Here is a 72089-nt window from a genome sequence, read left to right as displayed (position 1 = left end):
CTTTTCACGAAAAGAAGGGGAACGGTTTTCCTTGAATTAATAAAGTATGGGCACGCCATGCCCCTCTGATCCCGCCCACTTCAACCACTGCTGTAGACTGTATGCAGACAGCATGATGAGGACTGGATATAAAAATAACTCTTTTCGAAAATTTCATTTTAAACTTGGCTGATGATGGATTATATCTGATTTGGGCTCAAATGTAGCATTTTCGGGATGGCATATATACTGGTCGGATGTAGTGACAGGCATGGGGAGGACAGAAAAAGGAGCAAGGTGAGCGGGAGTGACTCAGTGAAGGAGCACAGGTGTAAGTGTGACAAATCAAAGTGGGATTGCAGAAGTCAAGTCCTGGGTGTAGCGATCCATTGCTTTCAATGGACAGGCCACCAGGGTCTCAGACCCGTTTTTCATTCAAACAGATTTTAAATGGGTCATATACTCCGATTTATGGGGAAAACGTTGATGGTAGCTCAACAAGCATAGTAAAACCACAGTGGTAATTCCTGTTAGTGAGGTGGCTTTGTTTTACGTTTCATGTTCACCTAATTTCCTTATCAAAGTGTACTTCCTCACTCTAAGAAAGAGGTTTTAGTGTTTTTCAGAAAAATCACAAACAATATGTCTCACAGAGAGGCTTCCAAAAAAAAAAAAAAAAGGACGTGAAGGGTGGAAAAGGAGTGATTGCGACACTCTGCAGACGCAATCCCTTCCTCAAACTTCATTAATGGTTAATGCACATATTCCGAGTTGAAATGTGTGAAATTCAATTTTACAGCAATACCTTTGTTACTCATTTATCTGACGTAAACAACAAGCATTGGCAAAGACAGTGGGTCAGGCTTGTTCTAGAGTTTGGGTACTCACAAACATTCTCCCCGGGGGCCGCAAAGATGGGTCCATGGTGTGACTGAGGCTGCACTAATGCCAGCGGCGCGGGGGATGTAAAGTTGGTGAATGGGAAATAAATGATGTATATCAAGTGGCTGACTGTATATCAAGTGGCTGTCTTGAAAAAATAAGGTGTTCCTAAAGTGTTCTTAAAGATAGGGGCCTAGTACCTTCCTTTCTCTAACAGCGAATAACTTTGGAATAAGTGCTTGCTGTGTATTTAACAGTTATTTGAGGTGGTGCGGGGTCAAGTCAACAGCAGCCTAGTGCTGCTGCTCCCCAGGGGGCCACATGTAAGGGCCATAAGGGCCGTAGGCGGCCCCCAGGTAGTACTTTGAGTATCTCTGTTCTAGGCTATATCTGCAGTCGTGTTATTTGTAAATCTCACAGAGGGCCAATCAAGTACTACACAGGGATCATGCCTGAAATGATTATTTGGCCACAGCTATTTATGGTCCTGTTCCTCAAAGCCCCAAAGGGACCACCTTGGTCACAAGGGATGTAAGACAGGAGCAAATATGAGATGGCAATAATCACCGACAGAGGGGCACACGTATAAATGTCAGATGCCAGTGTTCGCATGTGGGGGAGCATAGGACCGATGGTCAGGGTGGTGTGTTAATTAAGTGACGGACCACAGAAGTGAATTACTTTACACATGGTACAAATCCTCTCATAGTTTGCATTTTTTGTATATTGCATGCGCAAAAGTAAGGTCATAGGATGAGATGGGGGAGCATTATATATAAGCATACAGTAAAAACCTAAGGGATGCAGAAGGATGCACAACGACTCAGTGGGAGTAGGAAACTTGAATTTGATCAGAAATAATTTGCAAACAAGCACATATAATTTGCAAACAAGCACATTTGGAGGTTACAAGGACACAAGAATTAATAGGTGGCGTGCCAGCTAGACCGGCAGGATTGGAATATGGGAGTACAGGGTTTGAATCTCTGCGCTGCATCCAAGCCACAGTTCTGAGGCTTGCTGTGTGTATTGTATGTGTGAAGTCGTTGGGACGAACCTCCTCAGTCGGGGGTAAATAAAATGCTTCTAATAATCTGTAATAAAGGCAAAACCGTGCCACACATTGATGGTTTGTTTTTCTCTTCCCTTTTATGATTCTGGGAGGCGCACTGCACGGACATAGAAGCAATGTGCTCTCAAGATGGCGACTAGCAGGAACTGCAGGATGGCCAACATATCGGTACCAGCAGACATGGGAAGGATTCTGTGTCCCATGTGGTTAACTGTTTGGTATGGAGGAAACAAATGGGCTCAAGGGAGTTAAACCCAGCTTCGCTGTGGAGTAGCATAGCCCTATTAAGTGGCACATATATGGTAAAGAAAATGCATAATGTATTTCCTTCCCACGGCACCCTATGGGTCCTGGGAAACGTCGTTTACGACGCAACTTTTAGCTCGCAGTGCTATTACAACGCAGACTTTAAAACGCATTCCATTACAACGCATTACACTGGGGGGGCGCTCTAGGATAGGGAATAGTTTTAATTTACTATCCAACACCTTCCCTAGTGTCCACGGGGACTGGTGTTGGAATAGTAAATTAAAATATTCACTATCCAACACCCCTTAGTGTAATGCGTTGTCATGGAATGCGTTTTAAAACTTGCGTTGTTACAGCATGCGTGCTAAAAGCATGCGTTGTAACAACGTACATCCATGGGTCCTTGACAAGGACTGTTGACCACTTCTCATAAAACCTGTGGCTTATGACCCAAACCTCTGAGGCGTTAGGTGGTGCCCTGGTTCAGGTAATGCAATTATTACTGTTAGCGCGTTGTGGCCTGCCGGCATAATGTGCGCAATTGAGTGTTCCAGAGGCTGGACAGCTTAATGATATGCTGAAATGTAATATATATTTTACCATATTAGTGTGTTGACATATGAATATCACTAAAGTGTGAAGCATGTATATCTTCAGTTTTCCAAGTAGTATGCCTATATTCATGTAGTGGTTATGTGGAATTAACCGGTTTGATGTTAATAAAATCTACGCCCTGGACGGAGGCTATCCCTGGCATGTATATGTGCTAGTAGTCTGTTTGGTTTTAGTGGGTAACGTGTGGTCATGCCTGGCATGGGCAGAGCCATGCAGTCCCTCTCCTGACACACTAATGAGGCGAGGTTCAGGTTCACATGGGCGGGGACAGGATTAGGGTTTATGGTCTGCCACTTGAAATGGCACGCAAGCTGACAATGTTGGGGAGGTAGATCCAGTGGAGGCTTACTTCAAATTTAATATGATTTGCCAGGCTGAGCGCCCAGGCAGTACTAACATCAGCCGTTTGTCACCCAATTTTTCAGTATGTTCTGGTCCAATACTCCTGCCAGGATCCATGTCAGCTGTTTGTCACTGATTTTTCAGTATGTTCTGCCCCAAATACTACTGCCATGGGCAATGGTTGTTAATCTCCTCCAGGGTAAAAAAGGTCCAGCTAGAGTCGACTTGGTCAGTTCAATAGGTAGTCTCTCATTGGGTTCTCATGATCCCACTAATGAGGTAAAGAACCGTTGCGAAATGCTTCTGGAGGCACTCGTCGGAAGAGGACCGCATTCGACCCAAAGTTGGGTCAATCAGTCTGGGACCATTCTGAACAGCATATATTCAATTCCATAAGGGTGGTTAAAACAACTTTCAGTGACACTTTATAGGGGCAGTGGCTGTACACAAGCACAGGAGCAGACAAAACAAAGCCGTAGTCAAAACCTCTAACTGTTGCAGCGACACATACCCCAGCACCAAACTACAGGATGAAGGGAGCAGGGCACAGTTGCCACAAGGCAGTGGCCATAGCAATAGTCCTTTAAAAACATGGGGGATAACATTAGAAGCTAGTTTAATACAACAATAAGCACCTGGGAGGCGACAGTGACTTAGCATGCATTGTTAGCAAAGTACATCGCGTTGTAGCGAGTTAGTACTCTTCAGAAAGTGTAAAATTAGAAAAGTATGGAGAGGGGTTCCTCATAGTTTATTACTAGGATTCTCCTGGGATCGGGTATCATGGTGGCAGTGCTTCCTTTGTGCAATAGTGAGGGCAGGTGCCCAATATTCTACTCTGATGCCCGCTATTCGAACATAAGTGCTGGTAGTGCACAGTTCAGGCTTTATCTGACGCCAATTAAGAACTGCCAGGGGGCCAATGCAGTATGCAGTGCCCTTAGTTAGTGTCATGGTCAGAATCATTTTTCAGCAAACTTCATGCAGGAATGTGCAAATATGCCTCAGCTGGAACCTGGGGAAAAATTGTTGCAAGTCGGGCCTGCTGGCATGCTGCGCACAGCGGATATCTCCAGAAGTATGTTCTCCACTGTTGGTGGACAAGAAGGGCACGTGGTGAAGTTATCCCGCTTATTTTCCAGTGTATGCCATTTATAAACCGGCAGGGATATCCTGGTGAGAACCTGAGATAAATTGTTGCCAAGCAATGGTAAATTTATCTTGCGTATTTTCCGGTGCATACCGTTTATTGACGGGTAAAGGAAGGTGTCCGGCTGGGACACACCGGGATGTCACATTAAATGTGCGGGACGTTCTGGAAATAGTACAGTAAACGGGCGAGGGTGTCTAGCTAGGACCCTGGGAAAGGCTAAAAGGATGTTACAAGGCAGGGCCTACTGGCGTTGTGGACCATGGTCAGCGTCTGCGGGGGGAGGGCGAGTGCGCTGGGGAGCTTCTCACCCTGTGGCGGAGCGCTGACAGTTAACAACAAAGACGTATGCACAACAATGGAGGTGCAGCCATTCCATGGACCCCAGGAGGGGGTAGATTCCATGTGTGCCATGGATCGGCGGGGAGGAGGGACTGACCTGCCGGTAGTCCTGGACTCTACTGCCCTAACCCACAAGGTATGGACTGAGAAGAATATTGGGGAGGCTGCCTGTGTGCAGGTACCCCTGTGGGCCGGGGCGTTATGCGGTGCCCTGGATGTCAAATAGTGCAACTGTTGGCTGTAGCGCATTGGGGCCTGCCGGCACAATGTGCGCAGCAGAGTGGGACATTGATGGCCGAGACGGCCAAATTCAAATGTACGGCCAAGTTCTAGTGTACGGCCGAGTTAAAAAGTTAAAGTGTAAAGTTCAAATGTACGGCCAAGTTGTTCTAGTGTATGGCCGAGTTAAAGTTAAAATGTAATGTCGTACCTAAATTCCTTACTGCCGTTAACATGTTGATGCAGCTAAAGTGTGATGCTGTGAATAATTATTATATATCCAAGAAGGATACTTTCCTTGGTAATGGTCTGTGGTTTATTCCTTGGATTGATGTGAATAAAAAGCTACGCTGTGGACAACATATCTTGATTCTGAGAGTTCTTGGGCGTAGTGGGGGTAAGGTGCCGGAATTTGGGGAGGAGGGAATGTTACGTTGTGCGCATACTATACAGATTCGGCTGAATAATCCGACCAGACGTGCAGTCGCAATAATTGCATCAAAAAGAAAGAATCATCAGTGTGGGCTCATGCAAGATCTAACGGACACATGTTGGTAGTGGGGATCATTTGACGACGATCAGGCGAGTGATGCCCGAGTAAGTGACGTTGTGAAACGCAGATTAACTACAGAGCAGTGGGATGGAGCAACGTAACTCTCAGCGATTGGAAAACGATGATTTGGTGCACTGTGGTCATGCAAGAGGCGGCTCGGTTAACAAGCTGCAACCAAATGAGGTTCAAAACTGATCTCATAGCACCGAGGGGAAAGTTGCTATGAACATTGATTTCCTGGAAGTGATGAAAAGGTGTAAGAAAAACTGGGGTTGTTAGCGGAGATGGGTGAGTGTAAACCCATGAGCGGCTAATGAGAGCTTGAGCGGGAAATTACCTTAAAGTCCGCAGTGAAGAGGCAGGGAGCCGCGAAGGAGCAAGATACGTCTCAAGGGTAGTGAGGGTTTTGAATATGACGGAGCGTGCCCCGTTGGGCATATGGCTTCCGTCCGCTGTAAAAAATCATAACTTTGCGTTATTTAAAATAAATCACTCCGCCTCAGTTCAGGAGTGAGGGTGACGTGAGGGAAGGCAGTTTCCCCGCAGCTGGCTTACTGTGTATTAACGCTGGCATGCATATGTCTGTAGTGCCTTGCTCGATGGCAGGAAATTAGTGCGTGCTCCGTAGCGGCCGGAATATAGGCTGACAATGTGATGCCTTCTTGGGTGAGGGCACGATGGAAAGGGAAGAGGTACTTCCGCAACAAGCCCGTGGGGGAGTGAAGGAGTGGTGCACAGAGTGATTTCAGTTATGGTATTAGGTGAGGGCCTCGAGTGGAGAATCAAGATTAAAGTGGACGAACTACCCCAATGTAATTGTTGTTCAAATGGTGACAACCTATGAAACCAACAATTTGGAAAAACCATATTGGAAAAAACTATTTGGAAAAAACAATTCTGAACAATTACAAATCGCATGAATACATACGCGGTAATTCGGTCTAATACACATTGGTACAAGGACAAACCAAGAGCATTTTACATAAAATGCAGAAAAACATATGGCATGGTTGCCAACTTGATTGGCTACAGTGGTACAAGGATCTGAATTTTTAAAGTCAGTGAGCTGCAGTTAGTCTATAGAGGGAGGCAATTAGAGAAGCGTAGTCCAATTCTCATTTCTGTTCAATGCTCTTCTGATGGTGTCAAAAAGAATTATTGATTTGAGCTCCTCTCTTTTCAAAAGTAGAGCCATGTTGCCTCCTCTTTGTGGAAGTGTGAGCACTTTTAAAATAGTATATCTGATATCGTCCTCCGTGTGGTTAGCCAATGTAAAGTGTTTAACCAAAGGGGCGTGGAGAAGTGTGACTCACTGGTTAGAGGAGGCAGACCTGGAAGCAGAGGTCAGCCCGGGACCAGGGTTCAATTCCCGGCACGGCGGGGTCTTGAGTCCTAAAATGTCCATGGACTCGACAATTCCCGCTCCGGTGCCTACTCGATTCACGGGTTCACACTCTGCGACTCTGGGCAATAGCTTGCTTAATCTCCACAACGGCCCCTCGCGGCAGGATGCCTGGCTTTCACCTTGCGGGTACCCTGCCGGGGTTATCTCACAGGGGAATACCAGGACGGGTTCCCTAAGTAAGCGCTTAGAAACCGCTTGGTGATTTGCGCTTGTTGGACTTGGCCCTTAAGGCAGGTTCACTCCTAATCTTTTTGCTTTTAATCTGTGATATGCGTGGATGATTTTCTGGTCTGTGCGCACTTTTTCTCTGTGTCCCAGAGTAAAGTGCGTGCATGTAGTTAGGCTGGCCTGCTCTCCCATAGGGATGCATGGGGAATGTCTGTGTCCCTAGTAATTCCTGATGTGTGGGGAAGATCTTCTGGTGGATCCCCTCAGAGACCAGGAAGACCGTCACCCAGGCCCTCGTCACCAGCCGGCTGGACTACGGCAACGCCCTCTACGCCGGGACCACCGCCAAGCTCCAGAAGAGACTCCAGCGGATCCAAAACGCCTCAGCCAGACTCATCCTCGACATCCCACGATCCAGCCACATCTCCGGACATCTGAGAGACCTTCACTGGCTTCCCATCAACAAGAGAATCACCTTCCGCCTCCTCACCCACGCACACAAAGCCCTACACGACCAAGGCCCGAGCTACCTCAACAGCCGAGTCAACTTCTACGCTCCCAAACGCCACCTCCGATCTGCCAACCACGCCCTCGCCGCCGTCCCCCGCATCCGAAGAGCGACTACAGGAGGAAGGTCCTTCTCCTACCTGGCCGCCAAGACCTGGAACTCCCTCCCGTCCGACCTGCGCCTGACCCAAGACCACCTCTCCTTCAGGAAGAAGCTGAAGACCTGGCTGTTCGAGCAGTAGCGGCACCCCCCCTCCCCAGCGCCTTGAGACCCTACGGGTATGTAGCGCGCTTTATAAGTGTCACTGATTGATTGATTGATTGAGTGCATGCTCGAATTTGGTATGTGCGTGTTCGTGGGAATGAATGCTTTGCAATGGTGTATGTGGCATGTGTGTGTCATGAGTAGAAATGCCATTTCTGGGACTTGGCATATTACTGTAAAATATGTCTGCAGTGTGATTGGCTGGTGAGCCTGGCTCCAGGAAGGCTGGATGGGTCTGCCCGGTGGTGAGTGTGAGATCAGCATGCTTGATGGCTTGGGAGGAGTGCACCTGGTCCCTGGTGGGCCTGGACTTTCCCCGGACAATGCTGGCTCCACCCCCTGTAGTGCGACTGATGGCCCTAGACCTGCCAGTGAATAGAGAGGGTGGTTGAGGTAAACAGAGTACTTCAAAACCAGCTGCGACTGGTTTTCCCCCACCCTGCACCCTGAGACAAAGGGGTTTTTCTGTATAAGAAGGGGCTGTGTCCCCATACAATTTGTCCTGTCTTTGGTTTCCTTCCAGGATCTTGCCAGAGGGGGCTGCTGCTGCTGCAGGGGCCAAGAGGACCGCCACTTGGCTGTCTCCCTGCCTGGAGACCCAGTGTGCTGGCTCTGGCCCTGCCTTGCCCCTCTGCCTGCCTCCAGACCCTGCTGGAGCTTTGCTGTGCCTGGAAGCGCTTGTATTGGATTTATAGCGCTAGGAGCACTTTCCTGGTGCCCCAGCGCTCCACAGCGCTCTGCTTATCTTTTTAGCGCTGAGCACGCTTCTTCTTGAGCCCCTGAGCGCTTGGGAGCGTTTTATTGACCTGGCCGGTGCCCACCCGGCATCGGAGCCGATTTCGCCGATTTTTGGCGTAGCGAGTGCCACCTCGCTTTATCTTTTTAATCGAAGGCCGGTGCCACCCGGCATTGCCCCGTGGTATTTTGTTCATTTTCGAGCCGGTGCCCCCCCGGCATTGCCCAGGAAATCACCGCCGCTGTGGAAGCTGTTGCCGGGCCGCCGTGCTGCCTGCAGCGACCCGGAAGTCCTGCCCCCTGACCCCCAGGGCCGCGCTGCCATTGGCGGCCCCGGCGGAAGTCAGGCGGAGGGGAGAGCGAGACAAGGCCAGGTGGGAGGCGAGAGGAGCAGCCGGCTCCGTCCTCGAGGCTCCCCGATTGAAGGAGAGCCCCGCGCCGGCCACCGAGGAGACGCCTTCAGCCAGCGAGACAGCCGGTGAGTGAAGGGAGGGAGGAGGGCGTCGGGGCACGCTGTCGGTGCCGCCCCTCCCCGTCCGTGTGCAGGCCGAGCGAGGCCCAAGTGAGGAGAGCCGCCTGAGGCTCTTGGGGGCATTTGTGTGGTTCTCGAGTCCCCCCGTGAGGGACTCCAACGCCCCCATTGGTCCTTTTCGAGCCCCGAGAGGCTCCAGAGGCCACAGTTGTTGCCGAGCCCGGCGAGGATCATTGCCCTACCTGCATTTACGAGCCCCAAGGCTCGAGGGGGCATTTCATTGATTTAGAGCGCTGAGCTCTATTTGCATATTTGCTTTGTGAGCCCCTGAGAGGCTCCTTGCCCACTTTGTTCTTGAGCCCTCCTGGCTCCAACGTTGTGCATCTGTATTTAACAACTGTCCAGCACTTAGTGGACAGTTGCCACGTTTAGGCTTTGTGTTCTGTGCTGCCTGCGCAGACCTCCCTGACACTGAGACTCAGGGCATTCCGCCCCTTTCGAGGCCAGTTGGCCTGAGGGACATTGTGAGTGTTGTGCTTTGTGCACCCCGCGCATTGTAATTGCTTGATATGTGATTCTTGCGCAAAATGTTCTAACCTGCACCTCTGTGTTTATTATCTCATGTGCAATTGTTTATGTCCGCTTACCTTTTCTAAAAGTGACCTGATTAGGTATTTTATGTTTATCCCCTTTGCTAAGAGTGACCTGCATAGAGGATTGTTGATGTCCCATTTTATGTTTATCCCCTTTGCTAAGAGTGACTTGCATAGAGGATTGTTGATGTCCCATTTTATGTTTATCCACTTTGCTAAGAGTGACCTGCATAGAGGATTGTTGATGTCCCATTTTATGTTTATCCACTTTGCTAAATTTGACCTGCATAGAGGATTGCTGATGTTTCATTTTATGTTTAGGTTTCCTTCCCTTTGCTAAGAGTGAATTGCTTAGGTGTTGGTATTCCTTCCTTAGGTCCTGATGAGAAGGTCCTAGTTACCTGCGTGATTACCTACAGTGTTTTAGGGTTGCGTAGGAGGTCTTTACTCTGTTCCAGTGATTACTGGATGTGTGTTGCATTTATAATTTTGGTGCTAATCATTCTATGTTTACGACATAAGTGTATATGTACCAGTATTATTTTCTGACAAGTGCTTACCCCTGACAGTGGTCCATGTGGCCCTGTCCTGTACATAATTCCCCTTGTAAATTCTGCCCGTGCCCCTGGCACATTGTACAGTTTGCGTGTGTTATCTAATGTGTTTTGTTTATTATAATACAAAGGCTATTTTTTATATATATCCTTGTGTGGAGTCTTTCTTTGTGGTGGGCCTTGGGTGTTGTTGCTGGGGTGCGTGCGCAAATACTTAACTCATACCGCCTCCAAGTTTAGCCTAGACTGCTCGCGCCACGTTACCTAGAGGGCGAGTGGGGGTTGCCTTGGTGTGTGACTCCCTTGCCCTGACTTTAGAAATGGCGATCCCTGACTGACCTCGACGCGAGTCTTGGCCGGCCAGGGTCCCGGTTCTAACATTGGCGGCAAGCGGTGAGGATAAGGATTTGTGTTTGCGCTGTACCACAGTGGCGACAGGCCACACTTCAAAGCTCTGCATTTTTTAGATAACCGCATTTTGGGGATTATTGTTTTTTAGGGAAGTTCAGTTTTGCTTCTCCTGAAAGGTGGCCTTTTGTGTTTTGTCCAGTACCTTGTTCCCCGCCCTGCTCCCAGAGTTTGGTACCTGTGTCACTAGTGGTCAGGTTGAGAGAATCAGGGGTGGTAGAAACTGCCTTACCAGTCCGAGGGGAGGGTTGTGTGTGAATGAGTGTGTGTTACGCTGGACAGTGGAGTGCAAGTTCTCTGATAGGAATCTTGCTGAATTTTGTGATTGTATTCTCCTGTTTAGCTCAGACCCCCAGGTTCCCTGTGTCAAACTTTTCCTGAGAACGTCCGCCAAAATGGAGCCAGTTTTTGATCTCTGTAGTCTGTTTAGGTACAGTAGATTAGAGCTGGTCAGATTCTGCGAAAAGGGAGGCATAGAGGTGAGTGAGTTGGTTACTCAGTCCCAGCTTAGGGACAGCCTGATCCTGTGGCAAAAGGATCAGTGGGATCTTGAGCACAGAGAGAGAGATAGGGCCCGGGCCGCACGCCATGAGGGTGGTGAGTCTGTGGGGAGCCCTGAAGATTCTGTTGATGAATGTGAGTTGGATGGTGATGACAGTGGATGGATGTCAGCAGAGAGTGAGGACCCCATAGATAGGGAGTCCCTTGCTGGGTCCAGTGTCAGTACCAGCGCCCCATCCCTTTCCCTGTCCCCAGAGGAGTAGTTGGATAGGAAGGAAGAGAGGGCCTTGTTCAGGGAGAAGGTAGCCCAAGAGAGTAGGTTACCCCCTGAGTGCATGTGTAATTGTCTGGATTCCCCAGGGAGGGTGGAGTCCAGTGGTGGCAGCTTTTTAAGTGTTGGTGTAGACAGTCCCACTCCCAGTTCCCCGAGTATGTTGCCTGTTTCCCCCGCAGAAGAGTTTGGGTTGAAGTTCAGGAGACTTAGGAAACTGCCTCATCAGTCTTGGGATGACTTTGAAGATGAGTGTTGTGGAGCACTGTTTGATTGGGAAAAGGCTCACGCGAACGACAAGTCTGGCGGATTGTTTAGCATGATTGTCACAGAGCATCTGCTCAGTTATTGTGTACCAGAGTTGCGCCAGCACCTGTTGAATTTTGGATCGTTCATTGCATGTGAGCTTGCAGCGGAAGCCGACCGATGGGAGAGTGCAAGAGGTTCCTTAGCGCCGCTAGTGAGTAATTCCAATAATAGTGGGTCAGGTTTTCTCCAACCCAGCGTGGTGGAGGAGGGTGAGAGTAGCCCAGCTAGGTCTCAGTATAGTGAGGAGGGTGTAGGGGCTTGCTGTCTGTCTCAGTGGAGCGGAAGTGAGTGTGAGACCGAGAGTCCCCAGATGCCTGAAGCCCTGCCTCAGAGCCTGGATGGTTTCTTTAGGGAACACCAGGGTGGGGACCTATGCTTACCTGTTAGTCCACTTGAGGGAGATCTCCTAGTGTGTGGAGGACCTGGAGCATCTGTGAGCGGAGCTTCTGTAGTTGTGGAGTCTGGCAGTACTGCTCCAGTAGGGAGAGTACAGAAGTCCTGTGAAAGGAGTGATTGGGGAGTGACCTGTGAGTCCTCAGAAGTCCTGGAGTGCCAGGCAGTGATTCCACCAAAGGTTTTAGACAGGAGGTTGGAGGTCCAGGTTCAGGGTTTGCCTGACCTGAAGGGTGGGAGCACTGTAATCAGTGTCCTGACCGGTTCTTTCTCCAGAGGTACCGCCCCGGCTGGGAGGGAGCAGGACTCTGGAAGGGGGTGCAGAGGGTGGGAAAGCCCACCTCTGACCCCGGGACCACCTGAGGGGTTAAACCCTAGGTTGGGAGAGTGGTGTTTAGAGGGTACCCCTTGCAGGAGGAGGAGGAACCCTAGGAGAAGAGGTAAGGGGAGGAGAGCCTTCCCTGAGACTCCTGGTCCACCTAAGGTTGTAGACCCTAGGCTGGAGAACCAGTGGCAGTCTAGCCCTGTCTTGCAGACAGGAAGAGTGGAAAATGACTGTTATGTGCCAGGGGTTACTACCCCCCACTTGGTGAGTTGGCAGGATCCAGTGGCACCTGGGTGGCCTAGGGCCTGGTCCTGGCCGAGGGCAGCTGGAGAGTACCAGTGGGGTAATCCAGTGAGTCCCTACCATAGTTTTAGAAAGAACCCCAGGGGTTCACAGTGGCGTAAAACAGGAGGGTGTCCCTGCAGTTGCGGGCCCGCGTCTGTGTTTTATCGCCCCAAGCAGGTAAGTCCATCACGGTGGTGATTGGTCTGCCCTGCGTTTTGGCTGGAAGGGGGTTGTGTTGGACTTGGCCCTTAAGGCAGGTTCACCCCTAATCTTTTTGCTTTTAATCTGTGATATGCGTGGATGATTTTCTGGTCTGTGCGCACTTTTTCTCTGTGTCCCAGAGTAAAGTGCGTGCATGTAGTTAGGCTGGCCTGCTCTCCCATAGGGATGCATGGGGAATGTCTGTGTCCCTAGTAATTCCTGATGTGTGGGGAGTGCATGCTCGAATTTGGTATGTGCGTGTTCGTGGGAATGAATGCTTTGCAATGGTGTATGTGGCATGTGAGTGTCATGAGTAGAAATGCCATTTCTGGGACTTGGCATATTACTGTAAAATATGTCTGCAGTGTGATTGGCTGGAGCTGGCTGGTGAGCCTGGCTCCAGGAAGGCTGGATGGGTCTGCCCGGTGGTGAGTGTGAGATCAGCATGCTTGATGGCTTGGGAGGAGTGCACCTGGTCCCTGATGGGCCTGGACTTTCCCCGGACAATGCTGGCTCCACCCCCTGTAGTGCGACTGATGGCCCTAGCCCTGCCAGTGAATAGAGAGGGTGGTTGAGGTAAACAGAGTACTTCAAAACCAGCTGCGACTGGTTTTCCCCCACCCTGCACCCTGAGACAAAGGGGTTTTTCTGTATAAGAAGGGGCTGTGTCCCCATACAATTTGTCCTGTCTTTGGTTTCCTTCCAGGATCTTGCCAGAGGGGGCTGCTGCTGCTGCAGGGGCCAAGAGGACCGCCACTTGGCTGTCTCCCTGCCTGGAGACCCAGTGTGCTGGCTCTGGCCCTGCCTTGCCCCTCTGCCTGCCTCCAGACCCTGCTGGAGCTTTGCTGTGCCTGGAAGCGCTTGTATTGGATTTATAGCGCTAGGAGCGCTTTCCTGGTGCCCCAGCGCTCCACAGCGCTCTGCTTATCTTTTTAGCGCTGAGCGCGCTTCTTCTTGAGCCCCTGAGCGCTTGGGAGCGCTTTATTGACCTGGCCGGTGCCCACCCGGCATCGGAGCCGATTTCGCCAATTTTTGGCATAGCGAGTGCCACCTCGCTTTATCTTTTTAATCGAAGGCCGGTGCCACCCGGCATTGCCCCGTGGTATTTTGTTCATTTTCGAGCCGGTGCCCACCCGGCATTGCCCAGGAAATCACCGCCGCTGTGGAAGCTGTTGCCGGGCCGCCACGCTGCCTGCAGCGACCCGGAAGTCCCGCCCCCTGACCCCCAGGGCCGCGCTGACATTGGCGGCCCCGGCGGAAGTCAGGCGGAGGGGAGAGCGAGACAAGGCCAGGCGGGAGGTGAGAGGAGCAGCCGGCTCCGTCCTCGAGGCTCCCTGATTGAAGGAGAGCCCCGCGCCGGCCACCGAGGAGACGCCTTCAGCCAGGGAGACAGCCGGTGAGTGAAGGGAGGGAGGAGGGCGTCGGGGCACGTTGTCGGTGCCGCCCCTCCCCGTCCGTGTGCAGGCCGAGCGAGGCCCAAGTGAGGAGAGCCGCCTGAGGCTCTTGGGGGCATTTGTGTGGTTCTCGAGTCCCCCAGTGAGGGACTCCAAGGCCCCCATTGGTCCTTTTCGAGCCCCGAGAGGCTCCAGAGGCCACAGTTGTTGCCGAGCCCGGCGAGGCTCATTGCCCTACCTGCATTTACGAGCCCCAAGGCTCGAGGGGGCATTTCATTGATTTGGAGCGCTGAGCTCTATTTGCACATTTGCTTTGTGAGCCCCTGAGAGGCTCCTTGCCCACTTTGTTCTTGAGCCCTCCTGGCTCCAACGTTGTGCATCTGTATTTAACAACTGTCCAGCACTTAGTGGACAGTTGCCACGTTTAGGCTTTGTGTTCTGTGCTGCCTGCGCAGACCTCCCTGACACTGAGACTCAGGGCATTCCGCCCCTTTCGAGGCCAGTTGGCCTGAGGGACATTGTGAGTGTTGTGCTTTGTGCACCCCGCGCATTGTAATTGCTTGATATGTGATTCTTGCGCAAAATGTTCTAACCTGCACCTCTGTGTTTATTATCTCATGTGCAATTGTTTATGTCCGCTTACCTTTTCTAAAAGTGACCTGATTGGGTATTTTATGTTTAGCCCCTTTGCTAAGAGTGACCTGCATAGAGGATTGTTGATGTCCCATTTTATGTTTATCCCCTTTGCTAAGAGTGACCTGCATAGAGGATTGTTGATGTCCCATTTTATGTTTATCTACTTTGCTAAGAGTGACCTGCATAGAGGATTGTTGATGTCCCATTTTATGTTTATCCACTTTGCTAAATGTGACCTGCATAGAGGATTGCTGATGTTTCATTTTATGTTTAGGTTTCCTTCCCTTTGCTAAGAGTGAATTGCTTAGGTGTTGGTATTCCTTCCTTAGGTCCTGATGAGAAGGTCCTAGTTACCTGCGTGATTACCTACAGTGTTTTAGGGTTGCGTAGGAGGTCTTTACTCTGTTCCAGTGATTACTGGATGTGTGTTGCATTTATAATTTTGGTGCTAATCATTCTATGTTTACGACATAAGTGTATATGTACCAGTATTATTTTCTGACAAGTGCTTACCCCTGACAGTGGTCCATGTGGCCCTGTCCTGTACATAATTCCCCTTGTAAATTCTGCCCGTGCCCCTGGCACATTGTACAGTTTGCGTGTGTTATCTAATGTGTTTTGTTTATTATAATACAAAGGCTATTTTTTATATATATCCTTGTGTGGAGTCTTTCTTTGTGGTGGGCCTTGGGTGTTGTTGCTGGGGTGCGTGCGCAAATACTTAACTCATACCGCCTCCAAGTTTAGCCTAGACTGCTCGCGCCACGTTACCTAGAGGGCGAGTGGGGGTTGCCTTGGTTTGTGACTCCCTTGCCCTGACTTTAGAAGTGGCGATCCCTGACTGACCCTGACGCGAGTCTTGGCCGGCCAGGGTCCCGGTTCTAATAGCGCTATATAAATTCCTGTACATTTACATTTACATTTACATTTACATTCTGTGTCTTGTATCTAATCCTGCTACAGTGTTGGCGGATCCTTGTTTTTATTTTCTGAGTTGTCTGCCCAACATACAATTTCAAGCAAGCAAGGACATTGAATCAAGTACACCACATTGCATGTATTACAGTTAGAAAAAGCTCTACAATGTACAGTAATGTTGAAAGTGAAGGATTTGCCTTCCAAGGTAAATTCACAAATATTGCAAGACCCGCATTTACAGTGACCAGTAAAAGGGGATAAGCCCCATAGCGAATCAATTGTGATTGATTGAGAAGGACTAGGGAGCGCTGCCCTTACTAAATGGTCTTTAAGATTTCGACTTTTGCAAAACACAAAGGGCCCGATGTAGGTGGCCAATACCGGTCGGAAACGGCCGAATTCGGCCGTTTCCGACCGGTATTTGGCCTTTTGAGATGTAGGGGACCTTTTTTTCTCCGATTCGGTATTTTACTGATTCGGTAAAATTACCGAATCGGAAAAATACCGAATCGGTAAGTTTACCGATTTAAAAAAATCGGGATGTAGGTAGGACTACTTTCAGTCCCACAGGCCCTTCAGATTCGGTATTTTAACACCCAATCCAATTGGGTGTTAAAATACCGAATCCAGGTGTGCATGCACATGTGTGCATGCACACCTATGCCATGTGACAGACAGACATGCCCTTAGAGCATGTCTGTGTGCCACATGGCACACAAGCCAGTATTGGGGGTGCTAGAGGGTGTCAAAGTGACACCCCCTGCACCCTTGCAGAAATCGGTAATTACCGAATCGGTAAATACCGATTCGGTAATGTACATTGATTCCTATGGGCTTCAAGGCCCATAGGAATCAATGGGGGATACCGATTCGGTATTTACAGAATCGGTAAATACCGAATCTTACAGATTCGGTATTTACCGATTCTGAAATACCCACATCTCCCCCCCTCCAATTTACCACTTCTTAAATACCGAATCGGTATGATTCGGTATTTAAGAAGTGGTAAATTGGAGTTTACCTACATCGGGCCCAAAGAGTGGTCTCTCAATGTTCACGGTGCCTGCATTTATTATTGACCAGTGTTGGAGTATGGTTTTCCTTATTTTATTTGAGATAGGAGAAAATGTAGTGACACAGGCAATCCTATCTGAATCCTTTTTGGGCTTTGGGCTTAAAAGGATTTCACGTGGGCAGTACCAAGCTCTTATGGAAGTGTTCCGCACTATTTTCTTGGGGTAACAATGATCTTTAAGTTTAGTGGCAAGAGTGTTAGCTTCTCTAAAGTAATCCTCTTTGTTTGAGCAGTTACGTCTAATTCTCAAAAATTGAGAATAAGGGAGTGAGTCCCTTAGGGCCCTAGGATGGTTGCTGGAGTAGCTTAAGAGCGTATTCCTTTTGGTGGTCTTTCTGTAAGACGGGTGAGCAGTTCACCATTACAATGGAAAATAGTGAGGTCTAGAAAAGCGATCAAAAGTTTTTTGACAGTGATTGTGAATGAGAGGCCTGCACAATTGTTATTGAGCCAATGTAGAAAATGGTGCAAGGAGTCAGTGTTGTGGCGCCATATGACAAAAATATCGTCTGTATATCTTCGCCACAATGTAATACCGGAGTAGAAAGGGTTAGTGGCGGTCAGAATAGATGATGTTTCTAAGAAGTCCATGAAAAGAATAGCCAAGTTTGGGGCAAAAATGGCCCCCATAGAGGTGCCTTTAATCTGCTGGAAGAACTGGTTTTCAAAGGCAAAAAAGTTCCTTGTAAGGCTGAGTTCAAGTAGTTGCAGAATAAATAATGTGGGAACAGCATGTGGATGGGGACATGTGTCAAGTGTTTTTTAAATTACCAGTAATGCTCCAGTTAGGGGAATGTTGGTATAAAGGGACTCTACATCCATGGTGCAGAGCGAATCAGTGTCGGGATTGTAAGAGTGATGTTCAACTAAATTAATTATTGCCATGCTGTCTCTCAAAAAGCATGTGGTATCAGGGACACAATCTTTGATAAAGAAATCAACATATGAACCCAAAGGTTCGAGAACAGAGCCACAAGCGGACACTATAGGTCGGCCAGGGGGGTTGGAGGCATTCTTATGGACTTTGGGTAAAGTGTATATCACTGGGGTTCTAAGGACCATTGTTCTATATAGTAATTGATACCCAGGGTCCTTAGTTACTCTTTGGGTTCCCTTGTATGTTTAAAATAGATCCTAGTTCCTTACCGGCACCAGACTCCACCACAACTCGCTGAAATGCTGCAATGCGTCCAGCGCCACGGGAGGTAGACAGAGTTTTTCAGTACCCTGCGCGGGAGTGCTAACTGCAAAAGACTCCTTCTCCTCTCAGTATTATGGGACACTGAGTCCTTTTCCGTCACCAGACTCCAAAACAACTCGCTGAAATGCTGCAATGCATACCCATTTTTATATGCTAAATGTCAGTTCTAAAGTGATCCCAGTAAGGCCACAAAGCTGGGTGCAAACATTCTAAAAAGATTGCACACTATATATTTAAAATAGTGCCCTCTCACTGACTAAAGACCTAAAAGCTATTTATTTCACTGTCCAGATCCAGCAATACATTCTATGGGGCAGGCTAGGTGGCAATAAAACATTTTGGGCCAGATGTAGGAGCCCAAATACCGGTCGGTAACGGCCGAATTCAGCCGTTACCGACCGGTATTTGGTGATTGGGATGTAGAGGCATCATTTTACAGATTCAGTAAATTTACCGAATCAGTAAATTTACTGATTCTGTAAAATACCGAATTAGTAATTTTACCAATTCGGTAAAACCCAGATGTAGGTGGGACTCTTCTGAGTCCCAAAGGCCTTTCAGATTCGGTATTTTACCACCCAATCCAATTGGGTGGTAAAATACCGAATCCTGGTGTGCATGCACATGTGTGCATGCACACCTGTGCAATGTGACACACAGACATGCCCTTAGGGCATGTCTGTGTGCCACATGGCACACAAGTCCGGAATTGGGGTGCTAGAGGGTGTCAAAGTGACACCCCCTGCACCCCTGCACCCTTGCAGGATTCGGTATTTACTGATTCGGTAAATACCCAATCGGTATTGCCCATTGATTCCTATGGGCTTCATGGCCCATAGGAATCAATGAGCAATACCGATTCGGTATTTACCGAATCGGTAAATACCGAATCCTACCGATTCGGTAATTCACAATTTGGAATTACCTACATCCCCCCCTTCATATTTACCGACTCTTAAATACCGAATCGGTAAAATTCGGTATTTAAGAGTCGGTAAATATGAATTACCTACATCTGGCCCTTTATTTCTTTGCTGCACCTGGGAAAATGCTAGTGCTTCAAGTTATTTCTTCCTTATTTTTCAAAATGTGATTTAATGGTGAAACCTAGTTTTTGTTAACTTGAGTGGAAACTTAAATTTAATAAAATACACATTGGTCATTGAAACTTGCTTAAAATGACAAGCCAGGAAGGAGGCAAGCTGGTGGCTGCGCTGCTGGCCGAATGAGCTCTCATAGCCGATCGCTCTCCCTACCTTCTCCTATTCAAAGCACGGTGATGAGGCTGAATATCTGATGCTGAACATCTCAGTATTACCGCTGAATCCTACCCGGCGGTGTACGGTATGCTCTGGGATCTACTCACGGTTCGCTGGTCTGTGGCTTGCCATTGGCAGTCCTGTGTGCACAGCTGGAGTGGTGCCTCCCATGAGGACTTTGTCAATTCCTGTCTCGGTGTGTGGCAAGCGGAGTGAGAAAGCCGCCGAAGAACGCTCGAGGAGGAAAGACACGTGCAGGAGAGTCCACTGGGTTGGTGAAACCCCCAGAACAGTGCAGGATAGACAATGACATGGAGCGGTTGCAGATAGCGGAGGCACTCTAGGACACGAAGCAGCCACACTGCTGGGCCAGGAAAGAAAGTGACCCCCACGATTCCTTTGCCGGTGTACTATCAATAGACCCACCCCATCTGTCTTTACACCCCCCGCGTTTCCACGCATGCGCATATTTATGCGCAGCCGCACTATGGTCCATGTCTTGGCCGCATGTATTTTTCAGCTCCCCACTCTTCTGCCGGTTTAGTGCGCATGCGTGCTCGCACGCTCGCTTATTTCGCAGGAGTTTTGGTTTATGTTTTCATCTTCACTGTTCGGAAACCCACGGCCTCGGTCTGCATTAGAGGCCGCGAACTCTCCCCGCTGCTGCTGCAGCCATGAAACCCCCACTTTCCCCTGAGTCTTTTTGCATGGTGCCCAGCCCGTCTGATCGAGTCTGACACTTTCACCGAGTTATGATTTTTTTCTTCTTTCTTACCACTTGGGTGCCTTTATTTGCTAACGTCGGGCTTCCTTCTCTGCAATATAAATATTAATATAAATATATTTTTAATATATATTTTATTTATATATTTACAATATATATTTTCTTTTATTAATATAAACATAATATATTTACAATATATATATATATAAATATATATATATATATATCTAAAATATATATATATATATATATATATATATATATTTTAAATATAAATATGTATATATATTTACAATATAAATATAAATAGAACCATTTGCTAACTGGGATATTGCAGACAAGGAAGCAGCGCAACAGACAGCAACCAAATCTTTACCTCTGACTAAGTGAGCTAAGCGAAAATATGAGTTACACCTGAAATAGAAAAACAAAATAAGATCTGCTATTACCAATTGTAAAAACCTTGAGGAAGCCCTGATCCTGATGACCATGTAAGGGTGAGACACATGTCAGCTGTCGATAATCAGATACCGAATATTGCAACATCTTGAAAAAATGATAAAAAATCATGAATAAAAGGATAACTTAAAATCACAGTCCAAGATCTAGAATTATTCTTTGTGTATCAATATTGAATAAGGAAGACGATGCACCCATATACCTCAAAATAGTAAGTGCTAATGGCTTCCCATCAGCAGCTCCTTTCAGTCTGTGTCACACCTGGCGGAAGCCAGAGGGCAGGCACACCTCCTGCTGTGACAGTCAAGCAACCCATTGTCATTCTGCCTCTGACATTAGCCCTCTGGCCTGACTTCACATGCATGGGGTCATGTGTGTGAAGGCTGTAACAACAGCTTTACACAAGGTACACCAGTCCTTAGTAGACCAAAACACCGGCCCGCTAACTGGCCTCAGGCAGAGGCCCATCGACCAATGGCAGATTGCCCGCCTTGCCAATCAGAGGCGCTCTCAGTCTACCCATAGGCCAGGTGCCAGACTTGAGCTAACCCGCACGTGCCACTGCCCTATCACCAAAGGAAAAGAGCCACAACCCATCAGGTCTGCTCAAATTCTTCTAAAATTCTATCTAAGGGCAGTCACTAAATACGTTTCTAACCTATATATACAAGATATGTGTTGAGTTGCTACTTACAAAGTGCAACAGAGCCAGGGAGGTAAGGCTGCTGTCATAACCTACTGGGATAAAGTCTTGTTAGCCACTGCAGCTAAATGGGATGACCAGCCCCTTGAATGTCTTGTAGAACATTAATGAGTTTTAATAGACGCTACAACATACGGGTTTCATGTCCTGGGTTGATGCTGGTCTGAGCACACTGGTGAAATTGTACCATCAGGTGGTTTTCTAATGGAGAGCAATGTTTCACCTGAGTCCAGAAATGTTCTGGTGTTTTCTGTGGATCTCCTTTCGTCTGCATTCTATGTATGAACTATATGCCTATAATGTTACGACTGAAAAGGTAAATGCCTGGTTGGCTGGGGATTTTGTTTTAAGTTTTAGTTTCTATCATTTTAGCTCTATATAAAATATTTTCCTGGAACAATATTCTGCAATAAATAAACTCAATAAAGAGCGATTTCCAAAAAACAAAAGTTTGAAGGACCAGGTTTCCGACATCAGAAACCATCAGTCAATGCAAGTCAGAAGCCTTCCCTCGGGTGGTCATTCCAAGGTATATTTGTCCTGTTTGAGACTGTGTCACTGAAAGCCTGGTGGTTCCCAACAGAAAACAAAATAAATGATCCCTAGTTGCTGGGAGAAAATTCCTAGCATGTCAAAACCATTTGTAATATACTCTTTAAAAAAAACGCTCTGCTGAGAAGGTGCAGTAAACATAATGCCCATTTGGCAAGGGTAACGGCACCTCCACTTACAGCACAAACATTTCTGCCTGCCTGGTGGGGCTCCCAGGTGTGGCAGGCTCTATTCTACCAGGGGAGAGGTGCCTAACCTCGCTGGCATGGAGGCCTGGCGGGGCTCCCAGGTGTGGCAGGCTCTATTCTACCAGGGGAGAGGTGCCTAGCCTCGCTGGCGTGGAGGCCTGGTGGGGCTCCCAGGTGTGGAAGGCTCTATTCTACCAGGGGAGAGGTGCCTAACCTCGCTGGTATGGCAGTCTGGGGGGCTCCCAGGGGTGGCAGGCTCTATTCTACCAGGGGAGAGGTGCCTAACCTCGCTGGCATGGAGGCCTGGAGGGGCTCCCAGGTGTGGCAGGCTCTATTCTACCAGGAGAGAGGTGCCTAACTTCGCTGGCATGGAGGCCTGGTGGGGCTCCCAAGTGTGGCAGGCTCTATTCTACCAGGGGAGAGGTGCCTAACCTCGCTGGCATGGAGGCCTGGTGGGGCTCCCAGGGGTGGCGGGCTCTATTCTACCAGGGGAGAGATGCCTAACCTCGCTGGCATGGAGGCCTGGTGGGGCTCCCAGGGGTGGCGGGCTCTATTCTACCAGGGAAGAGGTGCCTAACCTCGCTGGCATGGAGGCCTGGTGGGGCTCCCAGGGGTGGCGGGCTCTATTCTACCTGGAGAGAGGTGCCTAACCTCGCTGGCATGGAGGCCTGGTGGGGCTCCCAGGTGTGGCAGGCTCTATTCTACCAGGGGAGAGGTGCCTAACCTCGCTGGCATGGCGGTCTGGGGGGCTCCCAGGGGTGGCAGGCTCTATTCTACCAGGGGAGAGGTGCCTAACCTCGCTGGCATGGCGGTCTGGGGGGCTCCCAGGGGTGGCAGGCTATATTCTACCAGGGAAGAGGTGCCTAACCTCGCTGGCATGGCGGTCTGGGGGGCTCCCAGGGGTGGCAGGCTATATTCTACCAGGGAAGAGGTGCCTAACCTCGCTGGCATGGAGGCCTGGCGGGGCTCCCAGGGGTGGCAGGCTCTATTCTACCAGGGGAGAGGTGCCTAACCTCGCTGGCATGGCGGTCTGGGGGGCTCCCAGGGGTGGCAGGCTCTATTCTACCAGGGGAGAGGTGCCTAACCTCGCTGGCATGGCGGTCTGGGGGGCTCCCAGGGGTGGCAGGCTCTATTCTACCAGGGGAGAGGTGCCTAACCTCGCTGGCATGGAGGCCTGGGGGGGCTCCCAGGTGTGGCAGGCTCTATTCTACCAGGGGAGAGGGGCCTAACCTCGCTGGCATGGCGGTCTGGGGGGCTCCCAGGGGTGGCAGGCTCTATTCTAACAGGGGAGAGGGGCCTAACCTCGCTGGCATGGAGGCCTTGTGGGGCTCCCAGGTGTGGCGGGCTCTATTCTACCAGGGGAGAGGTGCCTAACCTCGCTGGCATGGAGGCCTGGCGGGGCTCCCAGACTGTGGCTCCAGCTGCATTCAACGCCTGACGTCTCTGCACACGTGCTCTCTGTGTGAGAGTCAGGATTGAGTGAGGGTCAGGAGTGAGTGAGGGTCGGGATTGAGTGAGGGTCAGGAGTGAGTGAGGGTCGGGATTGAGTGAGGGTCAGGAGTGAGTGAGGGCCAAGTCAGGAGTGAGTGAGGGGTCTCGGGGGTCTCATGACGCAGGACTGTGGCTCCAGCTGCATTCACCGCCTGACACCTCTGCACATGTGCTCTCTGTGTGAGGGTCAGGATTGAGTGAGGGCCAAGAGTGAGTGAGGGCCAGGTCAGGAGTGAGTGAGGGGTCTTGGGGGTCTCAGGACGCAGGACTGTGGCTCTCAGCTGCATTCACCACCTGAGGTCTCTGCACACGTGCTCTCTGTGTGAGGGTCAGGATTGAGTGAGGGCCAAGAGAGAGTGAGGGCCAGGTCAGGAGTGAGTGAGGGGTCTCGGGGGTCTCAGGACGCAGGACTGTGGCTCCAGCTGCATTCACCGCCTGAGGTCTCTGCACACGTGCTCTCTGTGTGAGAGTCAGGATTGAGTGAGGGTCAGGAGTGAGTGAGGGTCAGGATTGAGTGAAGGTCAGGAGTGAGTCAGGGTCGGGATTGAGTGAGGGTCAGGAGTGAGTGAGGGCCAGGTCAGGAGTGAGTGAGGGGTCTCGGGGGTCTCAGGACGCAGGACTGTGGCTCTCGGCTGCATTCACCGCCTGAGGTCCCTGCACACGTGCTCTCTGTGTGAGGGTCAGGATTGAGTGAGGGCCAAGAGTGAGTGAGGGCCAGGTCAGGAGTGAGTGAGGGGTCTCGGGGGTCTCAGGACGCAGGACTGTGGCTCTCGGCTGCATTCACCGCCTGAGGTCCCTGCACACGTGCTCTCTGTGTGAGGGTCAGGATTGAGTGAGGGCCAAGAGTGAGTGAGGGCCAGGTCAGGAGTGAGTGAGGGGTCTCGGGGGTCTCAGGACGCAGGACTGTGGCTCCCGGCTGCATTCACCGCCTGACATCTCTGCACACGTGCTCTCTGTGTGAGGGTCAGGATTGAGTGAGGCCCAAGAGTGAGTGAGGGCCAGGTCAGGAGTGAGTGAGGGGTCTCGGGGATCTCAGGATGCAGGACTGTGGCTCTCGGCTGCATTCACCGCCTGACATCTCTGCACACGTGCTCTCTGTGTGAGGGTCAGGATTGAGTGAGGCCCAAGAGTGAGTGAGGGCCAGGTCAGGAGTGAGTGAGGGGTCTCGGGGATCTCAGGACGCAGGACTGTGGCTCTCGACTGCATTCACCGCCTGACGTCTCTGCACACGTGCTCTCTGTGTGAGGGTCAGGATTGAGTGAGGGCCAAGAGTAAGTGAGGGCCAGGTCAGGAGTGAGTGAGGCGTCTCGGGGGTCTCAGGACGCAGGACTGTGGCTCCAGCTGCATTCACCGCCTGACGTCTCTGCACACGTGCTCTCTGTGTGAGGGTCAGGATTGAGTGAGGGCCAAGAGTGAGTGAGGGCCAGGTCAGGAGTGAGTGAGGGGTCTCGGGGGTCTCAAGACGCAGGACTGTGGCTCTCGGTTGATTCACCGCCTGAGGTCTCTGCACACGTGCTCTCTGTGTGAGGGTCAGGATTGAGTGAGGGCCAAGAGTGAGTGAGGGCCAGGTCAGGAGTGAGTGAGGGGTCTCGGGGGTCTCAGGACGCAGGACTGTGGCTCTCGGCTGCATTCACCGCCTGACGTCTCTCACACGTGCTCTCTATGTGAGGGTCAGGATTGAGTGAGGGCCAAGAGTGAGTGAGGGCCAGGTCAGGAGTGAGTGAGGGGTCTCGGGGGTCTCAGGACGCAGGACTGTGGCTCTCGGCTGCATTCACCGCCTGACGTCTCTGCACACGTGCTCTCTATGTGAGGGTCAGGATTGAGTGAGGGCCAAGAGTGAGTGAGGGCCAGGTCAGGAGTGAGTGAGGGGTCTCGGGGGTCTCAAGACGCAGGACTGTGGCTCTCGGTTGATTCACCGCCTGAGCTCTCTCTGTGAACACGACTCAGACCTCCTCTTGTAAGGCCCTCAGCTCCTGAGACTCATCGGATTGTAGTGAACTCCTGGCGCAGGTGACTTCTGCCTGTGTTACCCTCTGTGGCCCCATAGGAGCCCTGCCTCAATGCACCCGCGGCTACAACAACCCTCCTCTCAGCGGCGTAGGGAGGGGAGGGCAGGGGGGGGCCGCGCTGCACTCCAGGGGGGGTGGCGCTGCACTCCAGGGGGGGGTGCTGCATTCCAGGGGGGGGGGGCGCTGCACTCGGGGTCCGCTGCGGCGGCATTTATCCTTTATTTGGTGTCACTCAGTGATAGTAGTGTCAATGTCCCCAAATAAATGATAAATGCCGCCACAGCCACTGTTGCCAGATTGGGTTATTTGCCCCCCCCCCCCTCGCACAAATGGGAATAATGTCACGAGAGAAAAACGAATAAATAAAATCAATAAACCGAAGCGCGCATGCGCAGACACTCGTGGTGTGTGCAGCCAAACGGGGGAGCACGAATACACAGGCAGAACCTGCATGAATCGGCACCCCTCTGACGTGGAGGGTGTACTAAATGACGAGGGTGGAAATATAGTTAGAACACCGGCCAGAAAAAGAGAAAATGCAAAGCAGGAAGGAAACCTGATAAAGGAAGCTATTGCAAACGCGCAACTGGTTGAGGTGAGCCCCGGTATCCAGGGGTCACAAGACTTGTTGATGCTGCTTTGACTCAGGGGGGGACAGGATAATAGTTTGGGTAATCCCTCAGTGCACACCTCAGGGACCGATGTGTCCGAAGTGGCAGATGTGTTGGGGGACAAGTATATTGAGCACAAAGAGTATTGGGGAAATACGTGCTAGAGCCTGCATCGGCCAGTTTAGAGGCAGAGGTAAGCAAATTGGATGGGGACATGCACCAGTCAATGGACCACTCAAACTCATCAGGAGATGAGTTACTTCTGATTTCAGAAATGCCCCCAGGGTCACCAAATGGTCAGTGGAGCGAGACCAGTAGCGCCCATCTGGATGAGGAGTGTCCGGGAAATCAGACCATGTCATCTGGCATGGACACTGTACGAAAGAAGTTACCATTGTCTGTATCCGGAGAACATGGGGATTTAGCTGCTGCACCTGCCAGGGATTGCCCTCTCTCCTCCAATTTGGGCACAGGCTCAGGCCCAGGGGGTATAGGGAGACAAGAACTGCACAATCCAACAGAGCGCCTGGAAGATATCTTGCTTGCTGTTATATATGAGACTATTATGTCGCTTAGAGATGAAACCCGGGCTGAGAGCCAAAAGACACAAGGTGCCTGTGGTAGGCTCAAGAAATCACTTCGTAGTGTTGCAAAGTCCTGCAAGGAAATTGTTGAGAGGATATCGGAAGCAGAGAACAGGACCTCCACACTTGAGGCCAAGATGATCATGCAGAAGCCTGCCACTGATGCTCAGGCATCCCAGAAGAGTGACATTGCATGGAAGGTCGGGGACATGGAAAATCGCCTTTCAGTGCAATAATCAAAGAGTCCTCGGCGTGCCGAAAGGTGTTAAAGGCTCTGATTCACAGAAGTTTATTGTGGGAATTTTCAGCAAAGCTTTTCAGGAACTGGCACAGTGGGCTTGGGACATAGAGGTGCAAGGGCTCATCGTTTTCCTTTTTGACAGGATATTAATCCAGCGGGTAGCCACTCCTCTTCAAGACCCAGAGCAATGTTGATATGCTTGCCTAACTTTTGGCCTTGACAGCCTTTGTACGATTTGGCAAGACCAGATAGGAAGAGAGAGGAAAATGTGTTTGAGTTTTTTGTTCGCCCAGACTACTGCCACACAACGGTTGAAAAACGTTGACAGCTTCGCAGTTTTAATAAGTCCATTACAGGGCAAAGGTGCCCAAGCATTTCTTTTGAATCCCACCAAACTTAAGATAATTTTTAAAGCCAAAGCTAATTTTTTTACATCTGAGCTTAAGGCCAACAAAGTTTTACAGGATTATAAATCTTAGTAAAGGGTTAGTACTAAAATAAATGTAGACAGACTCTGGTAATGTATGTTGAAGTTAGCTATTCACCTAAAGCTCTGAATTGTAAGCTTTATAGTGTACTGTGCTTTATCCTTTTCTATTTAATGAATTGGGTTGAGTGAGTTGGGTGGATGGGCGGATGGGAGATTGATCGGCGACACTGCAAGGCTTTCCATCACACAAGACCAATGGATCTTTCAGCCTCCATGTTTCGGGTGCTGGGGGGGCTTTTGCTGGCAGAGGAAGCACCGGGGTTAGCGTGGGGGTCTTCTTGGGAGGGGGAGGCTGCTGTTGAGACAAATGGGGTGAAAAGTGAAAACAATCCAATAAATGATGTAAAGCAAACAGGAGTAAAAGTTGTGATGTGCTGGGAGATAGAGGGTTGTTGCTGCAGCTAAAAGTGAGTCAATGATGGATAGATTGTCTATCTGTTTGTTTAATGTATGTGGTCTCAATGACAGAGCTAAGTGGTAAAGAGTAGCACAGGAAATTCGAATTATATCTCCAGATGTAGTCTGCCTCCAAGAGCCACATATTCCTTGTAGTAAGCATAAGGTGCTAACAGAGCTAGGGTACATGCTCTTGGTGTGTACATCTCAATGGACCACTACTATAGGTGTGGCTATTCTTGCCAAGACAAATCATTTACCGGTTGTTAAGACCCTTGCGGATAAATTTGGCCGGTGGGCGATAGCTGAATGCGCAGGTGCCAATAAGAAATTTACAATATGCTCTGCATATGGATCTAATTATAATGAAGCACAGATATTACATTATCTGAAGCAAAAACAACAGTTGATGGACAGAATACATAACAATGTCATACATTCACCCCAATACAGAGATCTGGGCCTAAATACATCGTTTGTTTGCTCACCACACCACCCCAGTTCAGACTTGGCTGTATGCAAATCAGCCTTGACCCTGTGCCTCATGGGAACAGTCCGGCCTGAACTGCCAAGCTATGTCTTCCATGGACCGGAATCAAGCATCCTAGGACCAGTTTCTGGCTATCAGCCATCTTCAGCCCGGATAGCTTGACTCCAGTGGTGTGGAGAGCACAGGACTCACGTCTGAGCACACCCTTCCCACTCGGGGTGACGTATGCAAGACAACAGTTGATGGACAGCATGCAGAACAATGTCATACATTCACCCCAGTACATAGATCTGGGCCTAGATCCATTGTTTTTTTGCTAACCACACAACCCCAGGTCAGACATGGCCATATGCAAATCAGCCTTGACCCTGTGCCTCATGGGAACAGTCCAGCCTGAACTTCCAAGCCATGTCTCCCCTGGACAAGAATCAAGCATCCTAGGACCGGTTTCTGGCTATCAGCCATCTTTAGCCAGGATAGCTTGACTCCAGAGGTGTGGAGAGCACGGGACTCACATCTGAGCATACCCGTCCCACTCGGGGTGACAAATGGAAAAACAACAGTTGATGGACAGAATGGAGAACAATGTCATACATTCACCCCAGTACAGAGATCTGGGTCTAAATCCATTGTTTGTTTGCTCACCACACCACCCCAGTTCAGACATGGCCATATGCAAATCAGCCTTGACCCTGTGCCTTATGGGAACAGTCCAGCCCGAACTGCCAAGCCATGTCTTTCCTGGACCGGAATCAAGCATCCTAGGACCGGTTACTGGTTATCAGACGTATTCAGCCAGGTTAGCTTGACACCAGAGGCGTGGAGAGCATGGGACTCACGTCTGAGCATACCCGTTCCACTCGGGGTGACAAATGCAAAAACAACAGTTGATGGACAGAATGCAGAACAAGCATTTGCAATGCAATAGGTCTCGCAATTGCGAGATTTTGACCTATTGGCATTATAAATGACAATGTCTTTTATTAATGCATTTTAAAAAAACAGTAATAATAAAAGCCTTTGCCATGTACAATACCAATAGGGGAAAGTTCCTAAAATGCGAGACCTATTGCATTGCAAATGCCTGTTGTTTACAAGCGCCCTAAGCTGTGCTTTCATGTTAATAGAGGCCACGCCTCTTTCTTTAGACGAGCCATGTCAAAAGAAAGGTCTGCAGCCGCTATTAAAGTGAAAACGCTGATGGGGTCTTTTACCAAAAAAAGCATTTGTTTGTCGAGTTGACAAAGGCTTTTTTTCATAAAAACGCCCCCGAAAGCACGCATGGCGTGCTGAATGTTGCAGGAGCTCATGTCATGCCTGCAGTAAGACAAACTCATTAAAGAAAATAGTGCTTACATACTAAATAATACATTCTGTCTGACCACCAAAGTAAAAGGGTCAGTCCTCGTAGGACGTTAAAAATAAAGACAAGGCAGTACTAAGGAGGGTCTAACAAGCCTATTTACCAATCAGAAGTCAGCATTTACGGAGGACAATGACACAAGCCAATGAAATATGGGCAGAGAGTGGTTGGTGCTTCAAGTCCATACTCCAATACAGCATGCCTCTTGAGAGCAGCGCATGCACTGCCCAAACTCGACCTAAAAAGTTGTTAGAGAACTTGCATGATGACTACCCGAATACATTGCTATATGTGGGGAAAAAGTATACTTTTAAAAAAAAACATGTAAAAACGGCCTCACTGTAAACTGAGCTGTTGAAAAGGTTCATCACTTTAGGGCAAATGCTGTTGCGGGGTGTTTCTAACCAGGCCTCATGCAGTCTCTTAAAATAAAACACCTGTGTAACAACCAGGTGCTAACCGCAGGTACCTCCCACACTCCAGTACTCTCACACTTGTCCCTGGGGTCCTGCAGCAAATGGCTGCTTTCGGCTCATTAGCCTGTGCATGCTAAAGTTCTGCCCAGGGTTTCAGGACGATGTTAGAACCGTTTTTTTGGGTTGTTATATGGGGCACAAATTTGGCGCAAAGGCTGTTCTTTTTTTTTTCTTTTAAAATACAGGAGATAAAGTGATTTCCCCAGATTCATAGGATGTTGAGTCCATGCCTGGACTTGAACATGGTTCCTTTGCTGAGAAGTCAGCAGCGCTGGCTGTCAGGCCTAATCTGCATGGCTCTGCATATGCAAATGCTGAGCTTTTTAGTTTATTTATGACCACTGACACTGACCACACAATGGCAGTGCCAGCCTCTGTATCCTGCATAAAGCACTGTTTCCTTCGATCTAAACAGGACTCGCAGTATTTTTATAACAGATCGATTTTGTATGCATCTGAAAAAGAATCTACCTTTATGTCTTCCTGCTAGGAACTGTTACTTTCATTCTCTGGAACAGGAGAAATGGCTGCATCCAGTGCGTGAGGAAATGAATCGCTCAGGTTATCTATTGCACGCGCAAATAAATCTGCTCGGCTGTCACGCGCGTGTGTTCAGCAACTAAATCCGAAAGCATCCCGCCAGAGTAGCCGTGTTGGAACCAGGTTAGGTTACTGTCGCAGAAAAGGAATCTGTAACGTTACTGCGTCTGAACCCGAACCTAGTCCTATTTGATCTCCGTATGCAACAAGGGGCCAGGTTAGGTTATTGTATCAGAAATGAGCTCAGTTTGTAATACCGTTCTTGAAACGTGTCCCATTACAATGAATGGATTCGGAAAAGAATCTGTTGAGTTTCCATTGCAGAAGCGGAATCTGTTTGTCACTATACCAGACAATCGCTGGCATTCCATGTTCCATCTAATTATGCACCATTTGTTTTGGGAAAACAAATTGACCTGCGTGTTTCCAAGACGAAATCTTGTTGAGTGCGGCGTGCATGGGACGAATTACTGAACCATGTTCTTGCTGAGCAGAAAGAGCATGGTCTCTCTGTGAAAAAATCACAGCGTCAGATGAAGGCGAATTCTATGCAATGGAGTGTATGTAAGGAACGGTATCAGACCAAGAGACGATTTCTTGTCTGCATGTTGAGTACTGCAGCACCCCAGGAAGACTAGCGGTCTTTTGTAGGTCTGACCGAATATTACGCAAAACTTTTTCTGCATTTCTTAGAGAAAAAATAAGTGAAAGGCTTGTGTTCATTAATGGTAAAAATGAAGGGAAGTTGATTGAAGCATATAGCCGTGAAGCAGGGGGTGGGGCAGCGGAAGCCTTTGATGTGGCAAATGCTGCTGGCAGGGGGAAGCTCGTGCACGAAGGAGCTTGTGGTCACGTGATTTCACGTGAACTTTTGAAAATCCGCATCGTAAAAAGTCAGCTTTTGGATGGACAGCATTAGGTTCGAGTAAACTCAACCTAAAAATGTCATACATTCAAGTTCAACCCAGTGCAGAGATATGGGCCTAAATCCATTATTTTTCTGCTCACCACACCACCCCAGTTCAGACATGGCCATATGCAAATCAGCCTTGACCATGTGCCTCATGGGAACAGTCCAGCCCGAACTGCCAAGCCATGTCTTCCCTGGACCGGAATCAAGCATCCTATGACCGGTTTCTGGCTATCATCGTCTTCAGCCAGGATAGCTTGACTCCAGTGGCTTGGAGAGCACGGGACTCATGTCTGAGCATACCCATCCCACTTGGTGTGACAAATGCAAAAACAACAGTTGATGGACAGAATGCACAACAATGTCATACATTCACCCCAGTACAGAGATCTGGGCCTAAATCCATTATTTTTTTGCTCACCACACCACCCCAGTTCAGACATGGCCATATGCAAATCAGCCTTGTCCCTGTACCTCATCGGAACAGTCCAGCCCAAACTGCCAGGCCATGTCTTTCCTGGACCGGAATCAAAGATCCTTGGACCGGTTTCTGGCTATCAGCCATCCTCAGCCAGGATAGCTTGACTCCAGTATTATGGAGAGCACGGGACTCACGTCTGACCATACCCGTCCATCTTGATGTGACAAATGCAAAAACAACAGTTGATGGACAGAATGCAGAACAATGTCATACATTCACCACAGTACAGAGATATGGGCCTAAATCCATCCATTAACACAGATCTTTGACTGGGGGTGAATGTTTTGCCATTGTGCAACATTCCGTCCATCATCTTGTGTGTTTGGCTGTTCATCCTATGTGGGAAGGGTATGCCCAGACGTGGGTTCCGTGCTCACGAGGCCACTGGAGTCAAGCAATCCTGGCTGATGAAGGCTGATAGCCAAAAACCGGTCCTAGGATGCTTGATTCCGGTCCGGGAAAGACATGGCTTGGCAGTTCGGGCTGGACTGTTCCCATGAGGCACAGGGTCAGACTGATTTTCATATGGCCATGTCTGAACTGGGGTGGCTTGGTGAGCAAAATACCGATGGATTAAACCCAGATCTGTGACTGAGGGTGAATGTTTTGCCATTGTGCAACATTCCGTCCATCGTCTTGTGTGTTTTGCTGTTCACCCTATGTGGGAAGGGTATGCCCAGATTTGGGTCCCGTGCTCACTAGGCCACTGGAGTCAAGCTATCTTGGCTGATGAAGGCTGATAGCCAGATAGCCAGAAACTTGTCCTAGGATGTTTGATTCCGGTCCAGGAAAGACATGGCTTGGCAGTTCGGGCTGGACTGGCACAGGCTCGAACTGGCCATGTCTGAACTGGGGTGGCTTGGCGAGCAAAATACCGATGGATTAAACCCAGATCTGTGACTGAGGGTGAATGTTTTGCCATTGTGCAACATTCCATCCATCTTCTTGTGCATTTTGCTATTACATTATCTGAATACAGAGATGGTCTCTTGGGTATCCCCGTTGATACTGTGTGGGGATTTTAATATTCAACTGGAAGAAGTCATTCCATGTGCCAGTGGAGATAAATATAGAGTAAATTAAATATCGGTTACAACAAATTTTTTGCAATGCAGACTTTGACCCCGCATACCTTTTCTCCGCATAGTGCACCTACCCCGCATACCATTACCCTGCATTTTTTTACACTGCATGTGCATTTATGACGCATGCCTTTACAACGAAAATCGTTGTAAAGGTATGTATGGTAAATGCACATACGTTGTAAAAAAAAAAATTTGGGCTATCCATGTCGTTGTGAGGAAACAGTCTTTTCCATTTCCTCACATCGATATGCACCTCCCCTCACAGAAAGACGACATGATGCAGGAAGCAGAAGGAGAGAGAAACCACCGAGAGAGTGAGGTAAGGGGGAATGGGCCTGGAGTGGGCATTAATTTTTAAGGATTAGGGTAGTGTTTTTGTAGTGTAGGGTAGTGTTTGTGTAGTGTAGATTAGTGTTTTAGGGTAATTTTATTGTAGTGTATGTGTAGTGTAGGGTAGGGTTTTAGGCTTTAGGGTCGTGTTGTGGTGTGGGTGTAGTGTAGGGTAGTGTTTGTGAAGTGTAGGGTAGGGTTTTAGGGTAGTGTTGTGGTGTTGGTGTAGTGTAGGGTAGTGTTTGTGTAGTGTAGGGTAGTCTTATAGGGTAGTGTTTTAGGGTTTAGGGTAGTGTTTGTGTAGTGTAGTATAGTGTTTTAGGGTTTAGGGTAGTGTTTGTGTAGTTTAGGCTAGTGTTTGTGTCGTGTAAGGTAGTGTTTTAGGGTAGTGTTGTGGTGTTGGTGTAGTGTAGGGTAGTGTTTGTGTAGTGTAGGGTAGTGTTCTAGGGTTTAGGATAGTTTTGTGTAGTGTAGGGTAGTGCTTTAGGAAAGTGTTGTGGTGTTAGTGTATTGTAGGGGAGTGTTTGTGTAGTGTAGGGTAGTGTTTTAAGGTTTAGGGTAGTGTTAGTGTAGTGTAGGGTAGTGTTTGTGTAGAGTAGGATAGTGTTTTAAGGTTTAGGCTAGTTTTGTGGTGTTGGTGTAGTGTAGAGTTGTGTTTGTGTAGTGTAGGTTAGTGTTTTTTGCACGGTACTCTCACTTAACTTCAAAACTTTTACTAGGAGTATACCTTTACCACGCATTCCTTTGCGTCGTAATGGCATGCGTGGTAAAAGTAAAGTTGTGGTAAAAGTTTGCATAGTCATAAATTGCGGAGTGATTGAATTTGCATGGTAAAATGTTGTGGTGATGGCATGCAGAGTGATTGTTAGCGGAGTATCGTCATATATTCAAATATATTGATCAGAAACCTAAGGTCTATAAGGCCTTGTAGCAACTCCTGTATGATCATGGCCTAGCTGATGCCTGGCCTATGTTAAAACATCCTGACCCAGGGTATACGTACTATTATTGCCCGCATCAAAAACTTGTAAGACTAGACTATTTTTTCATCACTAAAACACATCTAGCAGAGGCACAGATACAGGTTTTCCCTAGGGTCACTTCAGACCATAACCCATTGTTGCTAAAAAGTACGATGCATGGTCTGGTATGACCTTGAGGGATATTTTAATTCGATAGAAAGCTACTTCTTACTGAACAGTTTATCTCTCATATTCAATAGTGGTTAAATCAATTTATTTCTATTAACCGCAACTCTGCCACTAATGGTATGGTTTGGATGCTCTAAAAGCAGGGCTCAGGGGGTAAATTCTTAGCTTTGGATTATATGCTCAAAAACAGCAGCGGCAGGCTATATAGGGGCTATGCAGGGGCTATACGAGGACCTACAGAATGCTGAGTATACTTTAATACAAGCTCTGCAGGGAAATCTTGACACCACTCAGGCACAAAATGAGGTAGCGTGTTGTAAAGCCAGGATAAATATGCAGTGGGCTAAGGACAAAGCTAACAAATTTCACAATTTCAGAAGGGAATGTTATGAGTATGGGGAGGCACCTGGCAGATGCTTGGCTTAGAAAATCAGGTGCAAGGAGTTTAAAGACACTATCACTGCGATTGAAGATTCAACCGCAAGACTAGTTGAAACACCCACGGAAATCCAGGAGGTCTTTAGGGCCTTCTGTGAGGAATTGTACACAGACGATCAAATTAGTCAGTGCAAAACTGAATACTTCTATGAAGGTCCTTACAGGAGGATCCTGAGTTTGATGATCAGAGTTATCTAGAGGAGCCTTAGAAGAGCTTGTGGAGGCAGTTGGCTCTTTAGCTATAGGTAAAGCCGCTGGGCCTGATAAACTCTCATTAGAATTCTACAAGACCTTTTTAGCTGAGCTACATGCTTACTTTGTTTCAGGAAGTGTAGAAGGCGGAAGCTCCATCATCGTGGGATCTGATTAATATGATTGTCTTTAAAAAATATATACACCACCCACGCTACCTGGGTCATATAGACCCATCGCACTTTCAAATTGTGATGGAAAATAATGAAAAAATGTTAGATACACGACTATCCTGAGTGATTACCTCCATAGTGTCTGTCTGCCAACATGGTTTTACTCCAGGAAGAGGCACGGTCAACCATATCAGCAGAGTAGTTACCTTGTTGGACTCTTCTAATGTTCAACAAGCACCATGTTGAGTAGTGCTACTTGAGGCGGAGAAGGCTATTGATCGTGTCTCTTGGGAATTTTTATGGACAACTATGCAGTGGCAAGGGTTCATGACTGGTTTTATTAAGGTAATCAGAACTATATATAGATCTCCCGTGGCTCGAATTTGTCCATTGAGGCTCGAATCTGATCCATTATTATTTCAAGGGGCACTAGACAAGGCTGTCCGTGCTTCCCTCTACTCTTTGCCCTATTTATTAACCCTTTTTTAAACTTATTGGAGAGTAGTTTAAGTGTTCAACCACCGCGGTCTGGGCAGGAACAGGTCAATGTCTTAGCATATGCAGATGACATTGCTGTTGGCTCGCCAGATCCAGCCAAGGCCCTGTTAGAGAATGAACGGTTAGCAATGCTATTTGGGCAAAGATCTGGCTATAAATTAAATGCAGCCAAAACACAAATAGTATGCACAAATCAAGCACTATTTCTGACTCTAAGGTTATGGAGGAGGCAACATACCTTGTGGTTCATATTAATGCATGTTTGGACAAAATGGTACATTCTAACTGGGACCCCATGGTGTGGAAAATAAAAAGGGAACTGGATAGATTTGATGGTCTACATCTGTCAATGGTGGGCAGATGCAATTTCCTAAAGATTAATTTCTTACCAAAGGTCTTGTATTACTTTAGGTATGTGCCCCTGAGCTCACGGTAAAGCAACTTCAGAAACTGCATTCTATATGCAACAGTTTTATGTGGGCTCAAGGCAAACCTTGACGAGCAAGGAAATATATGCATTTACCATGATCACGAGGGAGCTGGGCAGTGCCTAGTTTCCTTTTTCATTACTGGGCATGCCTACTTCAGCAAATAGGAATCTTACTGGTTGGGAAGGAGAAGTTAAGGTAGCTGAGTCCTGCATATCTTTCAAATACTGCTGGACCCAGAAGCAGAAAGGGGCTTTTCAGAATCTAGAGCCTAGTTACTATAAGAAAACCAGTTTTAAGGTGGTTCAAGCTGCTCATAAGGTATGGCTTCAGGTCTGGAGGCACTTACAGACCAGCAGGATTCATTTTTACACGCCTACCTCTTCCTCAGCACTGATTCCATCAATTGTTTGGGATACCACATCCTGACTCTGGAAGACTCTGTGGATAATAGTGGTATTTGGTCCTACTCTTCGTTGTTTCCGAATTTGGCCTCCCTAATGAGGATTTTTTTAAATACTTACAGATTCTGGACTATTTACGAAAACAGGTGGATGTAGAATGCCTGGCTCATGAAAACAACCTGCTAGAAGCAGTCGGGGGATGGGAAAGATTGGCATTTTATATCAAAGTCTCAAAGTCTCATCGAAATACAACTTGACGATGTAGAGGCACAGAATCTAAAATGGAACACAGACCAGACTATCTCAGGGAGGAAATATTCCACAAGAGTCTATTATTCTGGTTGAAAAGCTCCTGGTATCCTCCAGTCTTAAAACACAGCACTATAAAACTATGTTTAACCTATACTACACTCCTGTTAAAATTGCGCAATGGGGAGGCTAAATGATGGCAATTGCACACGGTGTGGAATGGATCAGGCCGATAGTTTGCATTTGTTCTTTGCATGTCCAGAGCTGAACATCTGAATAGCAGGATGGAGGTCTTATTGACGGAGATTACAGGGGCAAAGACCGTGATAACACCTACTGTTATGCTTCTGGGAGTTCTGGAAGGCACAATGGCCCATCATGAGATGCATACATTTAGATATTTCATATTTATAGCAGTGGCTGTGGCCAGATTATGTATAGCATCATTGTGGCGGCAGAAAGAGCCACCATCTTTCAAAATGTGGAAAGGAAGGCTATATGCTATGTGTAATTTGGAACATAGCATATATGCCCTTAAGAGCCTGCAAAAGCGAAGATCGGGAATAAAGATATGGGGTGCCTTAATTGATCACTTGGCGCTTGCTACGGCTTAATGGTTGCTGATATATGCTATGCTTTTCCATTTTTCCTTGTTTTTTTTATCTGTCTTCTTACTTGCTTGGTAATTATGAATTGATAGATATGTATTTATGGTGGCTGTGGTTATGAGGAAATATTAACCATTTTGATTTTAGACAAATTCCATATGTATGAATACGTTCCTTTTTTTCTTTCTTGTCTTTTCTCCCCCTCTCTAGATTTTTGAAGTATATTTCGGCTGAAATATTATGTTTTGTAAACAAATATCATCAGTTATTTGCTTACCAATTTTTAAAAAAAGAAACTGGCTGAAAACAAGTTCTGCCACTCATGACACCCTCAGACATGGAATAAACATCATTGCGTGCTGGAGTTTAAGATTCAGGGTCAGAAGACAATGGCCAGCTTCCGAGCCCAGGAAGGACATAGCTAATTAAGTGGTTAGCAGTTAACATTTCTATCTGGCGTTGACAGAAACACTTGACAGAACAAAGGACAGCTGTAGCGCTATCGCTTTTGATTTGAAAATGCCAGCTTTTCCTCTTCATTTATAGGACTATCCTAGACAGCCAGGCACCAGTCACTGTGGAAGAGAGAACACGTTTGGACTTTACTGGGTTTAAGCAGTTTTCATCTAAATAGGTCAGAGGTCATGGAGCCGAAGACAGGCCTGTCTGGTCAAACAATGGTTCTGAAATCGGGGCACTTAGGGAATATTGCAATCAGGCAAAGAGGAAGTGCTGCAAATGGGGGTGGGGACTGCAACAAAATAGTTTGGTGGGTGAAAGACATTTTACAATCACTGTATCCGCACAGGATAAATCTGGGACCTAAACCACTACCTCGTTAGAACCTTTCTGAACCTGGGAAGACTAACCGAAGAAGGGTATGCTGGAAGAAGATGAGTGTCTCCGGACTCCTGTTGTAAAAAAAGGGCTCATTCATGGAACTAAGGACTCCTGACTCCGGTTGACAGTTATGGAGTGGAACTGTTTACTAAGGGTGATGTGCTTGGCCTCCTGTTACCTGCTTCACTGACATAAAAAGCAGGACTGCTGACTCCAAGAGGGCTGAGATGACCACAGAGGACTGGACCTAGTTGGAGCGAGAGCTGGTGCGTAGAGCCCTGTCATGAGGAGTTAGGGGCTGCAGGACTGACCAGAAGGATTTTTACCAGCAGTTGGTGAATAGTGTGACTTAGGGCCATATGTATCAACACATTTCCCCATAGACACAGAATGGGCAAAACCCTTTGATACATCTGGCCCTTAGTCATTTTTTACACCTCCTGAGTAAAAGGTGTTGAAGCTTGCGCAGGAAGGTCACATCCAGGGCGGAAAATCAGCTTGGTCCCACTCAGAGCTTTTGCCAGCACTCAAAACTCGGTCAGCTGGACATCTCAGTAAAGGTATCCAGCCTTGTGAAGCCTTTGTGATGACTTTTGCTTCAAACATTGTGTCGCTGGAGAAATTTGTCTCCTAAAAGTTTACTAGATCTGATAGATCGCGCAGGTCACCTGACTAGTTTTAACATACTCAACTGGGCCCATAAAACAACATTCACGCTTTATATCAGGTAACCTTCGCTCTTGCTCAAATCCGTGATTTATTACTTTTAGGACGTATACCGTTAACTTACCAATCCTTATCATTGGTACCTAAAGTCCTAAGGGATCAAGGGAGTTAGCATAATAGGTAGAATAAAAAAACATTTCATTTACCTTTTGTTAAAATAACCACAAACTCAAGAAAGTTTTAAACTCTTTATCTAATGTAAATTCTTAGATGTCTGAGACCATAATAAATCAATAATTGCTCGTTCAGTTAGAAAGATGAAGATTGAAACAATACATGCAATGAACTGGAAAGAAATGTCGTTAAGCATTTAGACATAGGGTGGGTAAAAAAGGGGAAACAGTACAATGACAAACCCACACTTTGGAGTGGAGAAGTGTGGCTCACTGGTTAGAGGAGGCAGACCCGGACGCTGAGATCAGGCCCGGGACCAGGGTTCAATTCCCGACGCGGCAGGGTCTTGAGCCCAAAATGTCCATGGACTCTGTAATTCTTGCTTCGGTGCCTACTCAAATCACAGGTTCACACTCTGCAACTCTGGGCAATAGCTTGCTTAATCTCCACAACTGCCCCCTGCAGCCGGATGCCTGGCTTTCACCTTGGGGATACCAAGTAGGGGCTATCTCACAGGGAAAAACCAGGACGGGTTCCCAATGCAAAGCGCTTTGAGACCTGGCGGTGATATTGCGCTATATAAAAACCCATCCATCCATCCTTTATAGTTACCTAAAAAAGTGTGAAAACCAACCCTGGCCACCGGCTGGGTTAAAGGACAGAACCCCAAGAATTGCAGGTGCCAGCAAGAAAGAACAGGTGTAGACCAGAATCAGGACAGGTATGAGCCAAATTGGATCAGGACAGGACCACCTCAGGCTAGAACCGGCACCCACAGCTAAAGGGCAACGCCTGGGTTGCAACCCTCTCTGCAGCTAACAGTTGAACCCTGAGAGTGCTCCGCCAGCACCTCTGCTCTCGATCCCTATTGAGTGCGTTGGGTCACTGACAGGTCAGCTATTCGGATAAGTCGGACAAATTAACTAGCTAGGCCTACTCTAGTTATACCATTTTCCAGGGCAGTGTACCACCCCCCAATGTTGCAAGTGTGAGAATCCCCGATTTTGATTGGACAAAAGGACGAGGAGAGATCATCACACCATATTAATATGAGGTAACTTACATCTTGTATTCAAATTAATGTTCCCTCCCATAATTTATATTTCCCTTGCACTTTTATTCCACTAGACAGTGAATGTATCAATAATGAATACAATGTAGTCCATATTCTTGTTCACCTTCCTCCATAAGGGTCAGAAGGTAACTTTCCCACGAGCATCTTCTAGTAAGTCAGGACTTGGCTGGGCTTTAAAGGTCAGTGCTTCAGAAACTTGAGCTTTTCAGCACATGCGCAGTACCTGCAAAGATGGAGTTCAGATATTCATGTCAAGCCAAATACGATACATGCAAGAATAGAAAAGAAACAGTTTTAGAACAAGGAATAAATGAATGTTCTCTATACCACTTATCTCTACTCTATTCCCATTCTTTTATATTTAACTACAGCATTATGATTAGGCAGAACAAACATTTTAGTAAAAGCAGCGATGCAAGCTTCTAGCACGTTAGGACACACAGCAGCCATCTTAGTTCTAGTGCGCAGAAGCAAAGGTTTCCCACCAAGCGGAGAAATACGTCATGTCATATGAGTATGACAGACGCATGCGCAGTAAGAAATCCCGCATAGCAGTGGCCATTTAAATGCTTGTGAATTACGGTTAGTAAAAGCACATAGGCGAGCTTCCCCTAGAGGAAAAACACAATTTGAAAAAAGGGGGTCAAGGGGATAATATTTAGTGATAATATAATCTCCACACCCCTAATCAGATACACGAAATACAGAATAGGAGATTATAGGTCAATTTACCAAACCTGTTATATGAGCTCAAGAGGATGAGAACATCAGACGTGAATGATTCGAGTAGCACCGGGCTCAGAAATAAATCCCATCAGCCCACCACTTTGGCAGAGCATCGTCATCTGGGAAATAGTAGAATGAAATCTGTGTGCCCAGACCAGAAATGGAATGGCTATATGACACTATACTTCTATCCAATAGTTGGTTCAGCCAAAGTGCTCTCAAACCGATGGTACTGATGGTGTGCAGTGCAAAGTGAATGTGATAACTAAAACTGACTATAAGGACAAAAAATATGTTTATTGAAAATCGACCGAATGTCAAGATTAAAAACAACCAGACAATGTGAAAAAATCACTATCTTTTGGCAATAGGTGGAAGGTCAACATGTTTCAGCCGTAAAGGTAGCAATGACCGGCTTTCGTCAGGACCTAAAAGGGATGGAATGCTACTGCAATAATATATACAATAAAATATATACATCAGTGGTTGTCAACCACCCTACCAGAACCTGGTGTAGACCGTGGTAACCGGTAGGTCCGTATGTAATCTTCTTTCCCAGCTTTTTGTGGGAGTAAGCCTCACCTCACCCGGCAACTGCTCGGTGAATGAGGCCCGCTCTGTTAAACCAGCAAGCAGACCGGGTTAACAGAAATAATGTTAGCTTCTCTTCCTAAGGGAAAGGTTGTGAAACAGGATCCGAGTGGGGTTTCACGATTGAACGTGGTTAACATGCCATCGGGCAATAATCTAGGCTCAGATAACTCCTTAATAAGGATACTCTCCTGGAATTTAGCCGGACTGCGGTCTAAGGTAGATAATAGTATCTGGTTGAATTTAATTTCAAATTTTGGAATATTATGTCTCCAGGAGACATGGACTACTACTGAAATTCATCTTGTAGGTTATAAAACCTGTTTCTCTCCTGCTATAGCTGCAGTCTCGGGCAGAGCTAAAGGGGGTTTAATTATTTATATTTCCAATATATTAGGGGGTTTGGAAGTTACCCCGATAAAACTAGAGGCGAATTTCCAGATACTTACCCTTCGTTTTAATAAGGCAGATACTCTCTACCTGGTAAACTTCTATAACAATCTTCCAGAGGGAGAGTTACTGATAGTACTGCGACAGTTGCGTTCTGAACTGTCGGTCTTGATTAAGGGTTCTGAAAAAGGCGCTACAATTATCTGGGGTGGTGACTTTAACCAGCATCTTTGCCATTATACCAGCCTAATTTTTTGTGGGAAAATGGATGAAAAGGATGACTTAATAGCCCATTTTTCCCACTCTAATATTGGAAACACTTTAAACGAAATACTCCTTGATTTGGATCTTGCAATTGCAAATAAAAAGAATGCTTCCTCATTGCTGTACGACCCAACTTTCCTCGGCAGTGGGAGGCAGAGTACAATAGATTACATTCTCATATCTAACACACTTGAAAGCCGTGCTACCAACTTTTCACTACATATAAACGCACTGAGCGACCACTGTGCGCTTAGTATAACACTTCGATTAACATATAAGCATGGTACGTAAAGTATAGTTAGCGCACTAAAGCAAAACACCTTACATCTGGACAGAATTAATGGATTCTCCTTAAAATGGGCGAAAATTGATCCTCCAGAGATTACTAGGAGAGTTCTAAATACAGCATTCTCGTTGGTTCTTAAGTGCTTAGATCTGTCTACCCCAGACGAGGAAGTATTAAGTAATTTTAGGGCAAACATTAATGCAATAAACAAGGAGCTCTTTGTTAAATCTAAAAATACCCAATCAAAAAAGGGGGTAGTTCAACCATAAATGCACAGCTGCACATTCTAAGTTAAAAATAGCCCTTCAAAAAAAGAACATAAGAAATAATAATCCTTAGGAGGGAATATAATGCTGCAATTAAGGATAGGAAATCGGAACTAAAACAGGCCTTATGGGATGAACTACACAAGAGTTGCACACAAAAAAATAGTTCTGCTTTTTGGGCAGTGGTCAAATCTCCATATCTAACTGATAATAAAGATACACCTACCATTGACGTTGCTATAAATGAAACAGTTTGGGTAGAGCATTTTTCAAAGATTTTTGCCAAAGGGCTCGAAAATATTGGTGGATATGAAGAAATAATCTTAGCCCAACCTGTATCCCCCTACCCAATTGTCTTAGATATTACCATGGAAGAGGTACTTCGGGCACTAAAATCTAGTAAGAACGGAAAGGCCCCTGGCCCCAATGGGGTTCCAATAGATCTATTTAAAGCAAACTTGGATCTATGGGCTCCATTAATGACCAGAGTACTCAGGGCATCTTGTGAGGTGGGGCTTTTGGACTCATGGTCCAAATCAATCATGGTCCCTATTTTTAAAAAGGGGGAACGCCAGGAGGTTTCCTGCTATCGCCCGATCTCATTGCTGGATTCATTGGGAAAAGTGGCAGGCAGAGTTATTCTTGAACGCCTCCAGCAATGGGCGGACGATGGCGCGATTCTCACGGACCTTCAATACGGGTTCCGGGAAGGCCTAGGGACTACTGAACAAGCCCTAAACTTGGCAATGCTTTTAGGCAAATACGTCAGTGCAAAGGCTGGTTCTATGTATATCTATACTACTAGTATAAAGAGAGAACAGAAACCTTTTGGCAAGGTAAACACGGGAACCACAGCGCCAATCCACACACCCAATACATTGTTGGAATCCTCAGGGTGTGTAGATGGACATAGGCGACATAAAATAAAAAAAAACGTAAACTAAAAAATTAAAATTTCAAAACAAAGTAGTCCCCTAAAACTAGCACTGGCTGCGACGTAACGCTGACCTCGACCTAGACGTGATGACGACATGCGGGGAGGAGCGGTGACGTGCGGCGAGGAGTGGCGGTGAAGTCCGTTGCGGGCGGCTCAGGTAAGGCAAAGGCAGGCGGGAGGCGGAAGGCGGGCGGGAGGATCGAGGCGCGAGGCGGGTGGGAGGCGGGCTGGGCAATGTCGGGGCAGGCGGCGTGGGGCGGCGGTGAGGCGGGAGGCGGGAGGGATGCGGTCTGGGCAATGTCAGGGCAGGCGGGAGTCCACAGAGCCTTAAAATGCTGCCCCCAGCCCCCTTCTGCCCCAGGCAACGCCGGGGCGGGCTGCTAGTGGTATACGTAGACTTATCAGCAGCCTTCAACTGTGTTGGTTATTCCAAACTTTGGTCCGTTTTAACGGAAATGGGGGTTGAAGAACCACTGGTGAACTTTCTGCGTGAATTATATTCTAACTCATCAGCTAGGGTGAGATACAGGGCACAGGGTGAGCTAACCGCTTCGTTCAGGGTTGAGAGAGGAGTCAGACAAGGATGTTTCTTGGCCCCATTCCTCTTCACGCTTTATACCAACGGGCTGGAGAGGAATATGATTAATGGGAGCCGGGACCTTCCTTTAATAAACAACAACAGATTCCAGAGCTCCTCTACGCTGACGATGTGGTGATACTCGCACGAACACCCCTAGAATTGCAGAAGGCGTTAAATAGATATTCACAATTTATGGGCAATCTGGATCTGTGCATAAACATTAAAAAAACTTTTGTTATAGCAGGTCCGGGAAAAAAAAGGCTAAAGAATATCTATTTAGAAAAAGAGAAATTAGCCACCACAGACCAGTATCCTTACTTGGGTATTACTATTGATCATAGACTAAATTGGAAACCAGCTATTGAGTCTAGGAAATTCCACCTTACGAGAGCCACTATGGCCCTTGTAAGTTTTTCTAAAAAATTGGGTAAAAGGCCTCCCCCGCAGCTCCTACAGATATATATAGGTAAATGTCAGTCACTCGCATAGTATGGGGCAGGTGTATGGGTGTATGCGGGTTTGTAAACACGGACAGTTTACAATTCGGTGAAAATGCCTTTTGAGGTTCCTTCTAGCGGTCCCACGGAGCACATCCACTTTCTCATGCCACATTGAATTGGGGGTTCCGTATTTATCAGATCTAGCTAAAATACAACCACTCCTCCTGTGGCATCGAATTTGGTCTTCAGATAAAAATGTTTTTACTCAGGGGATCATTTTAGACTGCATGCTCCTTGATCGCTATCATAAAATTGGCTGGCTGTTATACATAAAATGCTTTTTAAGTGCTTTAGGGCTGGAAAAATACTATTTTGTACCATCCTCAATCCGTTCTCTTTCAAGGAAGACACTAAAAGTAATGTGCCTAGCATATCTAGAAGAAATGAGAATGGCTAAAGAGGTTATTAAACCTTATGTACAACATTCCATAGCTGTTCAGACCACTTTTTCTATTCAGCCTTACCTAACTCATGACTTTTCCACCTTTGAGAGATTTCTTTTGATCAGATTTAGGCTAAATGTATTCCACCGTCTGGTTGCCTTTCCGCAGAGAAATAATTGGGCACTAGAATTATCTCCATGTCCCTGCGACAACATTTTGGCTCAGGCAACCATTCATACTCTATTTGTTTGCAAATATTATATTGAGCATAGAAAGATCTGGCTGATACCGATATTAAGATTCATGGGCATTAGGAGATGCCGTCCCGCCTTGCTTTCTTTACAGTATTTGGATGACGAGTGGATAGCGAAGCATATTGTTAAATTCTTGAAATGTATATTTAGACATCTACCTAATCTGTAAACAATCATTGGATCGAACATGAATTTCCTACAATGTTAATGTGTTAGTAATAACTGAATAGATGTAACTTTTTAAGGCCGCATGCAGATAGCTCGAACTTCTTCTAAGAGGCATAGTACAGATTACATTGTAAATAGATCCCCTTTTTGTATTTTGTATGTTTTATAAATAATATCTGCGTTTATTGGTAGTATTTCATTTTAATCTAAAATTTTTGAAAATTATTTTTATTTGTGATAATGCTTTTATGGTTTTTTTATGTGATAGAAAACCGAATAAAGAAATACTTGACTTGCATTGATCATCAAAAATCCTTTAGCAGCGTCAGTTGATAAGCGATCCACCACTGTTGACAATTTGCAAATTCTTTGAGTATTCAGAACCACTCCCACTGAAGGTATCACTGCACTAAATATATCACCTACAATTTCAGCAAAACTAGCTCTTTTACTAGGGGTTAGTCCATTATTTTCTTCATTGTTTCCAGTGATTCTCTTTACATGATATACCTTTGGGAATACTATTCCAAAATAGCAACTCCCATACCAATGATCAGGCAGTTTATAATATGCCTTGTTTCCGCATATATATTAAATTCCAAGAAATACTGGTTTTGTTCCATCTTTGAAACCCCAACCCCCAATTACCTTAAAATTGTGTTCACATTCACTGGAACGAATAAATATATTGTATAATAACTCGGTTTCTCTCTATGGAGAAAGAGTTTCCCTTTCATTTCAAAATCAAGCAGCATAGGAGCTTGAGTCTTGCAATTTGGGGTAAACTTTTTACTTTCAGCCCATGTAGGAATCTTTTGTTTCTGTTCAGTGGCTTTTCTCTGGAAATCCTGTCTCCTTTTCTCAACTAAATTCAAAAATATATTCTCTTTCTCATGTAAACTACATGTTAAGGTGTTCTTGTGTGCTTCGGCTATATCTATAGTACCTATTTTTAGAAAATATTCACCCATATAACGAGTTACGTCACTTTTAGTATGTACAGGATTTAGGTTACTACGTTTAGGAAGTTCAGAAAATATCACATCTGAGTTAGAATAATAATACTGTAAATGTCCTTTCTTATAAAATAAACTAGCTAAAATACTACATGAAATATCACATGTCAGGGGCAAATGGTAGTAAGTCACACCCTCGGCTACAGATGTGGGTAATTTCATACAAACATAACAATCACTTATCACCATAGCTTCTACATAATGTAACTAACAGGTTAGCAAACACATTTAAATTGGTTCTATTTTTAACTTTACTATAGTGTAATCCTTCCTCATCTGATGCTTCTAAATCTACTTTCTGCTGTCTAAGACTATCTATCATTTTGAGTGTAATTAACTTTTCAGGTGTATCTACCTTTCCATGTATATTAGTGTCATTCTGCATGTTTCTATTCATTAGATAAGGAATAGCTATTGTCAGACCTAACCATACTATGAGCATTATCACTACACTACATGTGCATATTCTACAGCATGTCTTTAAGCAATTTATTTTAGATTTTCGAGCAACGCTTGAAACAGCCATTACTGACTAAGGATTCTCAATCCCTCTTTGTAACTTTTACACAGCCTTTTAACCTGTGTATTTTCCCTTCAGGTTGGTCTCACTTCGTCGTCAGTCTGATCAGCAAATAAATCGTCATCACTTCCATAACTTATTTCTATGTTTTCAAAATCTTCAAGGATGACGGAAGTCCATTCAGTGCCTTTAAATTTATTATTCAGTCTTTTCAAATGTGGACTCCTCCTTCTTGGTTGCTCTGTGGATTGTCCAGCTTGACTTGATATTTCATTTACTTGTTCTGGTTCTTCATTTATTGTTTTAAGGCGAAATTTCAGTCTTTTAATAAATCCAGGCCATTTTAGCTGGCACTGTGCTTTGTTCTTCTTCAGACACTCTTTTATTTTCATTCAGTTGTGGCACAATTTGTTCATGGCGGTCTTCAGAATTCCTCTCTATCTGACTAGGTCCAGGTCTTATTTTTGTTTATTCTGCCTGGTTACAAATCTGGCCTTGTTCAGGTGTTGGTTTTTCTGACTTTGATTTTGATTTAATTCGCCTTCTTCTTTCTGAACACATTTTTCTACATCTATCTAGTCCTGCTCAGGCGCTTGATTTTTTTCTGCCTGAGTTTTTGCCCTAGTACCCATCTGTCCCTCCTCAGACTCTGGAGCTTTGACAGGTGTGTAGGATGTCTGAGTATGTTGATCTTTCCTTATCTGGTCCTAGTGAGAAGTTAGCCAGGCATATGATGTCCACTAGTTCTAGTGGGCACCTTGAACCAGTCTAAATCGACCATTATTGATGGTGGTTGTAAGTCAACCTTATAGCAAGCTATCCTAGTGGTAGCATGGAGAGCAGCCTTCAGGCTAAGACTTAGAGGCGAGTTAAGTGAGTTGTTTTACCATTTATAATCTCTTGAGTACCAAATGAAAGCACACCACACAAGGTATATATCAAATATATATATATTTATTCTAAACATATCCCCTCTGGACTCTTTATGAGGTCAGAGGAAAAAGTACAATACAAGGAACTTAATTGGCATACGATAAGTTGCACAGTATACGATTGTGCCCTACGGTACTCAAAAACCTTATACTAAAATAGTGGTATAAGAACCACATAAGAGTTAGAAAGCAGGCCTAGGGCCTGTGGAATCACTGGGGCTACTCTAAACAACCAAAGGTTAGGAAGTAGGAGGCCCATGGGAGACTCATGCAGTGTCTAAACACAGCCGCGGGTTACCATTGACTTTCTATGGAAAACGTAGAAGTTACAAAGTTACAGATTAAGGGCGCAAAGGAGTGAACTACGATGGAGCCCTTTTAGACTAGGACACTAAAAGAGTCAATACCCACAGCAGCACCGGAGTACTCGAGTTACCTCACCCAGGGAAGCCGGGTACATAGGTGTCTTTTTGTGTCGGGTTTCGTCGTCGATTCCACTGGAGAGCTGCGAAAAGTGACCGGATGGATCCAAGGGTGGATCGAAGTCTTGAAGAACCTGAAAGCAGAAGGGACAGAGTCTGGGTCACAGGCCAGTGACCAGGAAGGAACCAGGAAGGAACAAGGTGATGTTGGGTGTTTCCAGGTGAAGAAGGTTAAGCATGTCTCTGCAGCCAAGAGGACCAGGAGGTGTCAACGACAACCAGGAGATGGATTCGAGCTGTCCCACAAAGGATCTAGTTGACTGCAGTGTTGGTATCCGGATTGGACCCAACAAGCCTTGGCAAATGCAATCCATAGAGGAGATGAAGATTGGCTTTGGTGCAGACCAGCAAGGTCTGAGGAACTTCTTTTATGGGGAGAAGTTGGAGCAAGCCTGCAGAAACTAGGAAAGTGAGTTAGTTTATAAAAGAAGTCTCCAAGGGGCTCAGTAGCTAACGGGCAAGGAAGTGGGAAGATGCGTCAAGCTGAAATGCAGGAGCAGGCCCCACGGGACACTCATGGAATGTGGGGACCTGAGCGTCAGTGCAAATGTGGCTTTGGGCTGGGGCTTCAAGCACCCCAAAGCACAACTTCCAAATTCCTTGGACAATTGATACAGCTTGCAAAATGCAGGATGTCCAGGAGTTCCGGTCCCACGTCTCTCGTGTCCGCCACGGTTCTCAGCTTTGCTGGGAATGTCGAGCAGCGTCAGAGATGTCTGGAAGTTTGTGTCCTGTGTCGCAGAGTCTTCGGGATCTGGTGGGAGTCTCGACAATGCAGACTGGCAAGATGCTTCTTGGTGCCTGTTTGAACAGGGTGGTCACTCCTTGACCAAAAGGGAGATGTCTTCCGTCTTCCAGACAAAATGGAACATCGAAGGTCCAGGATATATGTTTCAAAGTTTCATCCAGGGTAATCTAAAGTCCAAGGGACACAGCTCCTATACTTATACTAAATTTGGGGGCTAGACTACCTGAAAGGTCCCTCCTATGGGTGGACCTGGGGAGGGGGTGGTTATGCCCCTTCCCCTTTGTCCAGTTTTGCACCAGAGCGGGGCTGGAGTGCCCCAGCAACTGGTTTGAACCGGGCTATGCATGGAGCACCTTGTGTGCCCCAGGCAGTGTCTGGAAAATGCATTCTGAATGCAGCCCTCCCTGCCCCAATACACTAAAGCTTGTATGGGGAGGGCAGGAAACCTATTGTCCAAGCCTCCCCTGCCGGAGTTTCGTCCAGAAGCAGGAAGTCAGACTCGTGTTTGTGGCAGCAGCATCCATTTTGTGATGCTGAGGCTCTGTTTAACTTTAACCGGGTATACCAGTAACTACATGTCTTCTCCCTCTAGAAGGGTGGAATGCTACCCCCGCCGCCAGAATTGACGGAGGGTAGTATTCCAAAGTGTTTGACACCTTACATGACATGTTTTGATAAAGCCAAAACAAAGTTAGCATTAACCGCAAGGATTATAATGCACTTAAGAGTGTATGGTAGGGCAATATCATAGAACAGCTATAAGGAGATGGTTCGGAAAGCTGCAGAGGAGCTCAGCTCATTCTAGGGCACCCTCTCACATAAAACCAAGCACTCTGCCTCCTGGATTGTAAGACCTGCCATAGGAGTGACTTATAGGTTACTATGTGTCTATATATAAGGTAGATATAGATATACTATATCTAAGTAAGGGGTGATTACACCACCTTACCCAGGCTGTGTGAACAGACCTGCGGTGTCAGTTTGGAAGCCCGACCAGGGGTGGCTCAATACATGCTGCAGCCCCTGGTAGGCCGTGGGTGCACCTATGCACTGGGTACCTATGGTACACTATACAGGGACTCACAAGGGTGACCCAGTAACCAATCTGGTATGTACATAAAGTACATGGTGTCCATTTTTATAGAGAAAGCAAATAGTATGGGGCCCTGAATAGCAGGGTCCCAGGCCAACTAAGTTGAAAACCAGCAAAACACCAGGCAAAAAGTGGGGGTAACCATTTAGTCAGATATCCACCTTCCTACACAACCCACCCCCCAACAAAACGAAAGGAGATTAGGCTATCCTTGACCAGGTAAGCCTATATTGCCTAAGTGGCCATATAAGGAAGTACCTGCACTAGCATGTTTACCACCGTCTCATGGTCCACTAAGCAATCCCTCACCCTAAGGGTATCAGAGGGTCTCCACCAAAGGGAATCTCTACCTGTGGTGTATTTTGGTAAAGTAAAAGGCTGGTGCTGGGATGGAGTACTGAAGTGAGGCTCCACTAATGTTGGGCTCAGCTTCCTCCAATCACTATCCACCTTGCATGCCTTTCTTTCCATGACTGAGTTGCACTGTGCTCTCAGGGTCAACCTCTGGTATAACAGAGGTTAAAGTCAGTGTTGCCTTACTCTCCAAAGTGGTAGCTTGGTCAAGCAGTAAGGCAGTACCAGAGGACAGTGAAAAGCATTTGTTGTACACACTCAGTTAGCAAAAGATTTCACACACTCAAGGACTGAACTCCAGGCCAATTTTTTTATATCCAAAAGATATATGTTTTATTTTTAGAACCTGTGTAGCAAAAACAAGATTGACCCCTTTAACAAACCAGGGGATTAGAGTACTATTCAGTAGTAGAATCAAAGGATCCCTTGGCTGACAAATTAATTATTCTAAATTACATAATATGAATAGCCCATGTATTAGAACTCTACTGTATAAAACGATAAAACGTATCTAAAAAACAATAATACTATCAACAGTTATATAAGTACAAGTGATTACTTTGTCGATTACTTTGGTAATCCAAGGACTGGGTCTTAGATTCAGTCCTGGGGTCTGAGCTGAAACCAATTTAGCCAAACCGATTTAGTTACTGTAGTGAATTTTCAAGAATATAAAGCTGTTTTAAGTTCACACTTAGAAACTTTTCAATAGAAATCTGGCAATGTTATCCAATGGTAGAAAATTCAGGTTGCAGGTAAAGTATGATCTTGTTACTTTTGTAATCCAGTACTGGTCTCCTAGGGTCAGCACTGGGGTCTAAACATAAAGCAGTTGAGGAATTGCGTTTCAGTACTTCCTACGATTTTTAAAGAACATTTCAAGTTTTCAAAAGTAAAAAGAAGAAATTTCAGAGAAAAGCAGACAATAGATTCCTATGGAAAAAATACAGGTTACCAGTGAATACGGTACAGATTACTTTAGCGATTCAGTACTGGGCTACAAGGTACAGTACTGGCTTCTCCCCTGATCACAGGTGAGTACTTCGGAATTTGGAATTCGGGTGATTTTATATGAAAATGTTTAGTTTCCAAAATCTCACACTTAGAAGAATTTTCAAGTCAAACCAGTCAATGTTATCCAATGGTTGGTAAGTGAGATGTCGGTTTCCGGGTGAGTACTTGGCTGGTGAAGTCAGGGTTCTGGACATAGACTCAGGGGTCCCTCAGTGACAGATAAGTACAGTTAGTTCACTCCCATCGGCACAGGGGCGGCCGGGTGCAGAGGTAGTTAGGCCCAATGTTATCCAATGAGGGAAAGGGGGCCTCCGGTTGGTGGCTGCTGGCTAGCAGGCCACGCGGCTGTGGGAGCTGGGCTCCTGGTCACTTGCTCAGGGTAAGGGGGGAAGTGGGATAGGACCAGGGTGGCACAGCCAGCGGCACTCGGGCGGCTGGGTGCAGGGTGCTTTGGAGATGTCAGGCGCTCGATGTTATCCAATGGCAAAGGTCAAAAGAGAACAAAAGCTGCAGGCTAGGGGACGGAGACCTTCCAGGGGCGACTAGCACTTCAAGAGGTAAGTTGGGATCTTGGAGCACAGGTAGGTAACCCAAAGGGAGGCACAGGGAGCTGTAGGGCGCCGGGTGCAGGGGGTTTCTTGGGTGTCGGAAAAGCATACCCTCGGCACGTCGCAGTTGGGGTGGCCCCTGATTCTGGGGCTGCAGGCGTCGTCTGGTTCATCAAGGTGGGTCTTTGAGCACTGAACTTCGGGTCCCAGTCACCGGGGAGACGTCCTCGTGGTCTTGGTTCGGTTGGACCCGGACCGGGCTCGGCTGGTGCAGAGTGGGCTGGTCCGGAGCTTCCTGGCTGGCACCAGGTGGGCCGTTGCAGCAGAGACTCTGCTGATGGGAGTCCCAATCTTTAGGAGGGTCAAGGCAGGCAGGTCCTCTGGGTGTCACAAGGTTGCTGTCTGCAGGAGTCGCCGGGATTTAGGCTGGGGCAGGTTCCAGGATCGACAGGCAGGTAGGACTGGGGCCAAGTCGTTTGCAGTCGTCCTGTTGTTAGCAGCTGCACGGCAGGTCTTCTTCCTCTTGATATTCTTTCTTCTTTGGCTATCGGGATCTAAGGAAGGAAGGTTCAGGGAGCCCCTAAATACTGAAGTTACAGGTAGAGCAAGGACAGGGAACAATGGGTCCCTGTCCTGTGGTGGGTACACCCCCTAACCGGCTCCTCTCCTGTGGGACGGGGGCAAGAGCCTAGCTGGGATTGGGCAGGGCCCCCCATCTTCAAGATGGCCAGAGACCGGGGTTGTGCTTCACCTCACCTCCCCCACCTGAGGGGTGGGGTTGGCATAGGCTGGCACACCCCCTTTGTGGCGTAGTTTTTCCTGCCAGTCTTCCTGCCAGAATGCGGTCAGGACGGGTGGGGGGTGGTTGCTGGGTACAGCAACTGGTCTGGAGAAGCTCACAGGGGCGGTATGCCTTTGAAGCTACCCCCTGCCCAACCTGGGGGAGGAGACCTGGCACCTCGCCCAGGATGTGCATTATTGCAGGCCCAGGTGAGCGGTGGCTCTCCTACCTAGAGGTCCAGCAACATGTCTGCTGGGTGGCAGCCTCTGCAGCTGCTCAGCCCAGATGTGGATTGTAGGTTAGGTTTTCAGGGGGCATCTCTAAGATGCCCTATGGTGCATTTTACATTAAATCCCACACTGTCATCAGTGTGGGTTTAATGTGCTGAGAAGTTTGGTACCAAACTTGTCAGTCTTCAGTGTAGCCATTATGCTGCTGTGGATTTCGTAATGACGACCTCCCAGCACCATATACTCTTAATGGCATCACTGCATTAACAATGCCCAGAAATGGCCCTGGGGACTGTAGGGGCACAGGGCACGTGCACCTGTGCCCACACCTCTGGCGTAGGGCACCCAGCTAGAGGGGTGACTGTAGTATGCCAGGGCAGTGGGTTCTGTGGGCATGGCACACAGGGATGTGTGCAATATCGACTCTCTGTTTGGTTCTGTACCTAGACACTCAGCCTGCAGAGGCAGTGTGTGGGTGTCAGGGTACAGGGCCCCTGAGGGTGGCACAATAATTGCTGCAGGCCACAGTGGTCTTCATTGTCTGAGTGTAGGGAGATAGACCATCTCAATCGTTTTGGATTTTCCCTTTTCATCTGCATTAGCCATCTGAGAGGTCTGTGGTCAGTTTGAACCAGGAAGTGAGTTCCAAACAAGTAGGGCCTCAACTTATTTAGGGACCAAACCACAGCAAAGGCCTCCCTCTCAATGTCACTCCAACGCTGCTCTCTGGGGAGTAGCCTCCTGCTTATAAAAGCAACAGGTTGGTCTTGGCCTTCCTCATTAATCTGGGAGAGGACTGCTCATATCCCCAGCTCTGAGGCATCAGTCTGTACTATGAACTGCTTGGAGTAGTTTGGTGCTTTTAGAATGGGTGCTGAGCACATTGCTTCTTTCAGGGTGTCAAAAGCCTTTTGGCAGCTAACAGTCCAGTTCACTTTCTTGGGCATTTTGTTGGATGTGAGTTCTGTGAGGGGGGTCACAATGGACTCATATCCCTTCACAAACTTTCTGTAGTAACCAGTCAAGCCAAGAAATGCCCTGACTTGGGTCTGGGTGGTTGGAGCTGCCCAGTCCAGGATTCTCTGGATCTTGGGCTGTAAGGGCTGGACCTAGCCCCCACCAACAAGGTGGCCCAGGTATACCAAAGTGCCCTACCCTATCTGGCATTTGGATGCCTTGATAGTTAGCCCTGCAGATTGCAAGGCGTGTAGTACCTTCCCAAGGTGGATCAGGTAATCCTGCCAGGTGGAGCTAAAGACAGCAATATCATCCAGATAGGCTGCACTTAAGGACTCCAGTCCAGTCAGGACTTGATTAACCAACCTCTGGAAGGTGGCAGGGGCTTTCTTTAACCTAAAATGCATCACAGTAAACTGGTAGTGCCCATTAGGGGTGGAGAATGCTGTTTTCTCTTTTGGTCATGCAGCCATGCCATTCTGCCAGTACCCTGCAGTAAAGTCAAAGGTACTGAGGAATTTGGCTGCCCCTAGTTTGTCTATCAACTCATCTGCTCTTGGAATGGGTTGAGCATCTGTCTTGGTGACAGAGGTGAGTCCTCTATAGTCCACACAGAACCTCATCTCTCTCTTTCCACTCTGTTAATGAGGTTTGGGGACCATAACCACTGGGCTAGCCCAAGGGCTCTCAGAGGCTTCAATCACCCCTAGCTCCAGCATTTTGCTGACCTCAGCTTTGATGTTTCCTTGACTTGGTCTGATTGTCTTTTACTAGACAAAGTGGTCCCATTACAGGGTGGCCACTCAGAAGCTCAAAGGGTGAGAACCCCACTCCCTTCTGAGGCACTTTCCTATAAGCGAAACGCAGGCATGGCAACAGGACATCCCATCTCCTATTGAGTTTTTCAGGGAGTCCCATGATTATCCACTTCAATGTCTTGTTGAACCTCTCAACAAGACCATTGGTTTGTGGGTGGTATGGGGTAGTAAACTTGTACTGCACCCCACACTCCTTCCACATATGTTTCAGGTAAGCTGACACAAAATTGGAACCTCTGCCCGAAACCACCTCCTTAGGGAACCCTACCCTAGTGAAGACACCCAGGAGGGCCTTGGCAACTGCAGTAGCTGTAGTGATCCTACGGGGAATTGCTTCATGGTACCTAGTAGCATGTTCCACTACTGCTGGAATGAATTTGTTCCCTGAGGCTGTGGGGTGTTCAAGTGGACCTACAAAATCCACACCCACCCTTTCAAAGGGTACCCCCACCACTGGCAGTGGTATCAGGGGGACCTTTGGTTTGCCACCTGTCTTGCCACTGGCCTGACAGGTAACACAGGAGCTCACAAACTCCTTCACTTTTTGTTCAGCTAGGGGGATGTCATCAGCTAGAGTTAGGAGAACTCCCTGTACTTCTGTGGCACTACCACCCTCCTGGTAGCTCCAGGCTTTGGGTCTCTTGCCTCAGCTTACAGTAATCCCTCCTCCCAATAAACTCAGTGGGTACCACTGACATCTCCCTGGGCTTCTGAAACAGCTTGCTGCCTCAGGCTTTCAAGAGTGGGGCAGTCTCGCTGACCCTGGCACAGCTCTTCCCTAGTGGGTCCCCCTGGGCCCAGGAGTCCAACCTGGTAAGGCTCAAGATCCATGGGCTCAGTTCCATCTAGGGTTTCCAAGCCCTCTCCCTGAGGAGAGGGGTCCTGAGATGGTTGCTGTGTAGAAGCCGGTCCCCCAGTCTTCTGGTTTTTTCTCTTGGTTGGTTGGGCCATACTTTCAGGCTCCAAACCTACTTACCCTTCTTTTTGCTCTGTGCTCTGGTTTGCACACACACCAGTCTAGGGATACCCAGCATTGCTGCATGGGTTAGTTGCTCAACTTCAGCCCAAGCTGAGGTTTCCAGGTCATTACCAAGCAGACAGTCAGCTGGCAATTGTGGAGAGACCACTACCAGTTTCAGGCCAGTAAACTCCCCCCAACCTAGTGTCACCATAGACATAGGGTGTTAGGTGGTAATGCTGTCAGCTTTGGTGACTGGGTAAGTTTTCCCAATCAGGTATTGCTGTGGGGAAATCAGCATTTCTTTCACCATAGGGAAGCTGGCACCTGTATTCCTCAGGGCTTCTACTCTAGTTCCAATAATGGAGGGGTATTGCAAATACTTTTTACAGTTGGGTGGCCAACCAGCTACAGTGGCCAATTCCATATCTCCCAAGGAGACTAGACTAGCTTGAGTGTATTCCCAGATCTGCTCTGGGCACTCCTCTGATCCCATCTGTAGACTCACTGTTCCTGGAGTAGCTGCATTGGGTGACTTAGGGGCTTTATTGTAGGGGCAGTTCTTGTCTACAGTTAAAGGTCCCAACTTCTTACAGTTGTTACAATAGGCCTTGTTAGGATCAAAGTTTCTTCCCCTATAGGGCTGAGGCATATAGGGAGTAGTTTGGGTCCCACCCACCTGTACAGGGTGTTGCGGCCCTTTGGAAGACTCAGACTTTTTATCTTTGGGATTCTCACTACCCTTCCCCTGGGGAGTCTTTGTGACCACCTTCTTTTGGTCACCCCCAGTGGCTGTCCTTGTTACCCTAGTCTTGACCCAGTGGTCTGCCTTCTTTCCCAATTCTTGGTGAGAAATTAGACCTAGGTCTACCAAATGCTGATGCAACTTTTCATTTGTGCAATTACTCAAAATGTGTTCCTTCATAAACAAATTATAAAGTCCAGTAAAATCATGCACATTTTGTCCAGTTAACCAGCCATCCAGTGTCTTTACTGAGTAGTCTACAAAATCTATCCAGGATTGGGGCTGGGTTTTTTGAGCCCCCTTGAACCTTATTCTGTACTCCTCAGTAGTGAGTCGAAATCCCTCAGTCAGAGTTTTCTTCATGAGGTCATGAGACCCTGCATCTGGCCCAGAAAAGGTCAGAAGCCTGTCTCTGCAGTTACCAGAGAACAGTTCCCTGAGAAGTGCCCTCAGAAAGGTTTCATTAGTTTTCTGATATCACAAGCCCTCTCAAAGGCTGTGAACCGCTTTGTGATATCATCACCTTCCTCAAATTTAGGGACAATCCCTTTGGGGATTTTAGGATCATAAGATTGCTCTCTATCCTTGTTATTGGTATTGCTGCCACCGGAGATGGGGGCTAAGCCCATCTCCTTTCTTTCTCTTTCTAGAGCCAGGAGTCTGGTCTCTAGGTCTAATCTCTTGGCCAACTTTGCCAAGTAGTTATCCTCTTCACTGAGGTCCTCCCCAATGTGTTCTCTGCGGCCCAGTCCACCTGTGTGGGTCACAGGCTCCCAGAGGCTGACTCTTGGAATCAAGAGTTAAGGGACCCTTTCTTCCCTAGGGATGATCGGGGATCAATATTATCCTCCTCATCCACTTTCTCTTCCTCTTACTGGGTGTCACCCTGTTCAGATGGGTGGCCTTATGCATACTCAGCCAGGAGCTCCTGGAGCCCATGTTTGGTTGGATGCAGGCCCATGACTATTTGTTTCACTTTGCATAGGGACCTCAATTCCTTGAAGTCCAAGTGCAAGTAGGGTGTGAGGTCGAGCTCCTCCACCATGTCTGTGCTATCATTACTAACAGCTGGGTTTTCTTGAGAAATTCTAACCTGATAGTTCTAACCCTCTACCCCAACTATAGTGACTTTTATGTTTCAAAATTCTAATGGGACTTAAGCAAGGCCCTACCAGACTTTTAGTATTTTGGAAAAAACTATTTCAGAATTCTAAAGGTAATTTATGGCTTTTGTCGTGTGATCAGATGGTAGCCAAGTAGTCCAACAAATGCAAGTTTGTATCCCACCGCTGATCCACCAATGTGAGAAAGTGGCTCTGTATATACTGGATCAGAAGGAGGTACAGTGTGCACAGAGTCCACAAACCCCAGAGGTATAACAGAGGTTAAAGTCAGGGCTGACCTTACTCTCCAAAGTGGTAGCTTAGTCGAGCAGTAAGGCAGTACCAGAGGACAGTGTAAAGCATTTGTTGTACACACTCAAGATTTCACACACTCAAGGACTGAACTCCAGGCCAATTGTTTTTCTATCCAATATATATGTTTTATTTTTAGAACCAACAGGCATAAAAATATACTTTTCTAGATATGAATACTCTCATGTAATTACTTTGCAAGGATGCAATAAACTTTGTGAACACAGTAGATACAGGGGTTGCAGTAGGCAACACAATTCTAAACAAGTTATAGCATTGAATTCAATGGGTTTTCATCATATAAGTACAAGTAATTACTTTGTCGATTACTTTGGTAATCCCAGGACTGGGTCTTAAATTCAGTCCTGGGGTCTGAGCTGAACCCAATTTAGCCAAACCGAGTTAGTTACTGTAGTGAATTTTCAGGAATATAAAGCTGTTTTAAAAGTTCACACTTAGAAACTTTTCAATAGAAATCTGGCAATGTTATCCAATGGGAGAAAATTCAGGTTGCCTGTAAAGTATGATCTTGTTACTTTTGTAATGCAGTACTGGTCTCCTAGGGCCAGCACTGGGGTCTAAACTTAAAGCAGGTGAGCAATTGTGTTTAAGTACTTCGTATGATTTATAAAGAATATTTCAAGTTTTCAAAAGTAGACACTTTGAAGAAATTTCAGAGAAAAGCAGACAATGGATTCCTATGGAGAAAATACAGGTTACCAGTGAATACGGTAGGATTACTTTAGCGATTCAGTACTGGGCTACAAGGTACAGTACTGGCTTCTCCCCTGATCACAGGTGAGTACTTCGGAATTCGGAATTCGGGTGATTTTATATGAATATCTTTAGTTTCCAAAATCTCACACTTAGGAGTTTTTTCGAGTCAAACCAGTCAATGTTATCCAATGGCAGGTAAGTGAGATATCGGTTTCCGGGTGAGTACTTGGCTGGTGAAGTCAGGGTTCTAGGCATAGACTCAGGGGTCCCCCAGTGTCAGATAAGTACAGTTAGTTCACTCCCAGCGGCACAGGGGCGGCGGGTGAAGAGGTAGTTAGGCCCATTGTTATCCAATGAGTGAAAGGGGTCCTCCGGTTGGTGGCTTCTGGCTTGCAGGCCACGCGGCTGTGGGAGCTGGGCTCCTGTAAACTTGCTCAGGGCAAGGGGGGAAGTGGGATAGGACAAGGTGGCACAGCCAGCGGCACCGGGCGGCTGGGTGCAGGGTGCTTTTGAGCCATCTGGCGCTCAATGTTATCCAATGGGAACAAAGGGTGCAGGCTCGGGGACAGAGACTCTCCAGGGGCGACCAGCACTTTGAGAGGTAAGTTGGGATCTTGGAGCACAGGTAGGTACCCCAAAGGGAGCCACAGGGAGCTGTATGGCACCGGGTGCAGCGGTGTCTTTGGGTGTCTGTAAAGCTTACCCTCGGCTGGTCGCGGTTGGGGTGGCCCCTGGTTCTGGGTCTGCAGGCGTCGTCTGGTTCGTCGAGGTGGCTCTTTGGGCACTGGACCTCGGGTCCCAGTCGCCGGGGGGACGTCCTCCTGGTCTTGGTTCGGTTGGGCCCGGCCCGGGCTCGGCTGGTGCAGAGTGGGCTGGTCCGGAGCTTCCTACTGGCACCAGGTGGGTCGTTGCAGCAGAGCCTCTGCTGATGGGTCCCAATGTTTAGGAGGGCCAAGGCGGGCAGGACCTTTGGTTGTTTCAAGGTTGCTGTCAACAGGAGTCACCGGGATTTAGGCAGGGGCAGGTTCCAAGATCGACAGGCCGGTAGGGCTGGGGTCAAGTCAGTTGTAGTTGTCCTGTTGGTAGCAGCTGCACAGCGGGTCTTCTTCCTCTTCTTTCTACTTTGGTTATCGGGATCTAAGGCAGGAAGGTTCAGGGAGCCCCTAAATACTGAATTTTAGGGGCGTTACAGGTAGGGCAAGGACAGGGACCAATGGGCCCCTGTCCTTGGGTGGGTACACCCCCTAACCTGCTCCTCTCCTGTGGGAGGGTGGCAGGAGCCTAGCTGGGATTGGGCGGGCCCTCCATCTTCAAGTTTGCTGGAGCCCGGGGTCGTGCTTCACCTCGCCTCCCCCACCTGAGGGATGGAGTTGCATTGGCTGGCACACCCCCTTCCTGATGTAGTTTTTCCCACCAGTCTTCCCGCCAGAATGGGAGTCAGGACGGGTGGGGGCTGGTTGCTGGGTACAGCAACTGGCCAGGAGAAGCTCACAGAGGCGGTATGCCTTTGAATCTTCCCCCTAACCATCCTGGGGGAGGAGAATTTGCACCTCGTCCAGGATGTGCATTGTTGCAGGCCCAGGAGAGCTGGGGCTCTCCTACCCAGGGGTCCAGCAACATGTCTGCTGGGTGGCAGCCTCTGCAGCTGCTCAGCCCAGACGTGGATTGTAGGTTAGGTTTTCAGGGAGCATTTCTAAGATGCCCTCTGGTGCATTTTACATTAAGTCCCACACTGGCATCAGTGCAGGTTTAATGTGCTGAGAAGTTTGGTACCAAACTTGTCAGTCTTCAGTGTAGCCATTATGGTGCTGTGGAGTTCGTAATGATGACCTCCCAGCACCACATACTCTTAATGGCATCACTGCACTTAGAGTGCCCAGGAATGGCCCTGGGAGCTGTAGGGGCATATGGCTCATGCACCTGTGCCCACACCTCTGGCATAGGGCACCAAGCTAGAGGGGTGACTGAAGTATGCCTGGGCAGAGGGTTCTGTGGGCATGGCACACAGGGATGTGTGCCATGTTGACTCTCTGTTTGGTTCTGTACCTAGACACTCAGCCTGCAGAGGCAGTGAGTGGGTGTAAGGGTACAGGGCCCCTGAGGGTGGCATAATAAGTTCTGCAGCCCACAGGGGTCTTCTCTGGTCACCATGCCCTGGGTACCTAGGGTTCCATTTACTAGGAGCTGACAGGTGGCTAGAAAGGCTATTTGGGTTTTGTTGTAACACAGTTTTTAGGGAAGGAACACAGGCCCTGGGCACCTGGTTGGCAGGAGCCCAGGGCACACTCAGTCAAAGCACATCAGCAGTCAGAAAAAGTGGGGGCATACCAACGCAAGAAAGATTGCACTTTCTCACAACAGGGTGCCCTTTTAGGTCCACTGGCCTCCCTGACCTCTGCAGCCCTGGAGTGATTGAGGTAGGGTAGAGAGGGGCAGGTTACCTGCTCCAGACTGGATACCCCCTTGGAAGGGTCCACTGACATCAGTGGTTCTGTCAGGCCAGGCCTGGCTACCTCTGGGGCAGTTCCTTCACAAGGGGTAGGGTCAGTTCCCTGAGGAGGCTGACCCTCACCTATGGTCTGGTGGGAGGGAGACTTTTCTTCCTCCCCAATGCTCTCTGTCTGAGTGGAGTGATCCATAGTTTTAGGCTTCACAACACTAATATCTGTCTGGGTTTGGGATGCCCAGCCCTGCCAACATTTTCAGGAAGGCCTACCATTTGGGAATGGGTTTCTTTTTCTATCTCAGCCCAGGCTGAGATCTCAAGATTATTGACCAGTAAGCAATCTACAGGCAAGTTTGTAGACACTGCCACTCTCTTTGGGCCAGTGACAACTCCCCAGCTGAGATTTACTACTGCCATGGCATCATCTTTCTGCACTCCATCAATATTGGTCACCTGGTATGTAAACCCTGGTAAAAGCTGTTCTGAGGGGACTAGTCTCTCAGTCACCATAGTGATGCTAGCCCCTGTGTCCCTATAGGCCACATCTTTCTGGCCATTGATGTGGGGCTCCTGTCGGTACTTTTCCAAGGTATTGACAAGAGTTGCTGTAGTAGGGGACCTGGTTGGGGCAGAGTCCACCTGAGCTCCCCAAGTAAACCCAGCCACATTTTTGGGGGCACTCCAACCAACGGGGGGATTACTACTAGTAGTAACAGGAGGTGTCTGAGTAATACTTGGAGGAACCTTTTCCTTATTGTTGTTCTTAACTGTAGAGGAAGGAGTTTGGGACCCACCCCTTCAGAGGATTTTTGGGGCCCTGTTGTGGATTTCTCTTTTAGATTTATCCCCACCTTTCTCTTGTGGTTTGGTAGAATTTTTCTTCTGGTCACCACCCTGATTTTTAGACCTTACAATGGTTCTGACCCATTTGTCTGGCTTCTTTCCCAATTCTTGGGGAGAGGTCAGATCAGTGTCCACCAGGTGCTAGTGTAGAAGCTGGATTTGACAATTATTAAGGATCTGCTCCCTCATAATCAAATTATACAATCCTGCAAAGTCTTGTACTTTGCTGCCCAGTAACCAGCCCTACAAAGCCTTAGTAGCACAATCTACAAAATCAGTCCAGTCCTGAGTCTGTGTCTTCTGGGTGTCTCTGAACAGCAACCTACTCTTCAGAACTTTGTAGTTGTCGGCATTCTCTTCTCTAACAGTGAGGAGCTTGTCTCTGCTCTTTTCTGAAAAGGAGAGCCACAAAATTGCTGCCCACTGACTCTGGGGTACATGCTGTACTTTGCAGGCCCTCTCCAAAGCAGTTATCCACTTGTGGCTGTCACCCCCAATCTGATAGGGAGGGACAATTTTGTTCAGGTTTCTATGGTCATGAGACCTATCCCTACCACTAGGGATATTGCTGCCACCAGTGGGCTCTAGCCCAAACAATGTTCTCTCTCTTTCAAGATCTAGGGTCTCTTTGGCCAGGGCAACTTCTTGCCTTCTGATCCTAAGCTTGGTCTCTTCCATCCTTGCTTCATATTCCGTCTTCTCTGTAGAAGTGCTCCTCCTCCTGGCAGGGGAGTGTCATATGTCTGAAGTGAGCTTGATCGTCAACAGGAAGAGTTAGGCATCTTCCGTGAACAAAACTACAGTTCCCATAAGGCTTTGCACGTCATTACGTAGCAAGGACGGCTCATAAATCAGGTCTGCCAACAGGGAACACTGTCGGATATTCTCAACTTCATCCTGGATCTTCACAGCGTTGTGAGCTGGTTCCTAGAGAAATTACAAACGGCATTTCTGACCGCTACCTTGTTTTGCCCTCCGTTGGTGAGCTGCCCGGTGAGGCGCTCGTGTGGAGGACGACTTCGTGGATTCTCTTCCGATCGGCATTGTCGGCCGATTACTGATTTGCCCTCCATTGTTTGAGCAGCCCGGTGCGGCGCTCGTGCGGAGGACGACTGGCATTATTTGCTATTGAGCTTCATTTCCGTCCGCTACGCGGAGGACGACCTTCTTGGTTTCTCTTTCGATCTGCATTTTTGGCCGATTCTTGCATTTGCCCTCCGTTGGTGAGCAGCCCGGTGCGCGCTCGTGAGGGGGACGACTTGGTTTGTTTCCTGGTGATAGACATTTTCTGCTGGTTATAATTCGTCCGTGACTGGTAGAGGACCCAATCAGAAGACGAGGAAAACTCCTTACAAACCGGTCAGAAAATTACCTTCCTTAATAATGAGCAAAGGGTGGAATTTTCCTTGGGTGAAGAAACCCTTCTTAGTGGATAACCCCTACACAACCTTAATTTCCTTTTACATGAGACTGGACCTTATAGTATTCCGGGGACTCATTTACCCAGAACTGCTTGCAGAAATTACATGGGGATATGACTATTAATAGTTTCCTGTATCAAGACAAGCACCAGTATCCAGACAAGGGGTAGGTCCTAGTAAGCATTTACTCACATGGATTGGTTGTAGTACCTTATTCTGAAGTAGCACATTCATGGTGTGTTTTCTCTTCTATGTTTTTGTCTCCCATATACAGTTAGAGTGTACACCGGATGATACTATTACACTTCTTGTGTGGCAAAAGGTCTCATACATAGGGTCCTTCCTTACTTTTTGTTACAGGTATAGAACCCGTAGTATAGCAAACTATAGTGTGAGTTATTGCTTAGTTAGTACATGGTATGTGATATTTGTTCTTTGTGTTTCCGGTCTCCTCTGCTGTTCCCTTCCCTTCCTTCCCTCACTTGATCCTGCCACTGACCTGTGCCATTACGGCAATTCAGGCTTGGGTAGATCAAGAGGTGGACTCATTCTGGCATCAAACTGATCCTGAGGACGAGCAAAGTAACAGGGAGTTTCTCCTTCTGCTGTGAGAAGAGACAGAGGACCCTATTGATGAACTGGAATGGTGAGATTCTCCTTGTGAGGATAGCTCCCTTCTAGGTCCACCAGTAGGCCTAACTGAGTGAATAGAGGAAGGCCCATAATGGCCCTCTCCACTACCAGATAGTCCTGTGTTTCCCAGGGGAGGTCCAGTGACACTCTCCTGGTCTTCATCCTCACCATCATCCTCCTGTTGAGGCAACCCAGTAGGGTCTTCTTCTGATGAAGGATGGCCCCCCTCCCTACTAACTTGATTACCTGGGCCTGATGCTTTTGCTAATTCATCTGCCACTAAAATCTCTATCAGGTGTTGGGTGGTTGGACTCTGTCCTTGCCTTAACTTTCTGGCCACACACAAACTTCTCAAGTCTTGAAAAGAGAAGGTGTCATACTTAGTTGTCTGCAGATTGCTGATATCTGGCAGAGAGGTACTACCTCCTACCCTTAACGCCATGACTAGTGAGGTGTGGTGTGTGCACCTATCTACACTACTGTTTTCGTACTAGAAACGTACTAGGAGTTGTAGTCAGGGTGTGCTAAGCCCTTACCACCTACAACTGCTAAGTTCAGTAGAACCTATGTATTGTAAATCTTGATTTATATGTACCTACAGGTACCTTAATGTGATTTTTCAAATGATATTCTCAAGATTATTTGGTAAAACAATGCAAGCTCTAATCCCACACACTGCACACCAATGTGAGAAGTTTGCCTGGCATATGATGCCCACTAGTTCTAGTGGGCACCATTGCACCAGTCTAAATCGACCCTTATTGATGGTGGTTGTAAAGTCAACCTTATAGCAAGCTATCCTAGTGATAGCATGGAGAGCAGCCTTCAGGCTAAGACTTAGAGGCGAGTTAAGGTAGTTGTTTTACCATTTATAATCTCTTGAGTACCAAATGAAAGCACACCACACAAGGTATATATCAAATATATATGTATTTATTCTAACCACAACCCCTTTGGACTCTTTATGAGGTCTGATGTAAAATTAAAATACAAGGAACTTAATTGGCATACGATAAGTTGCACAGTATACGTTTTTGGCCTGGGGGCCTCACAAACCATATACTAAAATAGTGGTATAAGAACCACATGAGAGTTAGAAAGCAGACCTATGGCCTGTGAAATTGCTGAGGCTACTCTAAACAGCCAAAGGTTAGGAAGTAGGAGGCCCACGGGAGACACGTGCAGTGTCTAAACACAGCTGCGGGTTACCATTGACTTTCTATGGAAAACGTAGAAGTTACAAAGTTAAAGATTAAGGGACCAAAGGAGTGAACTACAATGGAGCCCTTTTAGACTAGGACACTAGGAGAGTCAATACCCACAGGAGCACCAGAGTACTCAAGTGACCTCACCCAGGGAAGCCGAGTGCATAGGTGTCTTTTCGTGTCGGGTTTCGTTGTCGATTCCAATGGAGAGCTTCAAAGAAGTGCTGCAGGCGACCAGAGGAAAAGTGACTGGATGGATCCAAGGGTGGACAAAAGATCTGAAGAACTTGAAAGCAGAAGGGACAAAGTCTGGGTCACAGGCCAGTGACCAGGAAGGTACCAGGAAGGAACCAGGCAATGTCAGGTGTTTCCAGGTGAAGAAGGTGAAGCTTTTCTCTGGAGCCACGAGGACCAGCGAGCGTCTACGACAACCAGGAGCTGGATTCAAGCTGACCCACAAAGGATTTAGTTGACTGAACGTATCGGTATCCTGATTGGACCCAACAAGCCTTGGCAAACGCAATCCATCCAGGAGATGAAGATTGGCTTCGGTGCAGACCAGCAAGGTCTGAGGAACTTCTATTTTGGGGAGAAGTTGGAGCAAGCCTGAAGCAACCAGGAAAGTGAGTTATATTCAAAAGGAAGTCTTCCAGGGGCTCACTAGCCAACGGGCAAAGAACCAGGAAGACGTGTTGAGTTCCTATACTTATACTAAGTTTGGGGGCTGGACTACCTGAAAGGTCCCTCCTATGGGTGGACCTGGGGAGGGGGTGGTTACACACCTTCCCCTTTGTCCAGTTTCACACCAGAGTGGGGCTGGAGTGCCCCAGCAACGGGTTTGAACCGGGCTATGCATGGAGCACCTTGTGTGCCCCAGGCAGTGTCTGGAAAATGTATTCTGAATGCAGCCTTCCCTGCCCCAATACACTAAAGCCTGTCTGGGGAGGTGCTAGCACCTCTCTGGGCAGGAAACCTATTGTCCAAGCCTCCCCTGCTGGAGTTTTGTCCAGCAGCAGGAGGTCAGATTCGTGTCTGTGGCAGCAGCATCCATTTTGTGATGCTGAGGCTCTGTTTAACTTTAACCGGGTATACCAGTAACTACATGTCTTCTCCCTCTAGTAGGGTGGAATGCTACCCCTTTCTGCCAGAACTGGCAGGGGAGTAGTATACCAAAGTGTTTGACACCTTACACAACATGTTTTGATAAAGCCAAACCAAAGTTAGCATTAACCACGAGGATTATAATTCACTTAAGAGTATATGGTATGGCAATGTTATAGAACAGCTATAAGGAGATGGTTCCGAAAGCTGCAGAGGGGCTCAGCTCATGCTAGGGTACCCTCTCACATAAAACCAAGAACTCTGCCTCCAGGATTGTTGAGGCCTGCCATAGGAGTGGCTTATAGGTTACTATGTGTTTATATATAAGGTAGATATAGATATACTCTATCTAAGCAAGGGGTGATTACACCACCTTACCCAGGCTGTGTGAACAGACCTGCAGTGTCAGTTTGGAAGCCCAACCAGGGGTGGCACAAAACATGCTGCAGCCCCTGGTAGGACTTGTTTGAACCTATGCCCTGGGTACACTATACAGGGACTCACAAGGGTGACCCAGTAACCAATCTGGTATGTACCTAAAGTACATGGTGTCCATTTTATAGAGGACGCAGATAGTCTGGGGCCCTGAATAGCAGGGTCCCAGACCAATTAAGTCAAAAACCAGCAAAACACCAGGCAAAAACTGGAGGTAGCCAAATAGTCAGATATCCAGCTTCCTACAGTTCTCCTCAGAATTACTATTGGTTTGGATTTCTGTAATCTGAGTACGTTCTTCTTGACCTGTCTCATACTCACTATCACTCTGTCTGTCTAAATAAGTTTGACTCCTTGTTCTTATGATCTCTTCAGGTATTTCAATTACTGGAATCCAATCATCCTGGCTGTTGCTCGGTTGTTCTTCGTCAACTACTTTGGGACCAACTTCTTGAGACCCCTCAGCTGCACAACCTTCAGCGCCTACTTCTTTGTGTTCTGTTACTCATTTTGTGTGACTGGCATGGACCCAGTGTGGAACTCCATCGCACTTTACAGCTGTGGTGGTAACCAATATCACTTGACGTGGTTTTTCCCATATTGGTGCTAGGCAAGATTTCCGAGTATGTTTCGTTAGCACTACCCAGTCACCTGGATTCAGATCATGTGCTGGAGTTGATTGTCTGGCGACAGTGTCTTCCCCAACCTGGTGAGAGATAGAATACACTTGGTCAGCCAGTTCTTTGCAGTACTCTAGTACTAAGTCATCAGATATATTTATCAGCTTGTGTCCTGGCACCCATGCCTGCCTCATTGCTCTTCCCATCAGGATTTCATGAGGAATCAAGCCTGTGTTACTGTCTGGAATAGTCCTGAGTCCCATCAGAACAAGAGATAAAGCATCAGGCCACTCTTATCAGGTAGATTCATACATCTTTCCCAATCTTGACTTAATTGTGCCATTCAGTTGTTCTACCACTCCAGAAGCCTCTGGGCGGTATGCACAGTGCAGCTTTTGCTTAATTTTGAATGCTTCACAGATTAGGCCAATTATTTCATTATTAAAATGACAGCCTCGGTCTGATTCAATCATTACTGGAAAACCAAAACGAGGTATGAGTTCCCTGAGTAGGAGTTTATCTACAGTGATGCTATCATTTTTGCAAGTGGGGTAAGCTTCCACCCATTTTGAAAAAAGGCAGACAAGGACTTACTTCACTCCTTGGCAAGGGGGTAACTGAATAAAATCAATCTGCAGTCCTATGAAGGGCCCCTCTGATTTCCCAATTTTCCCAGGACAAACTACAGTTTTCTTACCAGGATTCATTTGTTGTCAAATTAAGCATCCGTGGCAAAGACCCTCTGCTATGTTCCTGAATTTCACATTAAACCAGGATTGTCTGAGCAATCGGATCATGGCATCTCGCCCTGGTGGGAATCTCCATGGTACATCCTAGCCATAGGAGCAAGCATACAGTCTGGTAACACAGGCCTACCATCAAGGTAAACAATGGCACCATCTTCAGCCCTTCTCTGACAACCTATCTTTCTCCATTTTCCTTTGGTTCTGCCTCATTCTGCAAGTCTCTCACTTCCTCCCACGTTCTCACACCTTCAAACAACATAAGTTGGCAGCTGTTTCCACATGTATCAATTATTTTGTTTACTGACAATTTATATATGGCACAATGTTGGGCCAAATGGTCAGCATATCTGTTACCAGCTGTCACTTTGTCATTTCCGGATTGGTGAGCAGCACACTTGACCATAGCCACTTCTCTTGGTAATTGAATTGCGTCTAGCAAGTCTTTTACATAGTAACCATTCTTAATAGGATTACCTGAAGAAGTCAGAAACTCCCTTTGCATCCAAAGTTGGCCAAAGTCATGCACAGCCCCGAAACCATACTGGCTATCAGTGTAAATGGTTACTTTCCAATTTTTCCCAAATTTGCAGTCTTTTGTCAATGCAACCAATTCGGCTACTTTTGCAGACTTGACTCCAGGTAAATAGGATGCTTCAATTGAACCCTCCAAAGTACATACAGCATAGGCAGCACTCAAACTTCCTTCCTCATGTCTCATGCATGAGCCATCTACAAATAGCTCATATTCGGAATCTGTCAATGGTTCTTCTCTTATGTCTGGACGTGGTTTAGTACTGTATTCGGTCAGGTCCATACAATCATGTTCGACTTCTTACTTTACTTCTGAAAAATGTGAATCAGGTAGCAATGTTGCAGAATATTACACCTGGCTATGGTTACATTTCCTGCACCTACAAGGATTCGATCATCTTTAGTCAATCGACTAGTCAGATACTGAGTTTTGGTCCTTTTCAACAAAATCACAACTGTATGTGGGACATATACGGTTACTGGATGTCCCATAATAACAGACTAATTTGCTCAAGACTCAAAACTCGCGCCAGTTGCAGCTACTCCATTCAGACATCCTGGCAACGCAGATGACACTGGGTTCAATGTGGAAGAAAAATATGCCACAGGACGTCTCATCAGACCATGTATTTGGGTCAAAACTGAGAGTGCACAATTATCTCGTGTATCACAGAACAGTGCTAATTCTTTTGAGTAGTCAGGCATCCCTAGTGCTGGAGCTGAACACAGACATTCTCGTAATTTCAAGAAAGCAGTCATGCTTTCTTCATCCCACTCTACTGGGTCCTTTGCTCTTTTCTTTGTCATCTGTACCAATGGCTTTGCTTGGACTGCAAATCCCACAATCCATTGCCTGCAGTAACCTACAACTCCAAGAAACATTCTGATCTCCTTTTGAGTTTGAGGTAGATTCATGTTTTTGATTATTCTGATTCTTTCTGATGTTACTCTTCTTAAACCTCTTTCTATCTGGTGCCCCAGGTATTTCACTGAAGTGGTGCAAAATTATAGATTCTGAGGTGAAACTTTATGTCCTCCTTCACCCAATTGATTCAGTAAAGCTATGGTATCCAAAACACAGTCATTTTGAGTTTTAGATGCCAACTATAGATCGTCTATGTACTGCACTAGGACAGAATTTCTAGGCAGCACCAAAGGCTCAAGGCATTTCTTCAATATCTGATTAAAAATCAATGGGCTGTCTGTGTAACCCTGAGGGACACGATTCCAAACGTAAACATGGTCATCGAATTTGAAGGAGAAAATATATTTGGTATCTGGATGTAATGGTATGGAGAAAAATGCATGACATAAGTCAATCACGGTGAACTAACCAGCTCCCCATGGTATCTGATATAAAATCACTGCAGGGTTTGGCACAACTGGACAGTATGGAACAACAATTTTATTAATTGTGCGGAGGTCTTGTAGGACCCTGTACTTACCACTCAGTTTCTTTATGCCAAATATGGGCGAATTACATGGACTGCTCATTATTTCTTGTAAAATGCCTGTTTTAAACAGAGGCTTTATTTCTGCTGTATAACCTGCTTTTATTTCTGGGCTCATTTTGTACTGTTGAATATTTGGGTAAACTGCACCATCTTTCACTGTCACTTTTATTGTGTCAAAATTTGCCATTAATCCTACATCCTTTCCTCTAAAATCCCACACAACAGGATTTACTGTATGTTGTAACTCGCTTGGTATGTCTTTGATAGTCAGCTTTTTATTTTCAGTTTCCGGGTTCGCTAACATTAATTTATAAATTCCATCTTCATCTGGGGTTTGAATTTCAACACCTCTTGGGGTGAAAAGATTGTGAAATTCATTTTGCACAACAAGTCTCTGCCTAATAGATTCACTGGACTAGAATCGCACATGACAAACTTGTGCATCTCTTTAAAATGACCTATTTTGACTTCCATTGGTTCTGTAACTGGGGTACTAATTTGTTTATTTGAATCGCCCACTACTTGGATCGCATCTCCCAAAAGGGGTAGGCTTGGAACGTCTGCTGTTCGCACAGTAGAACGGGTAGCGCCAGTGTCCACCAGAAAGGTAATATAATTTCCCTCAACTTTTCCCTCAATGTATGGACCTGACTGATCTACCGGCAAGGATGCACCTAGTACGCACTCCTCGTCCTCCCCTCTCAGGCACCGTCAGTATATATCTTCATTGAAAAATGTGTCACTCAACAGAAATTGTGATGTCACTGTGTCTCTCCTACCACTTCCCTCCCAATTTGTGGTATCCACACTATAATGTGCTTTGCTCCCAGAATCTGGCATAGGTGCAAGGGGTAACCGGTTTTGTATTACCTGCGGCTGCTGTTTCTTTGTCACCTCATTCTGCGTCTGTGAATTCAAATGATTAGTTTGCATATTGTAATTATTCAATACCTCTTTACACTCATTCCTCCAATGCCTGAATTTTCCGCACCCATGACATGGGAACTTCTTTTTAGCCTCCTCTCTGTTGAATTTTTCTCTTGGTTTGACCCATTACCATCTCCTTGAGTCTGATTATTTTTCATTTGACTTAATTGGAGTTCCTGTTGCTCTGCTAATTTTACATGTGCCCACATTACCTTTCCTTCTAAATTCTTTCGCTTATTGTCAAGCTCATCTCCACAATATTTAGCATATTTAAGGATTTCATCGATCGGTTTGGCCTGCCAACAAATTTTGTGATCTTTAATCCATTGCGAAATTTCTTGTCTTAATCCTGACACAAACCGATAGATGAAATGCATCATGTCTTTTGTATCAATGTTCTCAAAACCACTGTACTGTTTAAAAACTTGTAAAAGACATTCATAATATGCATACACAGATTCATCTTTATTCTGAGTAGTTCTGCTATTTTAGTCCAATCAGTTTCTTTCGGTGGTATTTTCCCTTTCAGGTACAGTATTGCTTGATTGTATTTCTTCATCACCTCATCTGAGGGCGCTCCTGTCTTTGTGTCTCTAGGGTACTCTTCATTAGGCCAGTCTATAGCAATTTTACATTCTGTCCACAAATCTACAGGAACAACAATATCAAATAACCCATCTAAATCTTTTAACAGTACTTTTGAGACTTTCACAAATATTTAGACTTGCCTGTACCATTCTACAGGTTTCTCTCGTAG

Source organism: Lissotriton vulgaris, chromosome 11 (assembly GCF_964263255.1).
Source record: "Lissotriton vulgaris chromosome 11, aLisVul1.2, whole genome shotgun sequence".
Taxonomy (NCBI): Eukaryota; Metazoa; Chordata; class Amphibia; order Caudata; family Salamandridae; genus Lissotriton; species Lissotriton vulgaris.
The sequence above is the reverse complement of the archived record's forward strand: the minus strand, read 5'-3'. Positions refer to the sequence as shown.